Source organism: Ambystoma mexicanum, chromosome 5p (genome assembly GCF_040938575.1).
Source record: "Ambystoma mexicanum isolate Mex_15411 chromosome 5p, UKY_AmexF1_1, whole genome shotgun sequence".
Classification (NCBI taxonomy): Eukaryota; Metazoa; Chordata; class Amphibia; order Caudata; family Ambystomatidae; genus Ambystoma; species Ambystoma mexicanum.
In genome coordinates this window covers 13,341,586-13,413,674 of record NC_090930.1, presented here as the reverse complement: position 1 = coordinate 13,413,674, position 72,089 = coordinate 13,341,586, and positions in this window count along the sequence as shown.

Here is a 72,089-nt window from a genome sequence, read left to right as displayed (position 1 = left end):
CTACCCGCACAGTAGTCTGAAACCATTGGGAATGGCAATGCTGATTGCCAAATGCAACCTAGAATTGTGGGGAATTCATTTCTTAAATCCCAAAAATGGGTGCAGTACCAGTACTCACCACTATCCAAAAGCCGGCGTTTTAAAACCACTCTGTTTCCCTGAAGGCAAGTCAAAATGCCTATTTTCAAACATTGCAATATGTGCAAAATATTTACTGAACACCAGCAGACATTTGGTAGAATGGAGTGTTGTGTGCCTACAAAATCTGGGAAATGAAGAGCCCAAAACAATGCTTATAACAAAACTGCTATGGAGTCAGCAGTTTAAGTTGCACTGGATTTAAAGACACTAAAATCGAAAATGTTTAGATTAAATGAGTGAGCTATGTTTGGTGTCACATGCCTTTGTAACTGTTTAAATGTCATAGTTTTGCACTTAGAATCAGCATTCTAGCTGCATGTGTAAAATTGCAAGTTAATTTAAAAAGCAACAAATAACATGACAGTAGCTGAAAGTCTGGCTTAAGGAACTTGATTCTGCCTGGCAACTACCCCCATCAGGAGTGAAATTTGAGTCACCACTGTGTTCCCAGGCCAACCTTCCTTTTGCTGCCCAAGCTAAGGATATGCCATCTATCTGATAATTGAATTACTGGTGCTCTGCAGGAGAGTGAACAAAGCCCTCTTCACTCAGGCAAAGGTTTTTATTACCGCAGTCGTAAAATGTAGCTTCCTCTTGGCAGGAGCTGGGAGGGGCACTGCCTGTGAGAGCAAGCTGGCTTGGCAGAACTGGAAAGAACCAGAAATTCAACCTTGTGCTGAGGGTAAACCACACCCCTTTGGAGCCAGAACATAACTTTAAAAAGATGAATAACTCATAGAGCGGACATGGGAACATTTTATAAATGATACCATAATTCTTGTGATTTTTCTGCCCACAGTTTAAGAGGTTTTTCGACCCGGTGGCGTGTTCAGGGGGGTTTTAGCGGAAAAATGGATATTACTCTAAATGTATGCATGTTAAAAATCTGAAACTTCATCAGTTAATGTCCGTACTCCCTGCACACATGTATGTAAAGTTGGGTCAATGTCAGAAATTGCAAAATCAGTTAAAAAGTGAAATATGTGCCATTTCTGAATGCAAGCTCCCAGGAAGAGCAGAGTTTGAACAGGGGATACCTCCTGTAATGCATGATGGGTGCATATGATTTTAAAACAATATGTACCTCTGCAAATATGTATTTGTTTCAAATCTAGATTTGTGTGTAAGTTGACAGGAGGAGTGGACTTTCTGCAGGCTGTAAAATGACATCCCTCTGACTCACAGTTCATTCCCCAATCAAATAAGAAATGGAAGTTTGACCAATTAGAAGCTGAGAGAGAGGTAGGGTCAGTGATGCTAGAACACACCCACATTCTAAACACATAAAAGTAGACAGACAGGACAGATAGGGACCTTCAATTCCATTTGCTGCAACGCACTCTGCCGGAAAAATCCATACTTACCTCCATCAACCTCCAGAAAGCCAAACTAGAGACTTCAATCTATCCAGAACTAAGAGACCAGACCAGAGAGAAAGCAGTGCTGTACTAAGAGACCAGACCAGAGAGAAAGCAGTGCTGTACTAAGAGACCAGACCAGAGAGAAAGCAGTGCTGTACTAAGAGACCAGACCAGAGAGACCCAGACCAGCAGAGAGAGTGACCAGAGCCCAGTCTAAAACCCTGACCAGATCCGTGATGAGGCCCATTTAATTCAAGAATATAGTGTGAGTACCCAGCAGAACTGTGTAGAACCAATCTCTTAGTTTAAATTCATCTAATTCAATCTATTTAACCTAAGTAGAACTGCCTCCTAGCTGTCACCTGTCATTTCTAGTTGCAAGCTGCACTTGTCATTTTGAGCTTTTGAAATTTGCAAACCCAAAAACGACCTTTATTAAATCGCTCATATCTCCGCGACCGTTTGGGCTAGAGACTTGCAGTAACTTTCCTCTGATAGCTTAGAATCGTAGCTTTGAATCGCACCAAGAACCGCATTCCTACCCCTTATAGTTTTACCGCAATCGCGGAACACGCATCCGCGAATTTTACCGCGATTTGCAATTTCTTCACATGTAAAAACTGCTGCTGTTTGCTTTCCATTTGCCAGAAATTCGTTTAACCTGCTAACTATCCCTGCATCATTGCTAGTGTGAGCCTGGACTAATATTAACTAGATACCACTCACCCTGAACCTCTGAAAGGGAATTAAAAAGCGTTTCCAGCATATTTCTCATTCATTGCCAGCACATATCAAAGCAATTTGGGCCTGTGATTTCAAAACTCCTATTTGTTTTCTGTCGTCTAAGCTTGCTGGATTGAACTGATTACATTGATTGCATTTCTGAGAGCTGTGTGCTTTCCTCCCATTTCCTTGCATTGCATAAAGAGGGGGGGAGTGAATAGCCAGAGAAAAGTGATTACATTGTTTGGTTGAAATCCTATTGAGTATTTTCTGTACTGCATTCATTGAATATTGCATCCACCTGAGCTTACATAAAGCATCCTCTACCACATTATACTTTTGTTCCTAATTACCAGTGTGCTACCTTATCCATTTCATCTCAACTCCTTAGTAATTATAAAGAAGTGTGCTAGTGCCAGATTCTCTGTTGTCACTCTTTATCATATCAGATTAAGTGTGCTATTCAATTATTAATTTATTATAAAGTGTCATATATATATCTATTGTTTAAATCATCAAATAAACCTTTTAAACTTGCAAAACAGAACTACTTCTTGGCTCAGTGGGGTCAGGGGGATTCCAAGAGAGGGGTGTTATATAGGGGTAGTCATCCAGAACGCATGAACTGGACCTAAAGATATATCAATAAGGGTTTTCATTCAGTATTATAGACTAGGCGTTGACTTAGCTGTAGTGTTGAATTGAATCCTCTTACAAAACACAACAATGCAAATATTTTTTTTCGGAATACAGGACGAAAAAAAACGCACCTAAGTTTGATACCCTTAATGTCCCCTATAGCCAGCGTATTTCCTCCTGTCATTTTTTCTAATTCACATATCCATTTCCCAGTGCCCGTAGTCAAACTCAGGAGCTTTCATCGTAAATTATCCTTGTCCATCTGTGGCCATGGAATATACTGTGCTTTCATTCCCCCTTTTTGCAGTAACGGAAACTGTGTAAACTCCAACCCACAGTTGGCTCCCATCGTCAGCCTATCCATGGCTGGAATGATCATCCCTGACCATCTCATTGCTTAGAAAGATCTTTACCTACTCACATATGGTGGCGAATCTCCTTTTTTGCTACACAACCATCCTCAGGGACGCTCTGGATATGCTATAGGATCTGGCGTTCTATCCTTAGGGTGTTCCAAATCCGACCATCTTACTTCCTTTTCTAATTGCAGGCCTTCTTCAGGGATGCATCATTCTCAGCTTTCACAGTTACAACCTTCTTTTAATTCTTGATAAGCCTTATCGATCCTGTCGCCAATAGTTCCTATATCAAAGTTTTCTTCTTCTAATGCTACTCTAGATGCCCCTGACGTTGCTCCCTTTAATGGAAGAAACTCTTCTATTCTGTCCCATCGTATCGGTGAAGTCGGCCTTACTGGCTCTCTTCGAATAAGGCTGGACTCAGACTCCCGCTGCCTCCTTTTTTGTTTTAACTCTTCCTCTAATTCTCTTTGTTTTCTTGCCTCCCTTTTGATTGTCCCCTCTTCTTGTCTTCGCTCTTCTCTCCTCTTCCCTCACTCCTGCTCTGCTTTCTTCCTCATCAACTCTGTATCCTTTTGGCTCTTAATCTTTGCCCTTTTTCTTCCTTGTCTCTTTCTCTTTCTAATTGATTTCTTTCTTCTATCACTCTCTGCCTATTGTCATATTTTCTTTGCTCCTCTACCTGCTCCTATTTTTCTCTTGCTCCTCCTGATACATCTGTTCTTGTTGTTCCTTGTTCTTTCTTTCATGCTGGTCTTCCTTTATCCTCTGCTCTCATACCCTGTCCCTTCTTTCATGTTCGTCCTTATCTTCTCTTTGCCTGACTTCCTCAATACTTTTTCCATCCAACTTGAGTAATATCTGTCCTCCCATCCATTCGTTCTGCATGAGCGTTACCTTGTCGGCTTTCCCCCTTTCCCCTTTCCATCTCTTGATCTCTCTTTATAGTTCTGTCAATATATTTGACCATTCACTCTTTTTCTCCCTGTCTTGTATAATCCTAAAAATCTTCTCATTTTTCTTGTTTTCCTCTGGACTATCGTCACTGCTATAAACTGGTGGTTCGTGTATTGGATTACTTTACCCATCATCGCTTTCATTTCCTTTAAAGGGTACAACCCCACTTCTTCCGTACTATTACCTTTTACTTCAGGTGAGGCAAGGGGAGCTGAGGGCTCAACACCTTTGTCCTTACACTGATTAAGCATCCACTCCTTAGGTGGTGGATCTTCCCTTTCTTCTTGGTACATCTTATAGTTTAAAAACAATAAGAACCTGTGTATCTAATGTTTCTGAAGATGACATGTTTTAGATATTGGCATACATTGTCCACCTGCTGCCAATCATAATCCCAGTTCCTATAGATGATATACTTACATGTTCCCCATAAGCTTATCCCAATCCACAGTAGGTTTTTCATTATTTGCCTTGTAGTATGACATCACTTCTGACATATTTTGGATATATAACCTTTGTTTGGTGAAAAGATCGCTGAGAGAAATTGAGCATATGTCCATTGATGTTCGTTGTAACTCCCTGTTTTAGATAATTACTAATAAAACAGTACTTTGTCATCTTCCTGAGTTGGTTCCATTATTTGGACTTGGAGTTATTCTGTGTGATCCCATCCATTACATGCACGTTCCTAAAGGGCCGTATGCTCAATACTATCAGTGAATGGTGCGCTAAATAGAATTAGTCAATATAGGCTAAATCATAAAACTACCAATCTTTTTATCAGGGGATGGTAGGACTCTATACCAGTAGAAGAAAGATATGAGCTTTGTGACACTCTGTGTTTTACAAACACACTTGAATATTAACATCTAGTTTTAAATGGGAGAAGTCTTGGGAGTATAAACCGGTTAGAAGGGACGTGAATGGGGAATTTGATGAAGTAGTGAGGGATAGGAAAAGGGAAATGAGGGCCAAGGTTCGTAAAGCTAAAGAATTGAGGGATTGCTCCCATAAAGAAAAAGTCGAAAGAACAACAAAGACCAGGCAGCACTATAACAACTGGGGAAGGGCTCAAAAGATACCGAGTTATATTAGCGGCAACCAAATATTGATGAATAAAATGCTAAATAGAAATGTTGGTGCCATCTGCCGGTCCCTAAATAATAATGACAGAGGGCAAACTGTCAGCCAAGCCAACTCAGTAACTGAAGTACGTTGGGCTGAGCATTTCACTACATTTCTGCATTCTGAGTCTGATCATGATGCGCGTGTAGTGATAGGTGATCTGGCTCCTTGGACGTTTGATAGAGATGACATTGAAACCACTATAATCAAGTTAAATAGCTCACAAGCGTGCAGGCCTGATGACATATGCACTGTTGAAGGATGATTCAGAACTTTGGGCTATTATTCTCGTTACCCTATTTACCCGGGTAGCCGTAAAAATGTTAATACCTTTGTCATGGTTGGAAGCCATTATCATCCCGATCTAAAAGAAGTGTGAGAGAGCCTCCCCCTTAAGTTACAGACCCATTACATTAATTGATACCTCATCTAAGCTTCCAGCTAGGTTGGTATTGAAGAATCTAATGAAATTGATAGAAACAACTGATAGGCTTGGCATTTTCCAGACTGGTTTTCACGGGGGAATTGGAACCACGGCCAGAGAGCTTCTATTGACGGCATGTGTGACACATGCCGCTGGCAGTGGCAACCTCCCTCTCTACATAGCCAGTATTGAGCTAAGCTCATTCTTCGATAAGGTGGATCGTCAGCATTTATGGAGTAAGCTTCACAACTGGGCATGAACTCCAGCCTTCTAAATATGCTAATATTGCTCCATTAGGATACAGAAATGTAAGTTTGATTAAATCGGGTAGGGGGACTTTCAAGGGCCTATATGTTTGATCTATACATTGCAAATCGTTGGTCAATAGAAACGTCAGTTGGCATATTCACCACCAGACTGGGTATGCTTAGAGTGGGGTGTATTACCTATGCTGACGATATTATACTTTTCGATCAAACACCATTTAGTCTACAATGTAGATTGAACAAGGTCATAGATTATATGATAGATCATAAGCTTGACATCAACCTGAGTAATCCAGAATCCTACCCTCCCAAAAGGCCAAAAGGAGCGTTAGGCCTAGGTGGGTAATAAATGGTCAGGTAGTAGAAGATGTCTCGCATTTTATATATCTTGGTTTTATAATAGCAAAATTGTCAATGACAAAACTGACAAAAGAAAGAGCTGAAAATAAGGTCATATGTTTTATTCCCATTATGAAAATGGTTAAGTTTGAATAATGTGCATATTCTTTGTGGCCACTTATCGAATTTTATCGGCTAAACTTTACTCAATCAGTGCTTAATGGCCTTGACTTGATTGCCTGGCATTTCGGTGCTGGACTGCCCTTGTGGGTGGGACAAAGACTGATATGCAAATGACTTATTCCTCCTTTGTGAAAAGTGCAGTGAGCTAAAAGCAATGGCTGCAGACTCTCAAAATGGGAAAAAAAAACACAGAACGGGTTATCATGCCATGTTCTTTCTAGAGAGGGGTGCCTGCTACCTTTTTTGTAAGAGATGGAAATAGCTGGGTATTGAAGGAGGCAGGATATGGAGAACTGTCCTAGATCTTCCCAGGTCTGTTCCTGTAAGCGTCTTTAGACTGAAGTTATGTCTTCACTCTTGGTGATGCTCATTTAAATCTCGAAGATTAGGCATTTATCTTAAAATTAGAGATGGGACAGAAGGTACCTTGTAATGAAACTTGAAAGAACTATTGGCGGCTAAGTCAGTGAAGACACTCCTCGACCTAAAGGACCCATGTAAGGGGTATTTGTGGGAGGAAAATATTGTTCATGATCACTCGATGGTGAAACTGAAAAAGAAGATGAGGATTTGGGATAAGATTGTGGACAAAGAGGATCTGTTGAGATTGAAATTGCTTATGAATTTGTTATCCCGATATATAAGCAGAGCGTATTTTTGTCAGTTCTGCTCAGAAAGAATGTGTGCTTGGTACAAGTCTCCTTACATTTTAGTGGGAGGGGCCCAGGTTGGGACTACCTAGGAGTGACCATATATGTACATTATGTAAGGCTTGTCCCTTGGAAACACTTCATCACTTCATAATGAAATGTCCACTGCTCTCCCAAAGGAGAATCTTCTGCTTAGGAAAATGGACACACTCCATCTCAGCTGTAATACCCCAAATTCTATGGTCTAGTATATTGGAAGGTAAACAGATGTCGATCATTGTAGCGGTTGATGCAATTATACATGAGATTTTTTTAGAACATGAAGAGCTGTGTTTAAGCTGCTTATCCACAATATTTATTGTTAGTTTCCTTTTGGAATTTTAAATTGGGACAAGTTTTATGGATTTTATTTTTAGAAAGATAAATTGTTATAGATTTCGCATCAATTATGGTTCTAAATAGTTACTCCATTTTTTACAGTTTTTAATGATGAAGAAATTGTTGCATTTATTTTTTGTTTATACTTTTAGTGTTAAATTCTGTAAGGTTTGATAGTAACCAAATACGCAATCCAATAAAAAATAAAAAGTTAAGAATGACAGTAATGTATTAGATGAGAACCATTTTGAGGCTCTGGGTACAATGCAGTCCTGCCTTTCTGTAACTGTAGTATATTTGTTAGTAGCTGCACTCGTTCCATCTTTAAGGTTTGGCTGCGGCATCACTCTTCCAATTCAGAGTTCAAGATTTTCATATAATCTTCATCATTCCTCCTATTCGGTAGAGCCTTACACAGAGATGAGACTACCCCCACAGGACACTCTGCTGGCCGTGGTATAAATCCCAACCAAAGGTCCATCACACAGTCCCAGGATCCATTTAGATCGCATGTCCCCCCTTGCCAATGCACTAGCCACTGTTTCTTATAGCACGGCCAAGCCCTGACATCAGCCGATGTCACAACGTTAGTCACATTTGTCATGGCTAAAATAGTCTGCACAATAGAGTCATGTTCTCCTATGACTCCTATAACTACAGCACAGATAGACGGATCAGCAAAGCAACAGGAACTACATTGCGGGGACTAGCTCCCGTTTGCAGTGACTCACATGTACCCATGTTGGATACCCCTGAACCATTATATCTGAGTTGGAGGTGAGGAGCACCAGGTGCAGTACCTTCCACCTGGAGGCCAGAGCTGTCCTTCTTTGGTGGACTTGTATCAGGGCGCTATCACCGAGCTGCAAGCAGCGACCTGCATCGTCTGGTTCCTGTGGTAGAGCAGCTTAAACCTGATTGTGAATGAGACCCACAGACATGAATGCCTTGACATATTCCCACAATCAATCATCAGACAGTTGCACATTATCTGGTACAGTTTTCACTGGGGGCCGTGCAGGAAATCTCATAGGTCTTCCACAGAGAATTTTAGAAGGACCTAAACCAGTTGTTTTATTAGGTGCACTTCTCATACTAAATGAAACCAGTGGGATGGAGTCTGGCCACTCCAACCCCATTTCCTGATACAGCCTGTCAAATGTATTCTTCAAAACCCCACTCTCTACTGCCCCATGCTGACTTGGCGTGGTGAGGGCAATGCAAATTATGTTGAATCTTAAAGTGGATAGAAGTGTTTTAATAATGTTGTTCACAAAATAAGTTCTCTGGCCACTGTTAATGCATACCAGTATTGAAATTCTGCCTACAAACGCCTGAATCAATATATTTGCAACAGTCACTGCATCTGCCTTCCTACAGGAGCAGGCTTTCACCCACCCAGAAGGCACACCGACTACCAAAAGCAATTACTGCCAATGATTGTTCTTTGGCAGTTGAAAAAAATCAATCTGTAACCCTACACATGGGCAATAGGGGGGAGGTTGGCCACTGGTCTGATCAGCACACTTTCCCCACGGTATTTTGCAAACAGATTACACATCTTTGGCAGTATTCTTGGGATATACTGGTGAACTCTGGTGCAAACCCGGAACGTTCCACTAGCATTGTCATTCCATCTCCTCCGACATCTGCCTGCCCATGATACATCCATGGCACCTCGCCCTGCACTATCACTGTAACTATTGTACTAAATCGATCTGCATGCAACTATACTGTATGTAAAATGTAATTCTGTAAAATAAGCCCCCAGCTTCCCCTCTTTTGCACTGTGCCTATTCTACGTCTCTGTATGTAACTAAACTGTATGTAACTGTATAACATGTAAGACAAGCGCCCAAATGCCTCAGAGATTGGCACACTCTACAAATAAATAAACGAAACTGAAGTAAACTAAACAACCTGACAAGGTGTGATACTAGTATTTTTGAAGCCACTTATCTACTCTGCTCATCGAGCCACAGAGAGTCCTCATGCACTCCGGAAACACTTTCTGATCCAATTACCCATCTCATTAGATGCACAATATCTTCTAATGTTTTATACAGAGTCACCTCCTGCACTGTTTGAACTGATAAAACATACACATCACTGTCCTCTAGTGTGGTAGCCAATATGGTAAACCATTCCCACAACTAATGGGATCATCCAGCACCTGGAAACACTTGTGTACAGGAGCGTTATAAATGACGTATCATATTATATCATATATCATATCATTTAATGATAGCATCCCATTCAGACAACATTATGACATCTAGAATGCAAAGTACATACTGACTATTTTTTATTGGTATACCACTTGAGATCATGAAGCCTCTCTGCTTCCAGAGTGGAACAAAGTAACCATTAACGGACTGCTGGGCTGCCAATCGGCCGGCCCATGTGAGGGCTACTTATTCTGCCACCTGTGCTGATGTCTCCTGGGGCAGTTTGCCACTCTCCACGATCTCTCCCGGGGCACACACTGCATACCCTGCAACTACCTGTCCACTTTGACTTCTGAAACACAAGCCGTCCATGAAATGCTTGATATCTGGGTCAGGCAGTGGTACATCAGAGAGGTCTGTACGTGGCATCACCAGACAGTCATTTACAGACACACAGTCAGGCGGGGAGGAGTCGTGTGGCTCTCCCCCCTGTGGGCAACAGGGAGACTGGATTAAGAACCAAAAATTTATTCAAAGTAATATTAAATGAGTTCAGTAAAAGCATGTCATATTTTCAAGCTCTTGAAACAGACATGTGCTGAGTCTTTGTCTTCAATAATAATGACACCACAGCATGTGGAACAGCCACCTCCAAAGGTGACTGCAATATCATATTCTTGCTTTGTTCCACCGCCAAATCAGCAGCAGCCACCATTCGTAGACAGGGAACGGCACTTCCAGGGCAACCGGGTTAACTCTTTATTCTAATAGGTTATAGGTCTATGATGGATACCCTGCTTCTGAGTGAGGACAGCCATAGCAAACCCAATCCTTTTGTGACAATACACTGTAAATTCTTTCCTATAATTGAGTAGCCCTAGTGCATGAGCTTTAGCCATTAGTTGTTTAATCTTAGTAAAAGCCTCCTCTGCTTCTGGCGTCCACTGTAATGGCTCTACATTGTTCAATCGGGGATACTCCTGGAGTGGTTTGCCTATTTCTGCAAATCCAATGATCCATTGCTGGCAGTAACTGACTGCCCCTAAGAAGGCTTGCATTTGAGTTATAGTCTGGGGCTTTGGGATGTTATAAACATTCTCTTTCTGGGAGGTGGACATAAGCCGGTTTCCCTTCATAATGCCCTGTCCCAGATAATGTACCCTGAGGGCACGTAACTGTAAATTCTACTTTGAAGCCTTATGCCTTGCCACTGCCAATGCATTCAACAGTCCCTGTTGGTTTGTTTGTTTGTTTATTGATTTGTAATGCGCACCAGATCCAAAGGTATCAGGGTGCAGGGCATACACAAAATCCTCAAGGTTGGGTTGCACAAAGGATATATATACAGAAATATACATACAGCAAAAATAGACAAGAATTTACAAAATACAAGCATACAGTCAAAAAGTACAGTACAAAAATTACAGTTAGTAGTAGTCAGTACATAGATATTGTGGAGCAACGATGAGGCAAAGTTTCAGGAGCGTGATTAGAAGCTATTTGCAGTGCATGTGTAGTAGGCGCCCATGATAATTCTTCCCAGAGCACTATATTACTTTCAAGCTCTCCCCCTGGCAGTCCCCCAAAAATTCTTCAAAACCCTGAATAAACTAGTACGTAACTACATCTGGCAAAGGCAAAGATAGAGGGGGCCCTGGATGGTCATGGTCACTCCCATGGGGGCCATGGGAATGGGAGTTCCGAACTTTCAAATGTACTAACAAGCTTGGTATCTTCCTTACAAGCCTTGTATGAGGGTGAGGCAATTAACCAATAAGCAACATATTATATCAACACTGACTCCCATGGCAGTTTTATATCATCAAATATTTCTTTAGCTGTTGTGGCCTCTGTATGCCCACGTGTATTGAACCCTCTGATGTGAAAAGGCACACAAGTATTGACTATCCTTATGTAACAGAGTGAAAACCTGAACACAAATCGACCACTGGGGAAATGTATAGCCTCTGGTGGTATGTAGGAAAATATGTATTAAAATTCTCTCCCCTATTCAGCTTGGTTCAGACCCGGCCTTGGAACTGCTGAGCAGAACCGGAATCTCTATCTGGTGGTGACTCATTCACGGTACATTATGGAGGAGCCCATTTTTCTTGCCTTCATGGATCTGAGCACCACATTTGACAAAGTTAATCGTGATACGCTTTGGTGTGTGCTCAGATCCAAGTATTGTCCAGGTGCCCTGGTAGATCTTTTGGAGAGATTGTGGAGGTCATTTCGAGTTGGGCGGTACGGGCTTAACGGCACTGTTAAGGATGGCAGTGCCGTTAAGCCCCTACCGCCCTATTCCGAGGTCCCTTAGCGGCTCCCAGCAGGAACAGTTGGTCTGATCAGTCGTTCTTAGTGGGACCCGTTAAGGGACCTTGGAGCTAATAACGGGCTCACAATTTGTGGGCCCATTGTTAGCGCCTTCCCCATTCCCATTGAGCTCTATGGGGGCTCAAATGGGAATGGGGAATGGTTTACTGAATGGAGACTTACCGGGTCCTCCAAGGTCAGAATGACCCGGTAAGTCCCCATTCAGTGACACCGGACCCGGACCCGGGTTTGGAGGCAACCATGGCGCTAATTGCGCCATGGCTACCTCCAAACTTGTAATGCCCCCCTGTATCTGTTAACAGTGACTTACGTGAGGAGTGAGGTATGCAAACGCTGAACAGTCTTTTTTCAGGTGGAGCATGTGGTGTACTATACATTTAGAGGAGATCCCAAAACCATTCTAAATACAGAATGGAGTCCTACCTCAAATTTGGGACTAGAAGAGCTATGTATACAAGGGGAGGTAGAACTGTGGTAATTGTCAACAGGTACTCACTATTAAAAAGATTGTATTATTTTGTCACAAAATATTTTATTTTTAATAATAACTGAATAAAAGTTTCATATAAAAGACTTTTTTATTAGATACATTCATCATAATACTCTAAAGATACACAAAAATATATAGTAACAACAAATGTTTTCTAAAATGATTTTTTCAAAACACATTCATTAATATATAAAACAGCCTATAGGAAAAAAGGCCTATTAGGTCCGGGTATTGGATCAATCACAATCTATAAATATTTTTTATCACCAGTCTAAGATAGTTCCTGGACTGTAAACTCGACATGTTTCAGTCCTCTAGATGTTGACAGGACTTTCTTCAGGAGTAGTTGTTAGCAATATTAGAGTGATGAGAGTTTTCCTCGTTTGAAGTTAGTTAGATGTAAAAAGGAGCAACTGTTGGCAAAAATCAGAATGAAAAAGAATCAGTATATCACTATTCTTCTTTTGACACTATTAATGTGTCTGGAAAGATTCAAGGTTGCATTAGTTACCTGAATTTCCAAATGTAGTTGGTCCTTCTGAGGAGGAAGAATAAAGCCTTCTTAGGTAGGCAGATTTATCTTCTAGGGCGAGCAAATGTTCCCCAAATTCTTATAACCAAATTAAAAAATTTGAGGGTGACCATTAGAAAAGGCTTCTCAGCCCAAAACTCTAAAAACTCTTATATTGCTAACAACTACTCCTGAAGAAAGTCTCATCAACACCTAGACGACTGAAACATGTCGAGTTTACAGTCCAGGAACTATCCTAGACTGGTGATTAAAAATATTTAGAGATTGTGATTGATCCAATACCCGGACCTAATAGGCCTTTTTTCCTATAGGCTGTTTTACATACTAATGAATGTGTTTTGAAAAAATCATTTTAGAAAACATTTGTTGTTACTATAGATTGTTGTGTATCTTTAGAGTATTATGATGAATGTATCTAATAGAAAAATATTGTATATGAAACTTTTATTCAGTTATTATTAAAAACAAAATATTTTGTGACGAAATAATAAAATCTTTTTAATAGTGAGTACCTGTTGACAATTACCACAGTTCTACATCCCCTTGTATACATAGCTCTGATAGTCCCAAATTTGAGGTAGGACTCCATTCTGTATTTAGAATGGTTTTGGGATCTCCTCTAAATGTATAGTATCGTATAGTGGCGAGTGGGTCACGGAGATTATATAAATAAATGTAGAGACTGAATAGATTCCCCCCCTTTTTCAAGAACCAGATTAGATGTCGAGAATTTTGTAGTGAGGCAAAGTCCTGACCTGATACTTTACTGTAAGAAACTTACAAAGTTCATATTCTACAGACCAGTCTGAATTGATTCTCATCAAAATGACTGAAGAAAGAACACTCACCTATTGTGACGATTATGCTATGGCACTTATGAATGCCATTTCAATTATAAATAATAGTGAATTGGGAGAAAACACAGATAAAACAGATGATTGGGATGCAATAACCCAATTACGCAAAATGTTAATAAGAACAGAGCTACATGGTGCCATCATGTTGGAATACCTAAAAAATAAAGCACTTCCCCAAGGATTAACAGTCCAAAATGAACCTCGACTGTTTTCAGATAATGCCAAATTTAAACTTCAATGGAGCTACATCGCCAACTTATGTGGGCGAGATTGGCTCATTTTGATAATCGATACCATGAAAGAAACCACAAACAAAATAGAGATTGATCTGAAAAAGTAGAAGAGGACATCAAAAAGCTTATCGCAATAGATGCCCTAAAGAAAAGACTAGAAGAAATTGACAAAGAAATGAGAGATTTTTAACAATCCAATACATTAGAAAGAATACAAAGACTAAAGAAAGACTTAAGCAGATATTCTCACGAGAAAGCTTATCCCTACACAAAAGAAGGCTACAATATACAGGCAGGACAAACACAAGGACACATACGTCAAAATAGAAGAGTAAGGTTTAGAGCCACTTCTTTTAGCTCAAGTAATACAAGCAGTGATCCAGACAACTCAAGTGTAGGGACCCCTATGAACAATCGAGGCAGAGGCAATCCAAATTATAGACAAAAAAGAGGAAATCCAAACCAAAGTTGACAAACTTTTTTATACAAAGGCCCCAACAGGGGCAATTGGAACGAAGATCAAAGATACCTACGGAGCGGCAATCACTTCTAGTAAATCTCTCAACCTATGAACCTACTCTTGCTGAAAAACAAGTGTTGGAGAAAGGTTTGGGATACGTAATCTCTAATAAACATGATCCGTTTGTGTTCCGTACAGATTTTTTTAATTCATGAGGAAAATTAGACTAAAATAATTTTTTGCCAACCCAACAGAGAAATTTCAAAACTCTAATATGGTTAATCACTCAGGTCTAAAGAATTCCTCTACCTTCTGTCCTCCTGCGTATGCATATTCGCCAGAATCAATACTGTTTGAAAAAAGAGTTCTCACAGAAGTAAGTAAACTGGAAAAACAAGCTATACCAATGTATCAGAATTTAAGCTCTGTAGAAAGAGAAGCTATGGAATCTCTAGCAGCGAATCAAGAAATCATTATAAAAATTGCCGAAAAAGGCAGAGCTATATGATGCAGAATAAAAAAGACTATATAGAACAATGCCTGAGACAACTGAATAACATGGAATTCTATAAGAAATTAACAACTGATCCAACAAATGAATTGAAAAAACTTATAGAAGTAAAAACAACAAAAGCTCAAGAAAGAGGGTGTATTAGCAAACAAGAATGCCAATTTCTAAACAATCAGGAACCAACAATACCTAAATTTTATTGCTTACCAAAAATCCACAAAACCCTTAGTAAACCTCCAGGAAGACCTATCGTCTCGGGCATCAACTCTATTTTAGAGCCACTCTCTAAATTCGCTGATCACTACCTAAAAGGATATGTGATGAAGATGAAATCTTACCTTAAAGACACTAAGGAAGTAATAAAAAAATATGAACACCGTCCTTATACCCCAGAGAATTCATATCTCATAGGTTTAGACATTATCTCCCTGTATACTAACATCCCGCAACAGGCAACTCTAGAAAAAATTGAAGACATTCTACTTAATCACAGTGATAATGATCCAGTTCCAAGTTCATTTATCTTATGGTGTATAGACTTAGCACTTACCAGAAACTACTTTGAATTTTGTGGCACTTTTTACCAGCAAATAGAGGGAACTGCCATGGGGGCCACCATGGCCCCGAGTTTGGCTAATCTGTTTGTAGAATATTTTGAAAAGAAGTATATTTACAAACCAAACCCATTTTCATCTAACATCCAATCTTGGGCGAGGTACTTTGACGATGTATTTATGATATGGTTGGGTACTAGTGAAGAAGCAGAAGAATTCCTCAGATGGCTTAATAAATGTAACCAACACCTTAAATTTACCATGAACATAAAAAAATCATCCATTGATTTTCTAGATCTAACTATCTTCCATGAGGAAGGCTGTCTACTAGTTAAACCATTCTATACTACAACTGTTACACTATGAAAGTCATCATGTGAAACATCTGAGAGATAACTTGCCCTACGACCAGTTTTTGCGTCTCAAGAGAAATAGTAGTCAAAAGGAAGCTTTTGAAACAGAAGCTAAGAATCTTACATCTAAATTAAAACAAAGAGGATATCCCAAAAAATTGATTAAAAAATCTGAAAAAAGAGCTTCAAACAACAACCGAGAAGCCCGTTTAGAAGATAAAACAAAATCTCTGCAACAAGATTGATTAGTCTGTGTTAACACCTTTTCTAATCTCAGTTTAAAAATTAGCCAAATTGTAAAGCGACACTGGAAAATCTTTAAAGATTCCAATTTTGAAATACCGACACCGATGTTTGCCTATAAAAAATCCCTAACAATAGGAAATCGAGTAAGCAGCAGCAAGTTAAAAGAAAAAACACCTGCTATGAGGACTATAACACAGAGCTGGGGTCTTACACCCATAATTGGACATTACCCATGTGGGAACTGTGCAATGTGTAAACTTACCAAAAAAACTAAAGAAGTGAATATTGGGATAGCAAGACCAGGGCAACAAAAACAAATGACAAACTGCAACTCTGAATATGTAATTTACATGATTACTTGTCCCTGCAACAAACATTATATAGGTAAAACTAATCAAAAAGTAAAAATAAAAATGCAAGAACACAAAAGTTGCCTCAAAAATAAAGTACTCAATGCACCGTTAGTAAAACACTTTTCGGAAATGAAACACTCTTTTGAAGATTTTAACTGGACAGTATCATATCATATCATATCATATCATCAAAAGTAAAAATCTTTTTGAGAAAGAACAGAGACTTATTTTTCTCACACAAAGCGACAAAATAGGCATCAATGAATCTATTGAATGGCTTAAAGAATAAAACCCTATTTAAATCATGCCTGCATTTTAGAGTCAAGCCCTACGCAATAGCACAAGACAAAATTTGTCCTTCCAAATAGCCGAAATAATCGCGCTCATTGCAGTTTTTGCGATTTCCTATTATTTGCCCCTAATTACAAGCATAATGTTGGTTTGAAATAACCAAGAGAATAAACATCTTTTTAATTAAGTAAAACTGGGGTTGTGTGTTTAGAACATACAGTGAAAAGCGGTCCAAAATAAAGGTAAACACTAAAAAAGGACTAATAGGCAACATAGAATACAATGAGTAATTACGGTGTTTATCTACCTAAGATGGGGCCCATAACACAGCGTTTTTCGGCGTTTTTCGATATGCTGCAGAGCCACTAAATAAGGTAGGTCAGATGCAGATAGAACTTAGATGCACTCAACAGCACCCGCGGAGTAATCATGCCCGCAAGGATAAACGTGGAGAATAATTAGTTGAACTCTGCTGCCGTCATTAAGGCTGTAGCTGCTACTGAAACGAACTAACATTTTTCTATTCCTTCAAACCAGCATTGCGAGCTGATAAGGAGCTCTTGCTGGTGCTGGTGCCTTTGTGCTTCCTGGAGGAGGCGGGGCTTGGACTCCACACGTGTCGTGTCACGGTTCTTACATCGATGTGAAAAGCCCGAGCCATCCACCCTCGCGGCGTTAAGCCCTTAGGAGACAAGCCTCCTGGCTGTTGTGCGGCTGTTTGGCGCTGGTGGTGCGTTAACTTCATTCGGGGAGACTGCAGAGGAATTACCTCTTTGATCCCTATTTGAGTGCCTACGGAGTCGTGCGCAGAATGAGTTTGCGCCTGGCTGTCACCTGCCCACCTACCCACAATGACTGCTCAAACAGAAAATGGAGGGCCGCACACACGTAGGAAAACCAGCCAACAACGTTGGATGCAAAACCCTTGGACAGCCTTAAAAGCTGACTCACTTCCTGAGACTGTAAAGGTAAGCGCTGCCAAACGTGTTCGACATCCTATCGAATTAGCTTTTCCTACTGACTCTTCATCTGACTTACCATCAGTCTCAGCATTATTGCCCATTCTACCATTGAAAATGTGTGCTCTCAACTCATCCCCCTTACCATCACCATTGCGCACCCCAACATCCTTGCTTGCAACCTCCAAGCTGATAGACGACAGCGGTGAGATGAACAATCCTCCCCTACCTGAGAGCAGTGACATCGCTCCTGGTCAGGCAGCACTGCCTCCAGAAATAACCATTTGTCAGCTTGCGGGAGCTGGTCAGCTAAATACTTCTGCCCGTGCAGAGGCTGCAGCTCCCGCTGAGCGCGAACAAATTATCGCGCCTGCAAACGACCTGACATACTTCAAAACCCCACCTTCATGTCACTTACTAACGTTGACTGATTTACCTTGTGTACCTGTAAGTCCATCAGGTTTGTCTCTATCAGCCAACTGTAAACAAACTGATCTTAACTTGCCAATCTCTGCAACAGCTGATGAATTTTTTTCTCCCTTTGACTGCATCGATGCAGAGTTAATGGAAGCCTCTCAAGATGGTGACGAAAACACGAGTATCAACAAGAGTGTATATACCTCTGACCAATACACACGTGAAACTCAGCGCCCAAATATTAAAGCTGTAATTGGCGGTGACCCTGAAACTGACACCATGAATTCTCATGATGTCAGCCGTAGAGAGCATGAAATGAATAACTCTCAATCCCTCGAAGGCGAGGCAACTGTAAAGCCACCAAAGAATCATCGAAATGTCCCCACTTCACCACAGCCCCTCTGCACAGAGCCTCAAAATCGGCCGTGCTTGTCAAAGCTTCCTCAGCTAGGTCTTCCGACTAAATCTGTTATGAATACTCAAAATATTTTCCGAAATTATGCTGATTTGGACAACCTGCCTTTCCTCGCAAGTGACAACTCACGTAATTTACGAAATTCAAAACTTTCCTCTCTTCGCCCTAATGCAAATTCAGTCGATGGTAAAAACTCTGGAGGTCTGGCAGGCCTTAGCGTGAAGGAAACTCACTAAAATTACGCGTACATACAATGCACAAAGACATTCTCAGCACCCCCAGGAGTGCAAGCTCACGCACCAAAGTCACACAGCCACCATGTGACAGTCCAGTCCTGTCAGCTGTCAACACATTTGATCTCAGCGATGTCCACTCTGATTTTGCAAACAACTCCCAGTCAAGCACTGCCGAAAAATCCGGCTCTAAATCTAAACCGAGTCTCTTGTCCGCTGCAGCGATGCAGATTTACAATAACGTCTCGGCTGCCTCTTCCACTGCATTGCTACCTTTTCTAAAAATGTATGAATAACTTCATGAAGCCTTCAAAGACCAGACTTCTGTAATCATTACCATAAAATAAAAGATGGACAAATTTGAAGCCGTGACCAATTTTTTACAATCTCAGTTATCTCGGGAGGCTGAACAGACTGTGTGATGGCAAGAGCGGCTAAGCGATCTTGCCGCACGGCACCACTGCCAAAATGACATTCTATCAGATGACCTGCTTGAAGCCGTTAAGTGGATGCGCCATTCAACACAAATGATGAATCCAAATCTGGCACCAGTCAAGGATCCTCCAAGGTCAGCCATCGACACCAACGTAATGCCTTTATTACAACCATCGGTACTTGTCCCTGACTCTATGCCCTCCCTTGATTGTGCAAACAATCCACACTCACCTGTTATTGCCCTTGAGAATGAGTGTACTGAAAAGGGCACTGGTCGTCCAATCGACGAAGTCACAATAATTAATTTGGACACAGAGCCTCAAGTTGTTATTCCAAACACCACATCAAAGGAACATCCAACATGTCCACCTCCACTTGCTATTCCATTGAATCCAACAAGTTCCTTCGGCACCTTTGGTGGTCCTGCCAAATCAATAGTGGTCACCCTTAAGCCGGTTCAAAAATTTCCAGCAAAAAAACTTTTAAACAACGGCACTTCGGCAGAAAAAAACAAAAAATCGTGAACAGAAAACGAAGCAAAGAAAATACATCAGAAATGTTATACCTCCCACTAAACCAGGTTTAATCTCTCGGTGTGAATTGCCATCCTCTACCCCCCAAAATGGTATTTCGTTGGAAGAACTCTCAGTACCCAAACCCCCTAACTTTGCGGCACCTGCAAAAAAAAGACCACGCTTGGAATCAGACCATGAAAGTCTTGTGAGTAACCCATCAGGATCTGAGATCAATCTTTGTGATCTCTCAACATATTCAGATGGTTCTCTTATCGACCAGCAAACCGGTCAATTCCATACAAATCCCAAAGTTGCTGGTGCGGCACCTGTGTCTAGTTCTAAGCCAGAACCCCGGCGGAATAAGAACTTAGACCACAGAACGAAAGACCCTGAACGAGGACAGCCAACATCTGGGTTCTTGAACCCCAAGCAACCGAGACTCCAGTCACAAAAACAACCTCGGTTTATTTCACGAGTCCATGCAGCTGCAAAATCTGGACATGGAAACCCGAATTGCAAACTTCGCTTACAAAATGTTCACCATGAAGACTGCAAACTTAATTTGAATCGACACAACGTGATGAAACCTTTTACCTGCATTCCATCTCTCCGCACCATTCGATCCGACGACATTCGAATCGTGGAGTATGCCACAGAGAAATGTAGTGACCAAGTTCTTTTACACATAACTTCAGCCTCAGTCAGAAATACCCTGCTGAACGCCACAGAAGACCTGCTCGTCTTTGGGTTTGACATCTCAATCGAACCGTTATGCCTCAGGCCTAACCCGTCACCATCAAGCCCAAGAAGTAGCCTCCAACGAAGCAATGAACAACGACGTGCGGATCTTCGTCAAGAAATATAAATTCCAAACAACTTAAAACCGCTTTCCACTGAGGTGCAAAAAATTGTCAATCGACATGCCGCTGCATTTCAGCACTAGCCATCAGTCATCCGTGCTGAATGCAAACGGGAATTCTTATCCTGGAATACCCGTGCATTCACCCACCTATTCACCTCTTGTGATTTTGAACTGGACAATGTATTTGCTATCTGTCTCCAAGAGACATGGCTAACCGATCCCCCAATTAGAGACGGCTTTGTCTCCTTATTAAATCCGGCCATCAAAAGCCCTATAGGACGCCCATCGTCCAGGCTCCTGATGCTGATCAAAATCAATCCTTGGTGGAGTCTCGTGGATTCATTCAACCCGAATCCATTTGTACAAGGAGCCTTACTAAAAACTGCTGAAAACAAGAACCTCTGCAAAAAAACATTTGTTAGTCCTGAATGGATACTGGAATCCAACTAAAATAAGCACAAAGACCTTCATAGACACGGTCACGACAATTATCGACAAGACACTTTTGATTCACAAAAATCTGACAATAATATGTGCTGGTGATTTGAATTGTTCCTGGTTCAGCTATGATCCCAGCGCTGGTAATTACAAACTATTGTCAGCTGATGATCTGTCTACAAGAAGCCGTCATTGGAGTCTCTCTCTTGGAAATCGTAATTGTATGATGGTAAATGGAAATGTTCCAGGTGATCAACCACCGTGACCAACCTGGTCAAATCAAAAGGTACATTCAATAATTGATTATTTCTGGGTCTCATGTAACTTACTAGCGGAGGAGACAACTTTGACAGTAACTGAGATGCCATCCAGCGATCATAATCTTCTGCGTTTATCCAACTTCTTGGAATGACAAATGGACTGCATCTAATTTAAACCCTCAATCTCTGTCAATGCTGGAGGAAACCGCCTGCGGATTGACGGATCAAAGATCGAGAAAGTAGGCCAAAAATTCCTGCACGACACAGCTTTGTCCGTGAACTATTCTCCTTTATTACATGACTTTATTACCCATAAATCCCATCTTTCAAAATTGGGTATAAAGTACAAACACATATCCTGAGTGACACTGTTGCAAGAAAAAAAGGCCATGAGACGCGACATTCGCGTGATAAAAAAATCTAGTTTCCCGACCAGCAACAACATCTTGATTCAAACAAAAATCCGCCAGCAGCGCCGAACATATTGAAATTGGCTAAAATCTCAAAAAATAATCATCAAACAAGAACAAGCGGAGGCACTAATGAAGGAACTGATCACAAAGAATTCTCGTGAAATCTGGGTAATCCTGAATACAGGCAATGTCCGGCACTCTTCCATGATGTCAAATGTAATCAACGCCAGAAAATGGGAACAACACTTCTCAAACTTCTTTAGTGATCAATCCCTGGAAACATCGACAGTCTCTGACCTTGGTCTGACTCCATGGGATTTAAATATCAACAAAGAGGACATTGAGTAAGCAATACGAGCCTTAAAAAGATCACATGCTGCAGGTCCGGATCTAATTTCCAACATGATTCTCAAGGAAAATGTTGATCAGTGGGCAACGTTTATTGAAATGCTGGTCCTGCGACTGTCTGCATCGAAGTCGATCCCAGATTCTTGGCGTGAAGCGATTATTGTGCCAATATACAAAAAGGGCAATCGGGCTGACCCTGCCAACTATTGCCCGATTGCCCTGTTGGACACAATAGGAAACATCTTTGCCTCATTTCTGTGCCAAAAACTAGCAACATGGTCTGTGTCTAACCACATCTTTGACATCAGACAAACTGGCTTCACTAAAGGTGTGGGTGTTCGAAGTAAATCTCCTATTATTAAACATACTAAATCTAGAAACTCTCAAGTCCAAGACCCATCTCTACTTGGCCTTCATTGACCTGAAAGGTGCCTTTGACAGAATTAACCGAGATAAATTGTGGCAAAAATGGAATAACTGGAATTGCCCCCACAAGTTAATCGACCCTATAAAAGCTTTGCATTCCCAAACTGCTATTCGCATCAGGCTGAATGATCATGGCACTTTATCAAAACAAATACCCACAACCAAAGGAGTAAAACAAGAGTGTCCGTTGGCAGCCGATCTGTTTAAAATGTTCATTTGTGATCTACCAGATTTCAGGAAAAATCTAAGATGCTTTCCTCCCAAAGTCAACCAGAACGAAATCGGTTGCATAATCTATGCCGATGACGTGGTGCTCCTGGACCGTACCCAAATTGATCTCCAGCGGCAGTTAGCAAATTTACAAGAATATTTAAGTATCAATGACCTGACACTGAACATCGACAAGACAAAGGTTGCCATAATTGGTGAACGGGATCCCAAAAAATGAAAAGCTTTCTCATGGAAAGTCGATGGGAAAGCTCTCGGGATCGTCAACTCTATTCGCTACTTAGGAATCACCTTTAACAAGTCCCTACATGAACACCACTGGAAACTCGACATAGAAAACAGAATGACACAACTTACCATCCAAGCGAGGTTGCTGAACAGAAATTACAGCAAATTCACCCTCACTCCAGTTCTAACCTTCTATGCTTTAAAGGTTGTTCCAGCAATTACCTTTGGATCAGAAGCCGCATGGAATATCGAGATCTTATTTTGGCAGAAGATGGAAGGCCTTTTTTGGTGGCGAGTTCTGAGGTTACCTTCATACATTTCGATGATCCAAATTAGATACAAACTGTCCTTGAATTCGCTCCACACTTGTGTTCTGGGGAAATCACTAATGGCTTTGCGCAAGATGTGTCTGACTCCAGTGACACCAGCTTTTCAAATCTTTTGCACACAACCAGGCCAGAGTTCATCGAAGTTACTAGAAGAGTGGAAAGAGATGATGATCTCAACTCTAACAGCTGCCGATCTAAATTTGAATGACTTGATCTTGCGCCCCTAAGTAACAAAAAAGAAGTTCGAACTCTGGTGCTGGATTCAGAACACTGACCACTGTCACCAAATGCCGACTACTTTAGACTCCGGACCTAGCGCCCATAAATTGAATGTGCCAAGCATGTATTTGACAAACTGTCCCTCTCGTTATCACAGGACTCAATTCTTGAGACTTTACTTAAACGCGCTCAAAACAAAAGAGATGCTGCGGCAACGACACATCAATGAAGGAAAAGCTAATATGTGTCGCTTCTGTAATAGCGATACATAAACAACCGAACACCTGCTAACAAAGTGCAAACAGCTTGTAGCACACCGGACACAGCATCTAAGTGAATTTATGCCTGCAGCAGAAGGAAATCGAGATTGGTGGACCTACGCCAGTGCTGGTCACTGCATTAAATTGAGTTGTGCTGTAGTTAACTTTTTAGATTCACTACGACTCGACAAACTGTGATTGTCTAGTGATATATATACATACTTGGGCGTATAACACCCTTTTTTTATGAACATGTTTTTTTTGTCAACATTGATGATCAACAATTGTAACAAAAGCTTGAGGTCTCGATGTTCACATTGAGTCTATCAGGCTGAAGTTTCAAAAAAAAAAAAATAGTTTAAGGTAAGTGATCATACCGCGCACCCAGTGCATGGCTTAAAGAACCACAACCGGGGGAATAGTTTAAATGCTATGATGACGACAACTATTAACAAATAACTATGCAGCCTTAAAACAACGTTGTATAAGAATAGAGATAATATTCAGCCACCCACTTATCTACGGGACATGCTGATGAGTTTTAAAGATTTATGAATATCAACGCAACGTTATCTTGCCCATAGATATAGTGAACTTAAATATTATAAATAAATTCACTGGGCCCTTTGTCCCTATCTACAGAAAATTCCAGGAAATAACGAGGCTGCGTGGCCAGATTTTAACTGGAAAGTGGTCAAGAGAACAGCATTGACAGAACATTTAACACACGTTAATTCTACCTCAAATAACAGAGGTAAGTTAAGCCCCTTTTTACGGTTATATACTACTGACCTTGCTGGCTTTTCTAAAGTCCTAATAATAACCAATTCTCCCAATTCTTCATTTTTGGACTGAGAAGCCTTTTCTAATGGTCACCCTCACATTTTTTAATTTGCTTATAGGAGTTTGGGGAAGATTTGCTCGCCCTAGAAGATAACACTGCCTACCTAAGAAGGCTTTATTCTTCTTCCTCAGAGGGACCAACTATACTTGGAAATTCAGGTAACTAATGCAACCTTGAATCTTTCCAGACACATTAATAGTGTCAAAAGAAGAATAGTGATATACTGATTCTTTTTCGTTCTGGTTTTTGTCAACAGTTGCTCCTTTTTATAGCTAACTAACTTCAAAAGAGGAAGACTCTCATCACTCTAATATTGCTAACAACTACTCCTGAAGAAAGTCCCGTCAACACCCAGAGGATTGAAACATGTCGAGTTTACAGTCCAGGAACGATCCTAGACTGGTGATTAAAAATATTTAGAGATTGTGATTGATCCAATACCCGGACCTAATAGGCCTTTTTTCCTATAGGCTGTTTTATATATTAATGAATGTGTTTTGAAAAAATCATTTTAGAAAACATTTGTTGTTACTATATATTTTTGTGTATCTTTAGAGTATTATGATGAATGTATCTAATAAAAAAGTCTTTTATATGAAACTTTTATTCAGTTATTATTAAAAATAAAATATTTTGTGACAAAATAATACAATCTTTTTAATAGTGAGTACCTGTTGACAATAACCACAGTTCTACCTCCCCTTGTGTACGGCGCATGTGGTGTGCCAGGGTTGTGTGCTGTGCCCCCTGCTCTCCTGCCTGTATATAATTGGTCTATAAGACCATTTACTCAAATCCACACCGGATTTCCCTAGGTTGGGCAACAGGCGTTTGCCACTGCTGACCTATGCAGCTGATGCGCTCTTGTGCAGATGATGCGTTCTTGCTGGCCCATATCCCAAGAGCCTTGCGGTGTCTTATTGATGATTGGTGAGTATTATGGACTCCCTAGACCTAAAGGTTAATGCCTAACAATTGGCTGTCATGGTTTGTAGTAGGGGGAAGCATCTACCCTAATGCCAGGCCATGTTTAGCAAGGATGTTTTAATCCCCAGAGTGGATCTTCTTGATTACCTGGGGGTTCAATTTTTATCGAATTTTAGCACTGAAGCCCATGTAAATAAGCAGATTTCAAGATTCAAACAGGCTATTGGGGTGGGGGGCTAGAGCTATGGGCATGTTTAAAGCAAAATCGGTTGAGCTGGTGCTCAAAGTATATAATGGCAAAGCTACCGCTGTTGGTCGGTATGGCATGGAGTTGTGGGGGTATGGCATGGAGTTGTTGGGGTATGGCATGGAGTTGTGGGGGTATGGCATGGAGTTGGGGGTATGACAAGTCTGAGTACATCCAGGGGGTACAGAACACCTTCTTAAAAAGATTAATTGGGCTTCCTCGAGTGGCTCCACATTTTGCGGTGCACCAGGAATTGGGTTGCAGGTTTCTCAGTGATCTTATTGCAGCCCAGCATGCTAGCTGCCTTTGCTCCCCCTCCTATGCTAGCGACCTCTGCTGCCCCCTCCCATGCTATCTGCCTCTGCTCGCCCTCCCATGCTAGCTACCTCTGCTGCCCCCTCCCATGCTAGCTGCCTCTGCTGCCCCGTCCCATGCTAGATACCTCTGCTGCCCCTTCCAATGCTAGCTACCTCTGCTCCCCGCTCCCATGCTAGCTGCCTCTGCTGCCCCCTCCCATGCTCGCTACTTCTGCTGCCCCCTCCCATGCTAGCTGCCTCTGCTGCCCCGTCCCATGCTAGCTACCTCTGCTGCCCCAGACCATGCTAGCTGCCTCTGCTAACCCCTCCCATGCTAGCTGCCTCTGCTGCCCCCTCCCATGCTAGCTACCTCTGCTCCCCCTCCCATGCTAGCTGCCTCTGCTTACCCTTCCATGCTAGCTGCCTCTGCTTCTCCTCACATGCTAGCTACCTCTGCTGCCCGCTCCCATGCTAGCTGCCTCTGCTCCCCTCCCATGCCAGCTGCCTCTGCTGCCCTCTCCCATGCTAGCTGCCTCTGCCGCCCGTCCCATGCTAGATACCTCTGCTGCCCCCTCCAATGCTAGCTACCTCTGCTCCCCACTCCCATGCTAGCTGCCTCTGCTCCCCCTCCCATGCTAGCTGCCTCTGCTTACCCTTCCATGCTAGCTGCCTGTGCTTCTCCTCACATGCTACCTACCTCTGCTGCCCCGTCCCATGCTAGATACCTCTGCTGCCCCCTCCAATGCTAGCTACCTCTGCTCCCCGCTCCCATGCTAGCTGCCTCTGCTCCCCCTCTCATGCTAGCTGCCTCTGCTGCCCCCTCCCATGCTAGCTACCTCTGCTGCCCCCTCCCATGCTGGCTACCTCTGCTACCCCCTCCCATGCTAGCTGCCTCTGCTGCCCCCTCCCATGCTAGCTACCTCTGATCCCCCTCCCATGCTAGCTGCCTCTGCTCCCCCTCCCATGCCAGCTGCCTCTGCTGCCCCCTCCCATGCTAGCTGCCTCTGCCGCCCGTCCCATGCTAGATACCTCTGCTGCCCCCTCCAATGCTAGCTACCTCTGCTCCCCACTCCCATGCTAGCTGCCTCTGCTCCCCCTCCCATGCTAGCTGCCTCTGCTGCCCCCTCCGATGCTAGCTGCCTCTGCTTACCCTGCCATGCTAGCTGCCTCTGCTTCTCCTCACATGCTAGCTACCTCTGCTGCCCGCTCCCATGCTAGCTGCCTCTGCTCCCCTCCCATGCTAGCTGCCTCTGCTCCCCCTCTGATGCTAGCTTCCTCTGCTCCTCTCCCATGCCAGCTGCCTCTGCTGCCCCCTCCCATGCTAGCTACCTATGCTACCCCCTCCCATGCTAGCTTCCTCTGCTCCCCGTCCCATTCTAGCTGCATCTGCTCCCCCTCCGATGCTAGCTTCCTCTGCTCCTCTCCCATGCTAGCTGCCTCTGCTGCCCCCTCCCATGCTAGCTGCCTCTGCTCCCCTCCCATGCTAGCTGCCTCTGCTACCCCCTCCCATGCTAGCTGCCTCTGCTGCCCCCTCCCATGCTAGCTGCCTCTGCTGCCCCCTCCCATGCTAGCTGCCTCTGCTCCCCTCCCATGCTAGCTACCTCTGCTGCCCCCTCCCATGCTAGCTGCCTCTGCTGCCCCCTCCCATGCTAGCTGCCTCTGCTCCCCTCCCATGCTAGCTACCTCTGCTGCCCCCTCTCCCCCCCATCGTTTTGCAGATGGATTCAGGCTTCATGGATCCTAAACAGACGTTGCGAATTATCCTTTTCTCTTTTCTCCCGGGTTAGAATGCCGGACTTCTTATATTCACTTAATAAGTCACACGGATTGTGTCCATGCAACCAGCAGTTGGTTACATGGCAACAGGTGTGTTATAGGCGGGGGTGCACGTGAGCCCAGGTCCACCACCTGACTGCAAGGTAATACAGGAAGCTACCTCGTTATGGATGAAGGGTGCCCCTCCTTCAGGGACGTCATTTAACCAAAAGGCCAGGGGTAGCGGAAGTGATAGCACACGACCCTTGACCTCTGGTGACATCACAGGAACTGATGTCATTTGACCCCACCCAAAGTGATATTGCGGGGAACGATGGAACACAACCTTTCGCCCCTTGACAAAACGAAGTGGCATCACATAGCATTGTTCCTAAGTACACTACGAAAAATGTGGTTACAATATAACTATAATGTGGTGTACATTTCATACAAGAATGGATCGCCATGTGTATCGTTAAGGTCAGTGTGTATAGGCCCATATTACCAAATTACTGTGAATGCAAAAAGACGTCCATGGCCAAATGGTAATGATATGTTATTATATAGCACTTACGCTAAAGTGCTCTATATAGAACAAATATACATACAGTATCACCCAACCTGTGTTGGTACTCATTTATCGACCTCAGAAGGATGAAAGGCGGAGTTGAGGCGTTTAAGAACAGACTAAATCAGTGGCTCACCCCCTGACGTGTGCCTGAAATAAACCTTTAATGAGTCTAGCAATTGTTGTATAGAATTCCAGAAAGACACATTATTTGGTATTCCTATTCTTTCTTATTTAGGGTCAGTGCTGAAAGTGTTAGACTTGTGGAACCCCTGTTCCTTTGTTTTGAAAGGGCCTGAACAGGAAAACCAGACCATCCAGAAGCAAAGAGCCACATGGCGCTGGCCACAGCCCAGAAGCTTACATTAAAACATATATTTTTTAAAAAGACACTTTTTTAGGGGTAACAGGGGAGACTTCAGGAGTAGCAAGGGAGACATCATGGGTTGCAGTTGTGACCCCTGGCAACCTCCAAATGACGTCCCTGCCCTCTTTTGATCGGGAACGTTCCAGAATGTGAAGATCTTCCATCGAGGTGCAATGGCTTATGTTTAAGTTGTGTCCGCCACCCCAGGTGGCCACTTATTCCTTACAGTGTCCTCTCTACGCTCATCCATAGACCTTGGCCACCTTCTGCCCCCCACTCCAATGAAGACCTCATGATTAAGCTGAACGCATCTGGATACAGGCTGAGCAAAGCAATCATTTCTAAAGGAAAGTCCATGGCCCCTCTCCTCTTGCACCTTCTGCCACTCTCTACAATGCCTATTCAAAATCCAAAGCCATTGGCTTAGCCAATGCTTGTGCACACATATATATCAGGTTTGAGATATTGTGGGCGTCAAGGAAGCATGACACACCAGACCTGGGGCAGCCAGGTATCCCTCGAGTCTCTCCTGTGCGTATATAACTTTATAATGTTGACCCCTGCTTTATTTTCCCTTGATATAATAGGCATGACCTTGGTTTCCATTCAAGTACAAAAAATGCAGTCCCTCAAAAACAAATTAATGTAATTAAACTTTGTCTTTGTAAAGTTTCAAAAAATTATGGCACCTACAGGGGCGTTGTAAGACAGCCGCGCAAGATGGTGGATTCCTAGTTATGCTCTGCGCTCGGTGGCGTGGCCTTGTAATTGAGGAGCTCCTGGGACCCGCAGCCATCTGGCAGGGACTCCTCTCAAGCACTCAACGTCCCGTGAGGAGACCGTCAGGAGTTGGGTCTGCAGAGTTTTAGCCTGGTACCCCTGTATGACGCAGGCCTGTGCGGCGGGCTCGCTGATCCATTTGGGTGTGGGTCTGGTGCAGAGAGACAGGCTCCGATTGGTAGCCGCAGCTGGGGAATGGACTGCTCTGGGACAGGTATGTGGTGACGGTCGGTAGTGGTTCAGCCGCAGGCCTCCCAACGCCCTTGCTTGCGGCACATGGTGTCCAGACCCACCCCCCACTTTGAAAGCCAGAGTGACGCGGGTTTTGAGTCCAGCCAGGCCATGGCTAACTGCCTTAGTTTTGGGATGCTGTGCATCGCAGGTAGGTACGTTGTTTGCCGCCGGCCCAGTGTGTGAACTGCCTGGCATCTGGACCGGGGAGAAGGTCTGTTCTGTGTTGCTCCATGTGCCTTACATTGTTGTACTACTTACCAGACTCCGCGGACCGCATTTTTGGAGTCCTTCTGAAAGAGGTGCCCTGATCATTGGGACTCTGTCTGCCAGGGCCATCACATCCACCCTAGCTTGCTCCTAATGGGTGCTATTACAGTGGACGTGGATGGTCACACAGAGCCCCTGAGGCAACAGTTAAAAGCGCTGTGCCTCTCTACTGTGGCTTCCAAACCTGATCGATAAGCCAACCTCACACGACAATGACGAAGGGGAATGGGAAGAAGCAAGGCAGTATGGAGAGGTTTGCCAAATGAATGCCAAGGACTGACCCGTTGCTCCCAGTGGCAGGGGCTGAGGAGGAGGATTGGATGATGACCGAGCTTACCTCAATGCAAATGGGCTTTGACTCAGTCAATGGTAAACTGGGCGATATTACAACAAATATTGCCTCCATGTGCACGCAGCTGGAGAAAAGGACGTAACGTACTACAGAAGCTGTGGGCACGATTAGCTCAGCTGAAGATAATATCACTTCCATGCAGAGCTGCATAAATACCCTGTTAAAGAAATGGAAGAAGTGAAGGCAAAGTGTGATGATCTTGTATCGCGTTCCCACAGAAATAATGTCTGTATCGTCAGAGCTCCTGAGGAGGCACTCAAGGGTAATGTAGAGCTGGTGGTGGAAAGCTTTGGGAGAAACATACTGGGTAATCCCACACTCTTCTGAACCTCACTGTGGAGAGGGCACATTGTGTATTGGGCCCCAGGCCTAAACCTGGTGTCTACCAGTGCCCCATCATGGCACGCATTCTGAAGTATCGAGACAACGAGCGAGAAGAAAGAACTAAGATTCGAATCCAACATCATACACCTCTACCCGGATTACTCAATCACAGATCAACAAGAGAGGCACTCGTTTCTCGAAGTTAAGAAAATGCTCAGGGAAAGAGACATTCAATATGCAACGTTATTTCCTGCCAGACTCCGGATGCACTTTGAGAATAAAACATTATGTTTTATAGTACTCGTTGCTGTGGTCCCATTCATAGAGGCCAGGTTCGTGCTCCCAGATCCTCGGGACGTGACTTTTGTATAGACACACTTTGTGCTGTGGAGGCCCGTTAGATCCTTTCAGAGGTTCAGCTGTGATGAACGGGCCCAACTGTGGGGATTTGTTCCTCGATTCTTTACATTTGCATATATAGGCAACTGGTACCAAGCGGGCACACATTTAGCCCTCATGCAAATGCATTGGTTTGATGTTGGGTTTTCTCTCTTGGGCGGTACTCAGTACACTGCTAAAGTTTGAGCTGCAGTGAGCATGTGATCAGTGAGCATGGGCTTGTGTTAAAAAATAGCTCTTGGTGAATGGGGTATGCGGAAATGGAGCTCTGCTTGGGTTGGCTCAACGCAATTTTTTTTTTTTTTTTTTTATTTATTTGGATTTGTAGAGCGCACATCTGCCCGGGGGCATCGTGGCGCTAAGAATTCTTACTTGTTACAGGCATACATGGTGAGTATACAGATATACAGATTAGCATAGACGCGTTTTTTCATACATTTGCTGTTATTTCCATAATTACAGTGATGAGAATACAGGTGAGGCGGGGTTAGTGGAACAGCGTGGTTTTGAGTAGTCTACGGAAGGCATGGTATGATTTTTCGCTTCTTAAGGCGGTGGAGAGTGCGTTCCAATTTTTGGGTGCTAGGTGTTGGAAGCTGGACCCTCCGGCTTTGCTTCTTTTGAAAGTGGGTACATATGTTTGGTTGGTCAGGTGTGACCTGGTAGGTCTAGAGGAGGTATGGAGGGTGATCCTTTCAGAAAGATAGGGTGGGGCATTAGCAGAGAGGCATCTGTGTGTGATGGCCATGGATTTAAATAGTATCCGTTCTTTTATAGGTAGCCAATGTGCTTCTTTTCTGGCTTGGGAGATGTGCTCCCTTTTTGGAATGCTTAGGGCTGCTCTTAGAGCATTGTTTTGTGTGACTTGCATTTTTTTAATGTTTTGTGCAGATGTGCCCAGGAAGAGGGCGTTGCAGTAGTCCAATTTGGTACCTACTGTGGCTCTGGCTACATTCAGGCAGTTTTTAGGGGATAGGAAGGGTTTAACGGCGTTGATTATCTTAGTGGTTAATGCAGCAGAGGAGGCTACGGCATTGACTTGCCGTGTCATGGAGAGAGTGGAGTCGAGGTATACTCCTAGCGTTTTTACCGCAGTGGAGACTGTGATGGTGCAGTTATCGACGTTAAAGGATTTGTATAGAGGCGGGAGTTTATTTAGTGTTTCTTTGGTGCCAACTAGTAGGATCTCTGTTTTGTCCCCGTTAAGGCAGAGTCCGTTGGCTGCCATCCAGGTTTGAATGGCTGTGTATATTTTGGTTAGTGCTGCGGCGTCTTGTTCTGTGGGGTGTGTGGGATGTGTCCTATATCTGCATCTCTTAAAGAGGAAGGGGGAACTACTTTCATGAGTTGGAACATACAGGGACTGGGTAACCCAATTAAGGTCTCAAGATACTGTCATATGTGCACCAGTATACAGTTGTTTTGCCACCAGTTTTTTCTTACAAATTGTTTACAAAACAAATTACATTGAAACGCTCTTCCAAAAATATGAGGGTGGGTAAGGGAATAAAAGGGTAGGGAGGTGGTTGGGATAGGGATAAAATAATATGGAGGCGGCCTTAGGAGGACACCCCCCACAAATAAAATACAAAATTAGAAGCGTTTTTGTCAACGTAGATACCTCTGGGTTCAGTGCAGTATATAAGCAAATAAAGAAAACTAAATGTAGTTTTTTCGTTAAAAATGACATCGAAGAAAACCTGGTGGCAAAAGAACATAGAACTATGAGCACCAACACGGGGTCCAGGTATGGTCTTGCAGGAGACGCATGTCCTTGCTGCTCAGGCTAGCACCTCTGCTAGGGCCTGGGGGGACCAGAGGTATCATGACTCTAGGGGGTAGGTCGCACCATCTCCAGCTACTGAATGTAACGTCTCACTCACTGCGCTGCTATGTTATCGTACAGGGTATCCTTACTCAGGCCGAGGTCCTGTTGGTTAATGTAGCTTTTGGCTATTGCTTAGCATATCCCGGTAAAGAAGCTAGTGAGGGGACAACATTGACATTTCTTGAAGGTCTGACGATACAGCGACATCACAGAGACGCTCCATCTGCGCTCCACGTACATATAAACGCACCACTTCAGTGGACATCTGCCGCAGGCACGGCTATCCATCCATGTACATTAGAATGCAGCAACGACCTACAACAACATTTCGGTTTAGCTCTCACATAATTAGTCTCTTGTACTCTTACACACCCGTGACACCCCTCTGAACCCACCCACATGCCTGACCTCTTGGGTTGCTTCCCAGAGCCTGGCGAGCTCATACAATCCCTAATCCTGGCCAAATTCACACATGCATTCTAAACCTCAGACAATTTCCCATACTCCGGCCTGCTGTCCCCGCGGGCGTTCCCACTACAAGCACGTTGCGGCTATACTAGTGGTAAAAGACGCTGTATAAATGACAATTACAATTACAATATCCCACGGTGGCAGTGATCTGTGGGGTACTAATACCATTTTGGATGTAAGCTGGGATCGCATGGGCAGGTCGAGCAGATCGATATCTAATGTGCTGTGTGCCATTATACAGCACATGGAGGAGGGTGACTACATGTGGATGTTTGGAGAGCTGTGCATGGGCTGCCTAGGGAATACACATTGTACTCTTCAGTGCATGATATGCATTCCAGGATAGACCTGTGGCTGTTGCCGTTCGGCCGGTCAAGAAACATCCCTTCCCAGAACTCTCTCAGAGCATTCACCCATCGAGCGGGTCTTGGATATCACGCAGTCAGAGATTCATGGTATCCCCTGCGTTATTGGAAATGCATTCTCGATCAATCTATACAAGCACATTACACACATTGTTTAACACAATGTAGGCTTGGTCGCCTCTATAGCTACTCTTTGTTAGGCCTTCAAAGTGTACATACACGGCATAGCCATGGCGATGGAGTGTGGCATCTTGAAACCAATACGGAATGATATCCGCTGCGTGGCGAATTGACTTAAGGAGCTGGAAAATAAATACGCTAGGGGACTATCACCCCAGATATGAAGTCAGAACTCGACCCCTTCCGGGGGGCGGCGCAAAGGGACTGAAGTTTCTCAGCAGGTTGAAAATGGCTCGACGCTAGGGAGAGACCGACAGGCCGGGCACACTGCTGGCTGGTTCGGTCAAGGTGGAAACGGGCACTAATGTAATCCCATGTATACTGACGGAAAAGACAACAGTACTGCACACAACCCCCAGTAGAAATTACTCTAATCTGTACAGCCCGCTGCAGAACATTGCTGATGCTGAAATATCACAATATATGGATGGTACACCGGTCTCTCTAGAGAGGCCAGCGCCCTATTGGAGATTCCCATGGCATTAGAAGAAATGAAAGCAGCCACCTGGGACTTGCCCAATGGTAAGGTGTCGGGATGAGATGGTTACTGAATACCGGGAGCTTGTGGCCCCGCACTTGCTGCAGTTGTGGGAGTACAGGGAGCTCGTGGCCCTGCACTTGCTGTAGTTGTGGGAGTGCCGGGAGCTCTTGGCCCTGCGCTTGCTGCAGTTGTGGGAGTACCGGGAGCTCGTGGCCCCGCACTTGCTGCAGTTGTGGGAGTACCGGGAGCTCGTGGCCCTGCACTTGCTGTAGTTGTGGGAGTGCCGGGAGCTCTTGGCCCTGCGCTTGCTGCAGTTGTGGGAGTACCGGGAGCTCGTGGCCCCGCACTTGCTGCAGTTGTGGGAGTACCGGGAGCTCGTGGCCCTGCACTTGCTGTAGTTGTGGGAGTGCCGGGAGCTCTTGGCCCTGCGCTTGCTGCAGTTGTGGGAGTACCGGGAGCTCGTAGCCCTGCACTTGCTGCAGTTGTGGGAGTACCGGAAGCTCGTGGCCCTGCACTTGCTGTAGTTGTGGGAGTACTGGGAGCTCGTGGCCCCGCACTTGCTGCAGTTGTGGGAGTACCAGGAGCTTGTGGCCCTGCACATGCTGCAGCTGTGGGAGTACCGGGAGCTTGTGGCCCACACTTGCTGCAGCTGTTGGAGTACCAAGAGCTCGTGGCCCTGCACTTGCTGCAAGTTGTCGGAGTGCCGGGAGCTTGTGGCCCTGCACGTGCTGAAGTTGTGGGAGTACCGGGAGCTTGTGGCCCTGCACATGCTGCAACTGTGGGAGTACCGGGAGCTTGTGGCCCGCACTTGCTGCAGCTGTTGGAGTACCCAGAGCTCGTGGCCCTGCACTTGCAGCAAGTTGTGGGAGTGCCGTGAGCTCTTGGCCCCACCCTTGCTGCAGTTGTGGCAGTACCAGGAGCTTGTGGCCCAGCACATGCTGCAGTTGTGGCTTACCGGGAGCTCTTGGCCCCGCACTTGCTGCAGCTGTGGGAGTACCGGGAGCTTGTGGCCCACACTTGCTGCAGTTGTGGCTTACCGGGAGCTCTTGGCCCCACCCTTGCTGCAGTTGTGGGAGTACCGGGAGCTCGTGGCCCCGCACTTGCTGCAGTTGTGGGAGTACCGGGAGCTCTTGGCCCCGCACTTGCTGCAGCTGTGGGAGTACCGGGAGCTCGTTACCCCACACTTGCTGCAGCTGTGGGAGGAATCACTCTCTGTAGGGACATTACTGGACACATTAAGGGAAGCCATTGTAATCCTGCTCTTGAAACCCAACAAACCAACAGACAGCTGCAGTTCATACCTACTGTAGTGTGTACAGTAAAATGTATGCCAAGGTAACTGCGTCTAGGTTGTTACACCTCATGTCACACTTAATACACTGAGACCAGTCAGGGTTTATCCCGGGCCAGTCGTCATCTCTCAATTTACAGAGACTGCACCATATCGAGTCCTGCTTAGACCTAGCTGCCGCTGCGGTGGTCATCCCGCTGGATATGCAGAAGGCCTTTGATCCGCTCTCCTCTGCGTCCCTATTCAGAGCACTTGAGGCATGAGGCCTTGGCCCGACTTTTGAAATCATGAATTAGACTGCTGCACACACAGCCATGTGCTAGAGTCCGACCGAATGGGATGCTAACTCCCATCCTCCAGGGCAGGAGGCAAGGCTGCCCCCCTTCCACAGTATTGTTTGCCCTGGTTGTAGAACCCTTGGAATATGCCATCAAAGGCAAATTCAAGAGCACAGGCATTAGACTGGACGGGATCCCTGAGACAAAATCGCTACATGCGGAGGACGTTCTCTTACTTGTTCTAGATCTGGAGCCAAACATACGAGCAATGATTCAAGAGCAGGTTCTCAAGGGTTATGTATAAATAGGACAGAGTGTGAAGTATTCCCGTTAACATTAAAGGCTCCAAGGCCCGCTGGGATGGTGACCTCAAATGGGCGCATGATGCCATCAAGTATTTGGGCATTACCTTCCTGTACCTAGCCAACAGCCCCCTCGCCCATCACTAGGGCAGGTGCATGGGGAGATTGCGGGCGCTGCTGTTAGGATGGGGAGAATTACTGATGCCATTTGTGGGCAGAGTGTCGCTGCTAATGATAATGGTTTTGGGGAAAAGCCTGGTAAAGCCTTCTACACAGAACCGCTAAAGCTCTGCTCTGAATTTGTGATGACCCCGGGTCCAATCCGAATGAAATGGGCCTGTATAGCACCAACACATGAGGCTGGAGGGCTTGTGGCTATATTATTCAGTCACGCAAGCACAGTTTGCTTCGCGCAAGCACAGTTTGCTTCGTGCTGGTATGGTGCTGAGCTGGTGCCACCCTATGTTAGGATAGAGAGGGGCTTGGCGTGCGGCTATGTACAAGGTGATCTTCAAGATCCAGTGGGGGCCAGACGCCTTGCTTGTGGGATTGCTTAGGCAGCACTGTCCCATACACTAAGAAGAGGGATATCAACCCTGTATGGGCAAATGCAACAAACCATGTGGCCACAGGCATCTGCTGAGTTCACTGATGAGCAATGGGCTAAAGAGGGAAGCTTCCTCCAACTCTAGCTTTGGCTTATTCACTTTACAGTCCTCAGTTGCTTACACTGCCCACCAGCCAGGGCTACGCTGTTTAACTCAGGGGAGGAGGGTGTGTGCAACAGATGTCCGGCACCCAGTGCAGGTCTGCTACATGTGTGGTGGTCAGGGTCAGGGCTGGGGTGGGATACTACTGGGAGGGAGCTTGTGATATCCTCAGGGGCAGAGCACTCCACGTTCATACATGCTGAGTGTTATGGGAAAAATATCTGTCATAGATCGCAGACATATTCATTTGGGCCTGCTACTGGCCAAACACTGTGTATTGCTGAGATGGAAGAGTTGCGTGGCCCCCTCATTGGACATGCGGGGGTCCAGTATGGTAAGGCGGATTTCTATATTACTCTTATCCCGCTGGTTTGATGTCCCAAGGACATTTGGGGGCTTTCCGCAACTACCTGCACACTCAGGCAGGAGACGAACAGGTACAGAATGTGGACTTTCCAGAGGGGCCATAATCATCGTTCCTGCAACTCAGCTGCAATGTATCTTCCCACATTATCAGCTGTTATTTGCTGGTTTCCATTGTTGTCATTTCCTGTTTTGTGGACTCATCTTGTATTGTATTGTACTTGTCATTTGCACGCACCTTTTACCATTATTATAGTCTCAATGCGCTTGTGGTGGAAACGCCCTCGGCGAGCGAAGTCCAGAATAAGCCTTGGCAGAGCTGGCCAGGCTCCGGTAGAGAGAATCCCTTGAGGTCAGGCATGTGGATGGGTGCTGAGGAGAGGAGTCAGGGGATGGCGTGAGTGCGAGAGACTCACTATGTGTTCAGCAGGCCCGAATGTCATGATAGGTCTGTGCTGAATTCTGATGTCAGAGGCGTTGAGGCATAGTCTGCTGTGAGTAGGTGGAACATTTTGTGACCAGCTTGGCTGAATTTGGTCATAGTCCTTGCTGTATTCTGATGTGTGCGGGTGGTCATGCCTGCGGCTAGTCTTGGCTGGAGTGGTGCATTATAAGTTACTAGCCGCTGCGGTGGTGAATTCATTCATTCATCTGTCATTTCTATAGCGCCTTTCATCATAATAACGGTCTCAACGTGTTGTTGGCTGAACGCCCTCCAATGGATTGTAGTCCAAGTTTGGGGAAATTGGAGGGTGCTATTGTGTGTGTGTGCATTTCAGCCACTAAAGTTATGTTTGGGTGGCTAGACCCTGCTGGTCACCCATGTAATGTACTCCGTAATACCAAGTGCCTAAGAAAATGTTTTAAAAACATTTTTAAGAAAAGAGTTTTCTTTGTGACGTGGTTTCTCTTTGGTTTTTCTTATAGTCTGCAACCTGCCCTCTCCAGGTGTTTTGAACTCCATCACCCATGACCCCTCACCAGTGGCTATGCTAGCTAGGGCTAATGGGAACTGTAGTCCAAAACATCTGGAGAGCCAAAGATTGCATTCCCAGGGTCTATAGAATGGGAGTAAGTCATGCTCACTATGAGAATTGCATGTACCTCTCCCAAGCATTCTCTAAGGCGTGTAAAAATGCATTGATCCGCCTAGATTGTAGAGCCTGTTCCGCTCACAGGAAAACTGACCACCCCGCCCCTGCACCACCGGCCAAATACAAAAAAGGGAGACGTTAGAGACAATCACACTTAAATCACGAATCAAGTTGGTAAATTACCTTGATTTGGACTTGAGAAGACACCTCTTCCCCTTGCTTTGAGGGGCGTGTGTGAGGGACGTCACCAAGTCCCACCAGTGAGTCCATGCCCCCCCCCCCCTTTGACAGCAAACCCATTAAACTGCTGGTGCCTTTACACAGAGACAGCCTGGTGGATGTGTTCTTACCTCTGGCAGGAGGCTGGCACAGGTCTGTCCTGGAAGCTGGTCTCTGCAAATGTTACCCCGGCATAAACGGCCATAACGCCCCCCAGAAGAACCTGTCCGGGTGTGGAGAGGGCTTCAAGCTCCCGCGAAGGCAGAGTGCAGGTGGACTTCACCGAATGCTTCAAAGCGCTGAAGACAAGTGCCATGGAGACATATCTAAGAATCTCCATCTAGAGGGAAGTGGCTTCAGAAGGGTCAGTTTCACAAAATCCCCTTTAAAGACGAGGTCAGGGGTGCAGTGAACATGGAGTGGAGTACGCACTGCTGAGCAGCAGGGTAACACTGAAGTACTTACAACTAAACTATGCTGTTATTTGCAATTCACCAACATAGAAAGATAATACCTTTGCATCCCCTTACAGACTACCAGTTGGTCAGCGCCTGGATGCTGTCTAGGCGCTGTTGGGGGAGTGTAAATCCACAGACATAGACACACATGATCAAGAGACACTCTTTACTGCTCTCCTTCCAGGTTCATCCACTGGGACCTAGGCTCATGAGCAGAGATCCAGTAATGCTGGCTGGCCACCAGGTCTGGCTCTAGCTGGGTATCACCCTTCCCCGGCTTCGTCAATACCCCCAGCGGCTTCCCGGATAAGCACATTCATGCACTGATCTTTTAGTGCTCGATGGGGGCCATCCTCCAGCACCAAAAACATACTGACACTACCAGCAGGCCTTAAGAAGGGAGAATTAATGACTGGTTCCAGGCAGATCCTTTACCTCCAGGAGCCTGGGCGTCCCTGGGAGCTGCACACTGCAATTAAGGTAGGCGTGACCAAAGCTGGCACACAGGGATGCCCAGCTGTGCCATCCTGAAGGAGGAGGCGTGAATTGGGGAGAGCTGGGCGCCTGCCCCCTGGGACTGAACCAAATAAGCCTTGAAACAGCCAATACACATTCTACCATTGAATATCTTTCCGTTCCCAGGAATGTTGCTCACCAAGGTATCGCCAGGAAAACTCCTGTTTGAAAATATTTAGTTTGAAGATATCACTCTTTCTCTGCTTTTATCTGTCTGTCACCAGCCATTTCAGGTGGGAGTGGGCTGCAGTCGGGGCTTGGATTACAGGACAACGACATCATCCATTATTTAGGGGATTGATTGCCCTGTGACTGGATGGGCGGCATGATATTACAGAGTTGAATTGGTTGGCATCTTACTAACCAACCTTGGACACATGACAGGTCATCAGGATATGAGCCAGGCGGAGTGCAAGGGGAGAGAAGCCAATGGACAGTCCATTGTTGAATTAAGGACGTTACCAAGCCTCCTCTCTCGGCCATTAAACCAGGCAATTCTTTGCACTTGGCCTTGCATGGCGGCTAATGCATGTGTGTACTTTTAGGAAGTCATGGAGGTGTCCTTCCACATGCTGGCAGCAAATTATTATGAATAGCCAGTGTTCCCCAATTATGCGTCACGTGTTAGACGACCATGAAGGAAATTGAATTAGCTCCTGTTTATTGGGATTTCAGCTGGTTTTATCATGTGTGTTGTGTTTTCTATTTTCACCAGGGGCCCTCTCGAGATATTCTCCATGCAGTTTGTTGCCTTGCTATTCTAATGCACCTGGTGAACAAAGGGTGGTTGTATTCAGATAAACCTTTAATGAAATTGGGAGTATCCTGCTTGCGTGTGGGAACTGCTATCTCATGACCTCACCCTGTCGCTCTCATTCTCCCTATCACATTGTAACCTTGGCTCCAATTACTAGCTACTGTCTCAGCCCTGAACAGCTCTATATTTCTGTGTAGTCAACTTTTTTTTAACCTCTTGGAGTCTTGATGCCTTGGCTTATTTAAAAGCATGCTGCAACCTCATTTTGAAGAAAATGGCTGCTCTGCTTCACTCTGGTTTCTATGTTAGTTAGCTATGCTCGTGTGTCGTTTATGTTGCATTCAATGTACACATTGTTTATGTTACTGTTCTTCATGTCTTGTGGTAGCTATGTTAATATTTTTCATGCATAAATGCATATTTGTCCAAGTGTACGTGTTCAACAAAAAGAGGAAAATAATTCACTCACCAAAATGATTCAAAAGGCAACAGCCCCTAGTGGAGTCAACAACAAAAAACAGTAAAAGAGGAGTGGTTGCTGCCAAATCAATGTGCAAAACAATCCATGTTGAACATGTAAGGCAACATTAGAAGGTCACACTCTGTTTCCACAACACAACAGAATTGATGAATAAAGGTAGCAAAGAGATCTGAATCATTGATTGATGTTTATGAAACATTATGGGAAAAAAACGAATTGTGCATGATCTTCATGAGAAGTGCGTATCTACTTCGTGTCTAGAGCGTGCGCATGGAATTGTTGCAATGTCAACTGTTGTTGCCCTCTTTCCTGCTGCACCTGCCTGGGATTGGGACGTTATGGTGGTCTAAGTGAGCAGCGCTTCTACCCTGTGCCATATTGGATCTGGGGCGGAGTAGAAGCTGTGGCTGACAAATACATCTGCCTCCTGAAAATGGCTCTTTCGGCAACACCTGACCAAGGACTAATTCCAATGGATGCACAGAACAACTGTTAGGGAGAATTTTCATAATTGTGCAGATTCCCTTTACCTTCGAGACCCCAAGCAACTTTGCTGGATTTTGAGGACTTGATTTCTTTTTTTTTAACCTGGAAAGAGTGTAGTCTTTTTTCCCACTCTTTCATGTATTTTGATGTGTGTTTTACATTTGTGTTCTTTGATTATGGGGTTGTAGATAACTCCATAGGCATCATCCTTTCATGTGTGTTACACAGCACCTTCAGTGCAGTGACACAGGGATGTCTTAGACTTCCCAAAGATTTAAACACCTTCTCCGGGATGAACTACTGTTTCCCAGAGAATGTAAAGTGAAATTGACTTTACTGGTCTTTCCAAATTCCTAGACCCAGCACACGCTATCTTACAATGGAGTTCTAGAGGGGTTACCTAGTATCCCCTGTGTCTAGATACTCATGTAGCAGTCAAATGCTACCTTTTCCTATTGAAAAGGCTGGTGGCAGTGGTTTTACAATGAACTACCTAGATTTTTCCCGACCGCGAACACCGGTAGCTAAAAATCATGGGAGCCATGTTTTTCAAGATGGCACCTTAAGCCCCTTTGTTTAAACAGGTCCCAGTCTTCTTTTTTCGCCTTTTTTTTTTGGAAAGGTCCTTCTAGTGTTTGTCTCTGCACGCCAAACCAGGTTTGGTCCCTTTGTTTGTGTGCCTTTGGCGGGCTTCAAGAGTGAAGACCGCCTCTGGCGTCTGAGTGTCTGGGGTGGGCAGGAAGTGAGGGAGGTGCCCGAAACTCCCTGTGCTTAGTGTCCCAGGAGACCCAAATGCACTCTGGCGTGATTGGCTGGCTGACTGTCCAGCAAGGTCAGCCACCCTGCTGGGTGAGTGACAGCCAGGCTGGAATGAAAGGGAGAGAACTGTTTAAAAGGCGAGTCTCGTGGACTGGAAACCAGAGTCGACCACTGGAATGAAAGAACCGAAGACGAGATGGAAGAGGACGGCTGCTGCAACTCCTGGACAGTTGGTTTGCCCGGTGAAGCCCTGCTGCAGGTCCAAATTGCCAAACTCCATTCGACAGAGAAGCTCCTTCAAGGACGGCTTCTTCCTTTGAGTTGGTGGGACCAATCAACTCATAAGACACCTGGATACCATTCTCAAGGCTGCTTAGGATTAACCAGGGAGGGGGACACCAGCTTGTGTTCTTGAATCTACAAGTGACTCCCACTTGTTTGCTTTCTTCGATGATCCCCTACAGTGCAGGAGTCTCCCAGCGTCCACCCTCTTGTCCCCACGAATGACGTTTCAGAACAGTGAGATCTGCGGGAACTACCAGGAACCACCAACTTCAGCAGCGTTTGTTTCTTCAAATTAAGGTACTGTGCCAACCCGATTCAGAGAACGCCACTCTCACGGTGAAAGTTTGTGAAACTTTCCAAACTTGCAGGCCTAATAAGCTTGTGACCTCACACATGATTCTTTTTTGCCTAAACTACTTCTGAGAACCTTTGCAAAGACTTTACCGTTTCATACCAGAACTGCTCTTTCCTATCCAGAACACTAGCCCATTGACTTTGGCCTAGGCCTATTGACTTGAATTGAACACTCTGTTGAACTGAAACTATTTGCCCTGCCTAACAAGTATATGTGATCTATTCTGCTTACCTTGTCCCGTTTGCCCACTTCTAAGTAACTGATCTGCCATTTGGCTTTTTCTTCAGAGGAGCTCAAACTGTCTCAAAATCTTACAGTTTTGTATTGAAGTATATCCGTACATGATATTAAGTTGCCTCTTTCTAGTGAAATGTTTGATAAATGATTGTGTAATAAATTAATAAGTGTTTTACCAAGAAACCTTGAGTGTAAGTGTCTACTTGAACCACTGTGATTGAAAGACCTCTGTGTAACCTCTTGTACTGCTCACGTTCACTCTTGAGATAAGCCTGGCTGCTCAGCTCGCGACCACAAAGCTGTGTAATACAGACTTATACCAAAGGTTGGTTTTTGCTTACACCTGTAGTCCTAATTGTGTGTAGTGGTCCCAGAGGGTACTGCATGCAATTCTGTATTACACAGACCTCACAGTACTGCCCTACTGTTAAAAGATGCCATTCCAAAGGCCTGCTACCCACACTCTGTACAGCGCTCTGCTGCTCTCTCGAGGTCAGCTCTTTAAACAATAAACTTAAATAAAATAAAATGTACAAAGAAAACATTCTGATGTTCTCAAAGATCGTCTGCAATTTTCTCATATGGTTATTTCAAAAGAATGCAATAGGCATGCACGAGACTGTCCAGTTTGGAATGATAACCGTGTATCAGAAAATGATTGATGTGGCTAGTCCAGGTTTGATAATGTGTAGCATTCCTATTATTAATACAATATATATTGGAAGTGGTCTTTAGAAATGAACATTGGGACATTTTAAATACAGCTCTTTTAAATAATTTCTTTTTTTAAAAGCTTTTTTTTCTGAGAATACACTTGTCTCTACAAATGTCCTTCGTTCTTAGACGACCATTTTCTCATGTGAGCCCCAAGGCCATGCACAAAGTTGTCTGCGGCACACTGATTATTATCACTGATTATTATCATCCATTGGCTAAAAAGGAAGACCATTGCCTTGTGGGCTTGGGTGCACGTGCCAGTGGAAGCATAGAGCCCCGAGGTGTGAATGTAACATATAAGAGCTATAGGCCTGCACGACGCTCCCAAGTACTACTGCCCCACAGGGCCCGGATCACACTGCGCTCCCTGCTGGTTAATTCGAATAATCAGGCGTTGCTGGTTGTTAGGGTCTACTTTCGTGCTAGGCCCCAGTGACGCAGGCACTCATTTGCCCTAACTGCCTGCACTACAAGTTCCCAATCAGACACCACATGCCATTGGTACCAGGGCACAGGCTGGGCATCCCATTGAGAAAGGAGGCTGCTCTTGCCATGAAAATGCATACAGTCCAAGAGGGGCACATTGCAAACTTTGCACGAGCGGCGGACAGGAAACTGCAGGACGGTCCTTGTGAATACAAGGAAAGATGGCCACAGGGGGGGGTAGAAGGCCCTAGAAAGCAGAGATGCCCAAAGGAATGACGCAAGACATAAACACATGGCAGAGTGAACGAGGGAGAGTGAGAGAACGAGGGAGAGTGAGAGATAGCCAGTGACGGAGGAAGAGGGGAAGAGAGAGAGAGAAACAGAAAGAGAGAGAGAGAGAGGGTGAGGGGGGAGCTGTAGAGAGAGGGGGAGAAGGAAGACGGAAAAAGAGAGGGGAGAGAGAGAAGGGGAGAGAGAGAAGATAGAGAGAGAGAGAGAGCTGGAGAGAGAGGGAGAGAGGGAGAGAGAGAGAGAGAGCTGGAGAGGGAGAGAGAGGGAGAGAGAGGGAGAGAGGGAAAGAGAGGGAGGGAGAGGGAAGACAGAGAAAGAGAGAGAGAGGGGGGAGAGAGAGAAGATGGAGAGAGAGAGAGAGAGAGCTGGAGAGAGAGGGAGGGAGAGGGAAGACAGAGAGAGAGAGAGCGGGGGAGAGAGAGAAGATGGAGAGAGAGAGAGAGAGAGAGAGAGCTGGAGAGGGAGAGAGAGGGAGAGAGGGAAAGAGAGGGGGCGAGAGGGAAGACAGAGAAAGAGAGAGAGAGAGGGAGAGAGAGAGGAAGAGGGGAATAGAGAGAGAGAAACAGAAAGAGAGATAGAGGGTGAGGGGGGAGCTGTAGAGAGAGTGGGAGAAGGAAGACGGAGAAAGAGAGAGAGGGGGAGAGAGAGAAGATGGAGAGAGAGAGAGAGAGAGAGCTGGAGAGAGAGGGAGAGAGAGGGAGAGAGGGAGAGAGAGAGAGAGAGAGCTGGAGAGGGAGAGAGCGGGAGAGAGGGAAAGAGAGGGAGGGAGAAGGAAGACGGAGAAAGAGAGGGGAGAGAGAGAAGGGGAGAGAGAGAAGATGGAGAGAGAGAGAGAGAGAGAGAGAGAGAGCTGGAGAGAGAGGGAGAGAGAGGGAGAGAGGGAGAGAGAGAGAGAGAGAGAGCTGGAGAGGGAGAGAGCGGGAGAGAGGGAAAGAGAGGGAGGGAGAGGGAAGACGGAGAAAGAGAGAGAGAGGGGGGAGAGAGAGAAGATGGAGAGAGAGAGAGAGAGAGAGAGCTGGAGAGAGAGGGAGGGAGAGGGAAGACAGAGAAAGAGAGAGAGAGAGCGGGGGAGAGAGAAGATGGAGAGAGAGAGAGAGAGAGCTGGAGAGGGAGAGAGAGGGAGAGAGGGAAAGAGAGGGAGGGAGAGGGAAGACAGAGAAAGAGAGAGAGAGAGAGGGAGAGAGAGAGGAAGAGGGGAATAGAGAGAGAGAAATAGAAAGAGAGATAGAGGGTGAGGGGGGAGCTGTAGAGAGAGTGGGAGACGGAAGAGGGAGAAAGAGAGAGAGGGGGAGAGAGAGCTGGAGAGAGAGGGAGAGAGAGGGAGAGAGGGAAGACAGAGAAAGAGAGAGAGGGAGAGAGGGAGAGAGAGAGAGAGAGAGAGAGGTAAAGAGGGAGAAGATGGAGAGAGAGAGAGAGAGCTGGAGAGAGAGGGAGGGAGAGGGAAGACAGAGAAAGAGGGAGAGAGAGGGAGAGAGAGAGGAAGAGGGGAATAGAGAGAGAGAAACAGAAAGAGAGATAGAGGGTGAGGGGGGAGCTGTAGAGAGAGTGGGAGAAGGAAGACGGAGAAAGAGAGAGAGGGGGAGAGAGAGCTGGAGAGAGAGAGAGAGAGAGGGAGAGAGGGAGAGAGCTGCCACACATGATGCAGAGTGTGGGAAGTTGGACACAGAACACAGTATGTTGGAGCTGAAGCAAAGGCAACACAGAAGGGGCGACAGGGGGACATTGCCTGAGTGTTCACAGGGACGTCATTTGGGGGTCGCCTGAGGTCTCCCTTGCTACCCCTGTGGTCTTCCTTGTACCCATAAAAAAGATATATATATATATATATATATATATATATATATATATATATATATATATATATATATATATATATATATATATATATATATATTTTGAAGTTCCTGGGCTGCGGCCAGTGCCATGTGGCTCTTTGTTTCTGCAGTGGCTGCTTTCTTGTTGGGGTTTGAGCAGTGACTCTAAATAAGAAAGAATCGGAATAACAGATGTCTTTCTGGATGTTTATACAATGCTAGACTCGATTAAAGGGGTGAAAGGTTGTGTTCTATCACTTCCCATGCTGTCACTTCGATGTGAGGCCAAATGACATCACTTCCTGTGATGGCATCAGAGGTCAAGGGCCATGTGATGTCACTTCCGCTACCCCTGGCATTTTGGTGAAATTACGCCCCTGAGTGTTCACCAAAAGGGTCAAACATATACTGGGAAACTTACATCAGTTCATGGCCACAGTCCTTTGATGGTGATGTGTGGAGACTCAGCTCAATGGGGAAATCAGGTGTTAATTGCTGATGGCAATCTGTGATCTATTTTAAGGAGTGCAACCTGGCTGGGATTGGTGTTTGAACCAACCTGCTATCCTTGTTCAAAATCTAGTGCATGGTCCTGCTGCCATGTCCTGATCCCAGGGAAGAATGCGCGTGCCGCCTACATGGCCAGGGCTCTGCGTGCGCCGCTTACATGGCCAGGGCTCTGTGCACGCTGCTTACATGGCCAAATATATGCACGCGCCATCTACATGGCCAGGTCTTTGTGCGTGCCGCCTCCATGGCCAGGGCTCTGCATGCACCGCCTACATGGCCAGGGCTCTGCGTGTGCCGCCTACGTGGCCAGGGCTCTGTGTGCACTGCCTACATGGCCAGGGTTCAACGTGCACTGCCTACATGGCCAGGGCTCTGTGTGCGCTGCCTACATGGCCAGGGCTCTGTGCGTGCTGCCTACATGGCCAGGGCTCTGTGCGTGCAGCCTACATGGCCAGGGCTCTGCATGTGCTGCCTACATAGCCAGGGCTCTGCGCGTGCTGCCTAGGGGGCCAGGGCTCTGCGTGTGCCACCTACATGGCCAGGGCTCTGCGTGTGCCGCCTACGTGGCCAGGGCTCTGTGTGCACTGCCTACATGGCCAGGGTTCAACGTGCACTGCCTACATGGCCAGGGCTCTGTGTGCGCTGCCTACATGGCCAGGGCTCTGTGCGTGCTGCCTACATGGCCAGGGCTCTGTGCGTGCAGCCTACATGGCCAGGGCTCTGCATGTGCTGCCTACATAGCCAGGGCTCTGCGCGTGCTGCCTAGGGGGCCAGGGCTCTGCGTGTGCCACCTACATGGCCAGGGCTCTGCGTGTGCTGCTTACATGGCCAGGGCTCTCCGCGCGCTGCCTACATGGCCCGGGCTCTGCATGCGCCACCTACATGGCCAGGGCTCTGCGTGCGCCGCTTACATGGCCAGGACTCTGCATGCACCGCCTACATGGCCAGGGCTTGGCGCGTGTCGCTTACATGGCCAGGGCTCTGGGCGCACTGCCTACATGGACAGGGTCTGCAAGCACCGCCTACATGGCCCTGGCTCTGCAAGTGCTGCCTAATTGGTCAGGGCTCTGCGCGCGCTGCCTACATGGCCAGGGCTCTGCATGCACCGCCTACATGGCCAGGGCTCGGCGCGTGTCGCCTACATGGCCAGGGCTCTGGGCGCACTGCCTACATGGACAGGGTCTGCAAGCACCGCCTACATGGCCCTGGCTCTGCAAGTGCTGCCTAATTGGTCAGGGCTCTGCGCCCGCTGCCTGCATGGCCAGGGCTCTGCCAGAGCAGCGTTTCCAAAGTCTTCTCTGGTGTCGACCACATTACACATTTTTTAATGCATGCTGGGCTCAAGGCTTATCCAACATTTGGAGGATCTACGTGATCATTCAGATCGCGCAAGTGTAGGGGTGGGGGGAAGGGAAAAGTGCAAGGGGAAGGGGAGGGGGGAAGTGCAGTACAAGGTAAGTAGCGTAAAAAATAATAAATAAGGCCAGCTGGTGGCAAGTGCAAGGTAGATGCAGAACAAGTGCTGGGAAGGGGGGGCTGTAAGGATACAGTGACAGTCCCGCAGTGCAGGGGGGTGCCAGGGAGGCAGTGCAAGTGGAGAGTGGCTGGGCCCTGGACCGAGGTCACTGAGAGTGGCCCAGTTGCAGATTCAGAGCAGATTCAGTGAAGAATTAAAGCTGTTCAGCAGGGGAGAGGGAGAGAGAAAGCAGAAGCAAAGAGGAAGGTTTTGAGGTGCTTCCGGAACCGGAGGTGGTTCTCCTCAAGTTTCAGGGAGGCAGGAAGGCAGTTCCAGAGGGAGGCCCCTGCTGCAGAGAGAGATCTACCCCCAGCTCGTTGCTTCGAGAAGCGCTGACCCTGAGGGTGTCCTGAAATTGATGTCCTGGAACCCCAGAGGTTACAGCCATCTAACTAGACCGGGAGAAGTCAACCTTGGGTCCTATGACATTATAACCCTGCAAGAAACTTGGCTCCTCGAGACACCAGGGATTGACGGTTTCTCAGTAATAGTCTCACCAGCCAATAAAGGGCGCTTAGGTTGCCAGTCGTCTGGTCTTTTGGTGGCAGTCCGTCTGGGTTCTGGCCTGACCATTGAGAAATGTCTAGCCGCAACTCAGAGCCACTTAGCTGTATTTGTTAAGTGGGACAGACTGTCTCCTTCTTTTCCACAGTCGACAATGACTTCCTGGCTAGCGATTATAACTACGTACTGGAACCCGCAAACCATCTCTGACAAAAAATTCCTAAACATCATTGAATCAGAGATTGATGGAGTAACTGCGGCACAAGACAACACTTCAATAATAATAAGTGGTGACCTCAACGCCAAGTGCCCGGGTTGCGCTTCAAATACCAACTTTTTGCACCCTAAACTTTTGACAGAATCTCGAGGGCAAAAATGGCAATCGCTTATGAAATCCAGAAACCTCCATAACATCGAGGAGGCCCTTCCTCTAGCCAACTATATCCCGACTTGGGAAAGAGGAGCCCAAAAGGGTACTATTGACTACATTTTCACTTCTGAAGAAACGCTCTCCAGGATTACATCCTTCGAGGTCATTCGGTCCGACGCCAGCGACCACAATATCCTCCAAATTGGTTGGCCTTCAGAGAGCTGTCCGAGGTCCACTTGTCTGAAGAACCGGAGCCAACGGCCCAAGGGAATCGCCTAAGACTAACAGGTGAAAGGATTTAAGAACTCACCAAAAATTACGCCCGACAACAGTATAGGGAAGGACGAGAACTTTTGCCCTCTACGGACTACCAACCTCTCCTAATTCCTTACTACTCAAACTCAAAGAAGAAAACTAGTGAGAAGCCACACCCACTACACGAGTACAACAAGGAGTTGGTTCAGAAAAGGCGTTACCTGAAAAAATTGAAGAGAAAAGCTGCCAACCCATCCATAAACTGTGCAAAAACAGTTTATTTGGAAGAAGCAAAGAGATACAAGTTGTGGCTGAAATTCCACAGATACTCCCTATACCAGCAAGACTCTGAGGAAATGCTGCAAAAGCTGGCTGGCAAAAACTCTGGAGTCTTCTGGCAATTGATAAGACATTCCGGGAATTTATCGACACAGGCAACATCGAACAGTGTTTCGGAAGACAGCTGGCACTCGCACTTCTCGCAGATCTTTCAGTTTCCTCCGTCAAAGCATTGCAAATAAGAAGTCGTACTGGAGGACGCCACATGGGAAAACTTCTCAGACAAAACCGACATCGAGACAGCTATAAAAAGACTAAAACCCTCAAGAGCCTCAGTCCCTGATGGAATTACAAACTTCGACCTAAAAAACCACTCGGCAGAATGGGCCCCCTTTATTAGCCAAGTCTTCAAAAATTGCAGCCTTTCAAGAACAATCCCTCGTTCGTGGACCTCTTCAGTCATCGCACCAATCTACAAAAAAGGAGACAGGGCGGCACCTGGTAATTACCGGCCTATCGCGCTCCTAGATACGATTGGTAAGATATACGGCTCTTTCCTTCAACTGAGTTTTCAAACATGGGCAAAAACTGCCCAGTGCAACGACCCCTTTCAAGCTGGCTTCATGAAGAATTGTGGAACAACGGTGAACATCATGATCCTCAGTATCATAAAAAATAAACTCTTGGAAGGATCGGGAAAGGTTTTCCTAGCATTCATAGACTTCACCCAGGCATTCGACCAAATTGACAGAGAGAAGCAGTGGTCCAAATTGGCTAACTGGGACTGCCCAAACTCCATACTGTAAACCAATCAAAGCTCTTCATACCAGGACCACGATGAGAGTCAAACTGAACCAAAAAGGCCTACTCTCAGAAGAAATCCCAACACTCCGAGGAGTAAAGCAGGGCTCTGCCCTTGCTCCGGCCCTGTTTATTGCTTTTCTAAGTGACTACAAAGAAAGCAGCAACCAAATCAGATCCTTTCCACACAAAATTGGCCAAACGGCCGTGAGCCGCCTCTTATATGCAGACATTATTCTCCTTGACCAGCCGAAATCGGCCTCCAAAGACAACTGGATAACTTGGCCACGTATATCTCAGAAAACAACCTGGAGATAAACAAGGAGAAGTCGAAAATCATGATACTAGAAAAACCATCAAAAGCGAAAGCAAAAAAAATGAACTGGTCTATCGAAAACTCTCCGGTCGAGATAATAACCGCCTTTAAATACCTGGGTGTGATGGTCGACAGCTCCAAAACTGAAGTAACAATGCAAGTCCACTTGTGGACAAAAACACGGAAGCTAACTACACAGGCTCGAGTAATAGACAGAAAATACGGCCGGTTCTCCCTGCTCCCAGTGCTAAGATTCTACAAAGGCAAAGTCGTACCGAGCTTGGTTTATGGAGGGGATGGAATGCCTGCTATTCCAGTAACAATCTGGCAAAAACTGGAGGGTTACTTCTGGCGGAAAGTCCTTCAATATCCAAACTCGACATCAATTGATGCCATCTGAAGAGAATTGGGCCTGCTCTCCCTCAAAGCAGAAAAAGAAGCAAGTGAAATGGCTCTCTTTAGAAAAGTGATCATGTCTGACTCCTCTCCATTGTACAACCTGATAATAATGGAACTAAACCACAACAGTTGCAAGGCCCTGACAGCCTGGGCGGCAAAGCAGAGAGCGAGTATGGACACCATTGCATGTACGGAAGAGGACTTGATCCAGAACCCAACAAAAGTAAAAAGGAAAATGGACCAGGAGGATTGGATAACAACACAAACCCTTGCTGAAAAAAAAAACTACTGGTTTATAGTCAAAAAACCGAATAAAAAAATCTCGAAAAAAAAAATCTCAAATTGAAAATCTCAAAAAAAAAATCTCAATTTTTTTTTAATACGTTTTTATTTCGAAATGGGGGGGTTCCCCCCAACCCCCCTTTTTTCATTTTTTCTTTTATTTTACCCTTTTTTTTATACTTACCTGAACCCACAAATACATAGAAATAAATAAATAAATAATTTGAGATTTTTTTTTTTGAGATTTTAAATTCGAGATTTTTGTAATTCGATATTTTTTTTCGGTTTTTTGACCGACCACCGAAACTACTATCTCATTTACCTTTCAGAGCCAAAAAACTCCACTCTACGACCGAAATTGTACGAAAGTTTCCGGACAGAGCTCTTCATCTAACTTTTCTAAGGGCAAGGCTGAATCTGTTACAAACTAACGAAATAAGGGCCATCCTGGGGCAATCGACAACAAATCACTGCCGACTCTGCAAAATCGTATCAGAAAAATAGACAGTGAAACATCATCTGCTAAGATGCCCGAACACAATCAAATGGAGATGAACGTTCCTTGGCCCCCTTCTCAAACCATTCAGCCTATACGAGGAGGAAGTGTGGTGGAGCCGCCTGATGAGTGGTTCAAAGACTTCTTGGGCCTTAGCTATGGCAAAAATCTTAAAGGCCTCTTTAGACGAATGTGCTAAACAAACAACAGTTTAACTAACCCATAGTCAGAATGGTCCTCTAGACAAATGAAACTGAAAGTTGTCGGACGACAAATCAAGAAGAAACTAATGAATCGAACAAACAAAGAAAATGAAACACTTGTGTATAGGCGCGTTACAAATGCCATATCATATCAAGAAAGGAAGGATGAATAAACCTGGAAAACTTAAAAAGAGACTCGTAAAACAAAACTTGCAAAATCATTGAGTTGATAAACGCAAAAGAAAAAAAAATCAAATTGAATGTACTGGCTAGTGGCTGCCAGAAATGTAGACTTTACATCAGCACCAGGTGCAGTCCTACTCGTACCATCATAAATAAGCGACCAGAGTTTTACCCAACCACCTCCATCGATTGGCGTGTGATGTTCCAACCAATTGTTTTCCACTTACACTTCCTCCTACAACATAGTATGTTTATTGGCACTGCCATTTTTGATCCATCACTGCTGCATCAAGTAGTTTAATTTGTTATATGTTGATTAATGCATCAAAAATGTTGCTCTTTGATTGTTGCGTCACATACTCTGATTTCTACATTCCTTCATCGCACTCCCTGGCCCCTGCATCCCAGCTCAGCCTCCTCCCTCCTACTGTCCACCCTCACCATGGCCTATTGTTTGTTCCAGCAGGTCACATGACCCAAAACACTGTATTTGAAGGTTTCTTTCAGGGCAGCTGGCGAAGGGCAGAGGATAAGGGTAATTTTCCTCCCTGTTTTCTTGTTTGCATGGTTCCCAAGCCCTACCGGACGCCTTGATCTCAATCAACAGGTGCTTAGACAGGGGAAGCATTTAGCTACTTGATATTCAAATATGTTCATGATATGGAGGGCACATGTGTGTATAATACTGGCAGAGCACTGTCAGAAATAGGGGAATTCATTCAGTTTTGGAAAAATGAGCGACATTATTGATGGGAATGGTGGCCCTATGCAGAATGATTACACTCCCAGGCTGCTCTGCTACTTCACCATTTCACTTATGGAATTAAGAAAATATTTTTTAAGATGTTGGACGAGAAGATTGGGGAGTTGTGGGATACAAGAAGGAGGAGGGTCTCACTGGCAACCTCGAGATGACCACGACTGGAGGGAGGTCTCAATTTGCTGGACTATGAGCTCTTTTTCATGAAAGTACAGCTACAGGCGACACTGGTGTGGACACTGTGGGGTGCATTCAACGGCCCTAAATCAAAGGTTCCTTTTACATGAAAAGCAGGATTTTTCAATACTGACACAAAAACGGCTTTGCATGTGTGTGTGCAAGTAAAAGCAGTTTAAATGTGAAAAATGTACCACTGCACACAGAAAAATGTCAGGCGAAAGACAGGATGTGCGGGTTGACAAAAAAGTCATGTATATCATGTTTTGCAAGTAAAATACCAGCAGACATTTGAAAAGAAACCCCCACTTTGTTTACATGAAAGCTTTTTGTGGGCCAGAGAAAACCCTTTTGCTGGCTGTCACAAAGAACTTCAACACTGGAAGGCTGGCATCCTAGTGTTTACAACTGCAATAAAATGTAGCTTCCTGAATGGTCTTGTCCCTGAAGGCTGGGCTCTCGGCAAAGACAACTGATCTTGGCTGATGCATGACCACAATGTAGTAGGTGTGAAGAGGGGAGCTGTGAAGACAATTCAATTAAGGGAGATTAAAACTCCAATTTCAAACTGGTATCCCACTTCAAAGAGACTGATAAAGAAAACATCTCTGGTTACAGGCAAGCCCCTTGAGACTGTATGGCCTGAAGTCAGGAGTATTGCCATTTGTCCAACATGAATAATTACTATTCATTTAAAAGGACTACTATCATTTAGGCCTTTTTCCCAGAAACCATAAGGCACATTTTCTTCATTTATGTACCATTTTCTAGTTAATTTCCTGGTGATTTTGAGATATAAAATTCATCCACCTGTGACTCATGGAACTGTAATGGCAAACTAAGATGTGTTTCTGGCTGAACTGACAATGTTCCAAATGTGAGAGTTGATGGTGGAGGGTAAAATTAAGAATATGAGTAACAAATTACATGCTCATAACTGTTATACTTTTTAATTCCCCATGATTAGCTGAATCAGAAAATATGTATATTATGGCAGTCATTAGTAAAATTATGAAGTTTTGACACATAACTAGATATTTACAAGAAATGTGACATGAGAACACATACGGCTCGTAAATTAAGCTGATATATATCTGCTCCAGACCCCTAAACCAATCCTGACTGGGAGGCTGGGTTTAGGAGGAGAGAAAAGGGTAACTCCCATGCCCCCCACCCACTCCTATGTCCTGTGTTGCTTTGTTATGTCTCCCCAGCCCCTCCTTTTGTCGCCCTCCTCTGCTGCCTTTGCTGCTCTGTGTTCCCCCATCCCCTCCACTGCCCCGTGCTGCTCTGTGTTCCCCCCACCCTCTCCACTGCTGTTTGTACTCTGTGTTCCCCCCACTCGCTCCTATGCCCCAAGCAGCTCTCTGTGGTCACCAACCCCCCTCCGTTGCCCTGTTTTTCTTTGTGTTCCCCCACTCCTTGCCCCCATGAGTGTCTCTTTACCCCCTCAAACCTCCTGCTCAACTTTATTGCCCTTTGCCCGCTCCTTACCACTTCCCCTCTCTTGTCCTACCCACCTCTCCTTCCCTTCCTTTCCCTCCTCCTGTTCAAACTCCGGCACTACCCCAATTCTGTCAGGCAAAGTAATTTGTAGTCGCCTGTCCTTTGAGCCACCTGCCCTCCCCTCCTTCCTTTTCCTCCCTCTGTGTTGTGGAAATTTTGCGACTACCTCAATTGTCGTTAGGCATAGTAATAGTAGCTTCCTGCCTTTTTTTTTAAACAACTTTATTTATTTCGGTTACTTCGTTATCTATGCATTACATGAGTTATTGTTATTCCCTTTACAGTTCATATACACATAGCTTGCCTTTACTCCCCCTTCCCATTGGCCCCTCCTCTGCCACCTCTTTAGTCTGTGGAGCTCTGATGGGTTGGAAACCCGTCAGGGCTTTGGGGGCCCAGAAAGTTCGCTACCAGGTGGGATTGAAATGTTAATACCAGGGATAGGGAATGATAGTCTATTACTGGGGCCAGCAGTCTGTGAAGCAGTGGAGAGCCCCCTCCTTTACCACTGTGACTTTCTCCACCACCAGGATCTCCCAGACTTTTATCCATCAGAGGGCCAGAAGAGGACCCTCCTGAGCTTTCCACCTCTGCGCCACTGTAATCTTAGCTGCTAACAATAGATGTGTGAGCAGTTTGGCAGATTGGCCCATTTTAGGATAACAGTCCGGGCACGCCACCCCGAGGAGGTCTACCTCCGGGTCCATCAGCAGTTTGTGTTGGGTGATGTCTTTTGCGATCTGCAGGACCTCCCTCCAGAAGGTCTGTACTGTCGGGCATCTTCACCACATGTGAAAAAAGGATCCCCGCTTCCCGGAGCGTCTCCAACAGCTCGGGTCAATATCAGCATTACAATGGTGCAGGCGGGCTGGGGAGTAATACCAGTGGTGAAGGAGCTTCAGGACGCATTCCTTGTTTGTAACGCATCTGGATGTCGAGTTGATCCTGGACCAAATCTCCACCCATGTCTGGGCTTCCATAGGATGTCCCAGGTCCGCCTCCTATCCGGACATGTATGGTGGTCTAACTTTTAGCATGTCCTCCTGGAGGATGTGGTACAGTTTGGTGATCTGACCTCGGCCTCTACTTTCCTCTGTCACCTGTTCAAGAGGGTGGAGATCCCGGGTGGCTCCCCGGCGGACCATGGGCTGCGAGATCAAGTGGCAGAGTTGGATGCATGTGAAATGCTCTCTTTCTGTCAGCTGAGAGCGGGTTTTGCATTCCTCAAAGCTGAGCGGATTGTTGGCCTTGTATAGTTGGGAGAGGGTTTGGAGGACTCCTTTGGTCTATTGGCTGAAGCGAGCTGCTTCCATTCCTGGCCTAAAGTCTGGGTTTGAGATGACCGGGAAGAGCAGGCTTGGGGGCCTTGGCACCTTCCTCCTCCGTCGGGCCCATGCCCATACCTCGAGGATCGCTTTGGTAGATGATAGCATCTGTGGTCCGTGGCTACGATGAAGCCCCGGGATATGCAGCAGGGGGTGTAGTTGTGGCTGGCATCTGGATTGCTCGATGCGGGACCATTTTGGGGGGGCCTCTGGATTTGCCCAGGCCACAACGCTCGCTAGTTGGGCCGCCAGGAAATAATTCAGCAGGTTGGGGAGCCCGAAGCTACCCCATTTTGCGGCCCCAGTCATGACCCTCATAGGTATCCTGGCTCTGTGCCACTCCCCCTTCTTTTTTCTTTATCTTAGCACATACTCTTATCATTTGTCCCTCGACCTCTGATAAAAACTTGTCTGTCTCCCTTCCCCTTCCCTCCTTGTTTTCCCCTCCCACTCCCTTCCCAGCACTATCTACAATAAGGGTTGACCGTTACAGATAGTCACGTGTTCTGTTCCCCTCCTTCCCTTCTCTCCCCTCCCCCGTCATTCTTGTACTGCAACAATTGCCGTCAGGAATAGTAATGTTTCTGCTAGTCTTGTCTCCTTTTTTCCCTCCCCTCCTCTGCCTTATTGTTCCATGCACTTGTACCATTTGATATGATATGATAGTTATTTTCACATTCTGATTAGTTTCATGTATCTGTAAGAATGTAACTGTAATCTCCCATATTCCTACCCTCCTTTCAGAACTTTGAAACACATTGGTCCTCATTACGAGTTGGGCACAAAGGGATTACCGGCACTGGTAAGAACACCGGTGCCGGTAATCCCTTTGTGCCCTATTCCGAGTTCCCTTAGCGGGTCCCTTCCTTAACGCCTGGTTTTACCAGGCGTTATGGACGGGACCCATTAAGGGAATTCAGAGCCAATAACGGTACCAAAATTTGCGGTACCGTTGTTAGCGCATTCCCCCTTCCCGTTGAGCCCTATTGTTGCTCAAATGGTAATGGGGAATGGCTTTTTCAATGGGGACATACCGGTCCCGCAAAGGTCGGAATAGACCGGTAAGTCCCCATTGAACCAGGTCGGAATCGGTACCGGTATGGGAGGTAGTCATGGCACAAATAGCGCCATGATTACCTTCATACTCGGAATGAGGCCCATTGCGTATAGGCGCTATACAAATAAACAATCAATCAACTATCCAATCCTATTGGTGTGACCTCTTGCAGGGTACCCCCCCAAGATTGTAAAATTGGTGGTGCCATCACTACTGTATAAGGGGACTGCACTAGGATTACGGGACAGAACTGCTGACCTTCACAATCAAAAGAGTGCTGCTGCAACTTACCATCTGACAGCTGCAAGGAAACACCAGACGAGATTGCTGAGAGTAAATCTGGGTGGAGCCGATTATTGGTAGGAAGGTCTAAATGCTGATAGGTCCTATGGTGGAGAACGGGAGGCCATTCTTGAGAGTGGAGTGACCAGACCCCTGCCCTATCTTTCAAGAGTGTCCTGAGATACAGCGGTTTTTCCAGAACTTTAAACAGAGGCTTTCTATGTAAGTAGAACTGAGCACTGGGAAACCAAAAGATGGAGAGTCTGCTTGCCTTAAATTCTTTCGCTTTATAGAGGGGTGGGGAACTGTGTAGATCCTTGGCCTTTTGAACTAAAAAGATTCATTTAATTAATTCCCCATTTGGTGGAACACTAAGGGGTGATTTTTGGTAAAATGCAAAATTAACAAAGTTCACTTCGCAGTGTGTGCTGAAAAACTATAGCCTTTAATTTAATTGGTAATCCTTTTCGTCCTGTTGAGCCTGACTTCTATAAGGAAGAGGGGTGTCTTTGTTCTTAAATCAGTCTAATCTTTTTGTTCAACTTTCCCCTGTCAGAGGCCCACATTCCCTAAATCATTCCCATTTTTCTGTCCGACTTCCCCAACACAAACCAAAATGGGGGGGGGGGGTCCTGAAAAACAAACCGCTAAATCACCCTGTGTTTATTTTAAACCCAAAGTGTGGTTGAAATCATAATTGCCATATGTATTTGCACCAATCTTGAAATCCTACGGCTAGACTTGTAAGCCTGCAGGAAAATTAAAATTGCACTACACTACATCTGTACAGGTGTTCACTGACCAGCACTAATTCATCAATGAAGTGAAATTTGTAGAAAGCAAAGAATTGTCATTTGTGTTCTTTTCAACTCACTTTTGTGGTTTATTTATGTTGAGAAAAGTTTATTGTGTTGTGAGACGGATGAAATGGTGTTTGACATTTTTCATGCACATTTCTATTACTTTTAATTGAAATAAATGCAATTATATTTCCTGTACAACGGCCTGTTTTATGGCTCATTGTTAGCTCAGGGGGATTGGGGGGATCCAAGGGGCATGATATGTGTCTGAAGTAGGGCTGAATAAAAGAATCTGTTAAACAGTTTGTTGCGTGACACCTTAAGTGGTGAGGGAATGAACTCCCCTTGTTGAGGGTACCCTCTTAATAAACTGTTACAACAGACACAAGGGGGGAACTGCTGACGGGGTGGTTGGGAGCCCTTCCAGCTCATTGGCAGGGGGTAGATCTCTTGTGGGGTACGAGGGAGAAAAGGGGCCTACCAATGTATTTCAGGTGGTGAGAACACTCTGGAAGAAGCTCTTGAGGAAACTGCAGGTGGCCTGCCTGCACTCGGGTGTGGACTCGGGGTTTCACTTGGCATTGAACTGATGGGGGCAGGTCTGCAGGACAGTGGGTGACCTGTTTGAGGATGGAAGGCTGGTGCCATTTGAGGAGTAGAATGCTCTATATGTGCTGGTAAAGGGGCATTTTCTAACATGCGAAACAGTGACCAGCCGACTGGCTGCCATAGGGAAGGAAATCCCAGAGGAACCACAGACGAGACCACTGATGCAGGTGCTCCTTGCACAGGACGGTGGTAGGGGGCAGGGTCTCTCGAAAGTACCAGGCATTGAGGAGCGCTTTCTCCCCACAGGATCTGGTGCTTCAGAGTAAATGGGAGAGAGATACGGGATGTCCTATATCGGAAGGAGAATGGACAAAAATCTGGGAGTAAGTGCGTAAGGTTTTGCTGAACGCTAGGTTGCAACTTATCCAATTTAACATCCTACATAGGGTATATGTGACACCGGTCAAACTACACACAATGAATAGCGGCCTAAGTCAAGGCTGGCCCCGATGTGCGATGGGCCAGCAGGGATATGGCGCATGCTTTGGGGATGCTCGGTTGTTGCATGCTACTGGCATGCAGTGATCACGAAGATTAACAAATTTCTACGCTCCAGTCTTGAGTGCAGTCCGAAGATGTGCTTATGTGGATTACTCCCGGGGGGGAGGGGTGGAACAACATAACATTTTAAACCGATTGGCCCAATGTAGGCTGGTACTAGCAAAAAGGTGGGTGGCCATTGCTTGGAAGAAGCCCCAGGGTCCGTCTGTGGTACAATGGAAGGAGGATATCCGCAGGTGGGGGATGGCAGAGTTGGATATTTTACAAAGAACCAGGGACCCTGATATGGAAGAAGGGGTGACAGTGGAATGAGGCCAGCTGCTTGATGACCTACAGTTCTCTGTAGATTTGAAACCCCCTGAGAGGGAGGTATGGGTTGGCAACATGTCTATGAAGAAGCTGGAGATGGGGTAGAGAGGGGGACTCCCTGAGCGTGGTCGGGCTCGTTGTTGCATAGTACAATGTACCCTGGTTTTAATTATGTATTGATACTGGCAGTAATATATACTGTACAGGTGTAGAGCAATAGTTATTTTACCATCATTAATTAATGAGCACTATTTGACCCTCCAACCAAGCTAAGTGTCCCTCCAGGTCTTAACGGGCCATAGATGTTGGTGGTGTGCCTCTTATCTAGGGTGAGGGGACAGAAGGAACATGGGAAGAGAAATAATGGACAGGACAATATTATGGCAGTATTCAGCTACTCCCCACTCATCAACGCCTTGAAAAGTGAAGTGGAAAAACTCTGGCATATTCTGAACGTGGGCACAGTGAACATTAGCCCCCTCAGGTTTGACATTAAACAGAGGGATTCCTTAGTATAAACACACAAGGAGATTGAAGAAAATCCCGCTAATAGGCTTTGGGACACTTCCAAACCAATGGGACTTACTCCCTATGGTCAATGTGCATTATGTCCATTGACCCAGAGAAGCACATCCGTAGATATTGGCTGGCACTTTCTGTGGCAGCAAAACAATTTCACCAATTGTAATAGCTGTAACGTGATCTACATCTTCATGTGCCCTTGCATGCTGACGCATGTGGGTATGACCACACACCCTATCAAAACCCGAAATGGTGAACATAGGTCTTGTGTTAGGACCAAAAAAAACACTGCTCCAATGGTGGAACATTTCCTGCAAAAAGGACATGGTCATTACTTGGACAGTCTTAGAAAAGATCATTGTCGCAAGTCAGGGAGGCGATGTACACTCCATTCTCTTTAAAAGAGAACAACTCCTGATCAACTGTTCATTCTTTGCCTTGTCCCCATGCCCCACTCCCCCTTTTCCCTGTGGGCCCTTTGAAACACAATTTCTTGATGTATAAGTGCCTTACAAAAGCACAATAAATAAATAAATAAATCTATCGCCTACAGACAGACAGAGTGAGTCTCAGGGAACGAACTAGCTGGCAAACTCTGAACTATATGAAAAGAGTAGTTAGAATCGTGTTGACTGTGCTTTAGGGAGGTGCTATCCTATTCACTTTTTGGACACCCAATAAATATCGGATGCATGGATTCTTTTTAGACCAATGCCCCTTCTTTAGACTAACACACATCACCCGGACCACTCTGACTGAGGCTGTAATGTCTACCGGGTGCCATACCCACACGATAAGCACACATTCTGATATCTGACACAGACCTTTGCCTGCAGTGCCCTAGAAACATTATAAGGTCCTGTTTTGGAGGTCCTGTTTCCACCCTCCTGACCATCTGTTGTTCTCCTGCACAAGTGAAGTTTGTGCCTGGCTGCTGACCATTACATTAGGTAGGAACACTTTCTGTGCATTACTGCACCACCAGGTGAATTATTGAACCTGAAAAATCGAAATTGGGAAAAAAAGAAGAAAAAGAAAAAACTAAAAAGACGAGATTTGCATAAAATTGTTGTAAAGGACTGTTTTATTTGGCATTTTTTGATCTTTTTAATACCTGGAGGTGCCTTTGCTATTTTGAAAGCACACGTTTTTTTCCTACTATTGCTGCTTATTTGACTGTTTTGGGCCCTTCCAAGATGGCCACTGTGGTTTTCTTTGTTGTGTGGGCAGGCTGTGCTGAACCACCTCTCCCTGTGCTGCACTCTCATTGGTTGCTGAGTGTTTTCTTCCATCCAATCAGAGACCGGCATGCTTCAGCCAGCCCTTTCAGCAAATGCCCACTTCTAAGGCCCCTGTCTGCTCCCTGTCTGCTTCGGGAACGCTAATTGGGGTCCTCCCTGCACCTTAACCACAATGATGCTGCCACCTCACTCCTCTAAGAAATCCGGACTGCCTTGACTTTGCCACCTCCAGAACTATGGGTAAGTTCCCTCCTTATGGACTCACTTCTACTGGCTTTGAATATCACTGTTCTTTCTGCTTGTTACTCCCATGTTGTCATCCTGCTGCGCAGTGCTTCCTAAAACCCTTTGCTAACATCCAATTCCAAGATTGAAAAAGTCAAATCTTACTGTTTTTGCTTTGTGCTAAAAAGTCAAATATTGCTGTTTTTGCTTTGTGCTAAAAAGACAAATCTTGCTGTTTTTGTTTTGCTATTAAAAGTCAACCCTTGCTGTTTTTGTTTTGTGCTAAAAAGACAAATCTTGCTGTTTTTTCTTTGTGCTAAAAAGTCAAATCGTGCTGTTTTTGCTTTGTTCTAAATCGTCAAATCTTGCTGTTTCTGCTTTGCTCTTAAAAGTCAAATCTTGCTGTTTTTGCTTTGTGCTAAAAAAACAAATCTTGCTGTTTTTGCTTTGCTCCAAAAAGTCAAATCTTGCTGTTCTGCTTTGCTCTTAAAAGTCAAATCTTGCTGTTTTTGCTTTGTGCTAAAAAGACAAATCTTGCTGTTTTTGCTTTGCTCCAAAAAGTCAAATCTTGCTGTTTTTGATTGCTCTTAAAAGTCAAATCTTGCTGTTTTTGGTTTGTCCTAAAAAGTCAAATCTTGCTATTTTCGCTTTGTTCTAAAAAGTCAAATCTTTCTGCCCATTGCGAAATTCTTTGTATTTTGCTTGTATACTGTTTCTTCTCTGTAACTTGCCAGCCCAGTGACCTCACCACTCTCTTTTATCCCACACCTACCTGCCTTAGCCCCACCAGTATCTCCATCCTCTCCTCACTTCCAGCCCAATGGTGCTTTCTGTTTCTCATATCTTCTCCAACTGCTTCTCCATTGACTATCCTTCCCTTCTCACTAAGTCTGGTAGGAAGAATTTCAAAAAGGATATCTTGGCCTCTAATCCTGGTCTTCCTATCGCCGACATCTACTCCAATGCTTCCGCCGGACAGACCCTCACCAACATCCTCTTTGTCGTTCCTTCGCCAGATCTATGGACTCCTCATATGGTTTCTGTGCTCTGCCCTATCTCCTCCTCTCCCATTAATGGTGGCACTCGCTGGGAAGTTCTCATGGCTTCCTTCTACTCCTCTAAAGTCATCATTAATGTTTACTTAAATGGCACTGTCATGGTCCAAGCCCCTCAGGCCAATCTCATCCTCTTTGATAGGCACTTCCCTCGCCTCATCAATTTCCTCTCATCTCCTGCTATCCCCTCATCTCCCCCCTTGGCTACCTTTCCCTCTCTCTCCTCCTCCTCCTCTGCCACTCCTAGGGCACTTTCTCCTCCGCAGGGCATACCACTGATCTGTTGTCATGACCCGTGACCCAGAACCCCACTGGCATGGTCACATGCCAGGTAGGGTTAGGACTCGGGGTTCATTTGGGGCCCCAGGGGCCTTACATTATCACCTGGGACTCTCCTGGAGTCAGTCCTGGCCCCTTTGGTGCCAGGCCCATATTTGGAATGGGACTTTAGGGGACTACATTTTGTGTGGAAGCCTGCAGCCAACATGGAGACACCCACACAGTCTAGTCCCTAAGAACCAGACTGTGCGGTGCAGTGTTTTAGGGTGTGGTAACCCAGACTACTTTACCTGGACTACTTTACAGGGGTAGGTTATATAAACCAAACCCAAGCTACAGAACGTGCTTTGCGTTATTCTGCAGTCAGCAGCGTGATACTCATCGTGTTCAGAGACCAGCACCCGGCGTTCCTGGAATCGCGGACCTGCAGAGGAGACAAAAGAACATCATTAGCAGTCCCTGCTTACCTGCAGTTTGCCATCCTTCGATCCCGGCTGCTCGCGGTCTTCCATCCCGTTGGCAGCAATTTCTGGACATCATGCACGCACCGGAACAAAGCAACTGGAGGGAGAGAGAAAGAAGGACAACGTTAAACAGGTTGCTCACGACAATCACAGCAGTAACCACAACCTCCTCACCTGGCTGGGCATTTCTTGGCCAGTTCCGCTCCGGAAATCTCCGCACGCCCAGAAAGACCATTGTGACCTGAAAAGGAGTGAAGAATACAGGTTAGCCCAAAAAGACATTAGCGCGCTGCATTTCGTGCTGAATTTACCATTCTTCATACCCTCCCGTGTCCATAATCCCGCCAGGAGCCTGATCCAAGCAGTGCACCTAGCAAACCTCTGCACACCTAGGGGGGAAAAACAAACAGGGAAAGACATTAATAGCACGAAAGAAAAGCAAAGGCCTTCAGAGACTGCTATAATCGGACTTACCTCCTTAAAGACACTTGAATGGGTTGGCACCAGTGAAGTTAACTCGGTCTCTTCAACCCGCAGAAAACTACGCGCCCCTGCGCAGAAAGCAGGAAGGAGAGTACGCCAGACATCATAACAAGGTGAGGAGGGGGCCATCAGGTCGAGTCCAAGGGGCTGGTGGGAGGAAACAAAATCTGTTCCTAATTCCAGTCCTCCTGTGTTTTCAGGCCCACCTGCCATAGAAGACATCATCCCGAATTGGGGACGTCCGGAATGAACCAGGGCATACGGGCATCCCCGTGGATACCAGGTGAGCGTAACATCTGTACCCCTCCCCGGAAGGTCTTTAAGGCTGGCAACTTTCTTCATATTGCCACTCTCAACTCTCACTCTGCTGTTAAACACTCCTCTGACAACTGCCACCTCCTTGAAGAACTAGACCTTGATGTCCTTGGTCTTACTGAGACATGGTTCACAGCCAGCTCTGTCACAAGCTTTGACACTCTCCTCCCTGATGGCTACAAGATCATCTCAGCACCCAGATCCTCCCGGTCTGGTGGTGGGGGGGGGTAGCCCTGATCTTTCCTGAGTGGGTTCCTGCCTCTATCATTCCTACTCAGACCTACTCCTCTTTTGAATGCATTGTCTGTAGGCTTTCTCTCTCAACTACCCATTCTCTTACTGTGGTTACCATCTACCGGCCTCCTGGTAAAATCACCTAATTTCTCTCTGAGTGGGCAGACCTCTCCTCCATCATCCTGGCCTCTATCATTCAGCTCCTCCTCCTTGGTGACCTAAATATACATTTAGATTTTCCTCGCTCCTCCTCTGTACTCTTCCGTGACCTCTGTGACTCCCTCTCCCTGTCCATCCTCACCTCTGGTCCGACTCACTCTGCAGGTAACACACTCAATGTATTGATCTCCTCTGACCTCCCCCTCTCCATCCCTCTGACCACTCCTCTCTCCTGGAGCGAACACTCCCTCCTCTCATCTCATCCTCTCTTCCCCCCAAGCGAAGCCTACCCCAACACCGCCACCTACCTTCTCTGACATCTGGCCATGAAGCGTGTGTCAGTTGAGGCTTTTACCGCCACTTTCTCTCCCGCCCTCCACCTTTGGATGTCTCACATCCTGACACAGCCTGGTCTCTGCTCTACTCTTCAATTTCTGATACGCTTGATGCTCTTGCCCCTGTCATGAGGATCCGTTTGAAATCCAAAGCCAAGTGCAATTTCTGGTATGACTCTGACCTAGCTACACTTAAACATAAGTGTAGGGTAGCTTAGAGGAAATGGAGGACTTCCTGTTCATCGTCTGACAAACTTGCCTGTTGCCTGCTACAAAGGCAATACCGACTCTCTGTCCTGACCAAGAAGAGAGTCCACATTCAAGCTCGTGTCTCTGCGGCATCTAACAACTCGGCTGAACTCTTTAAAATCTGCACGGAGCTGGCTAACCTGCTGCAGTCTCTACCCCTTCTGTTGCCTCCCAGGCTCTTTGCAATGCCCTTGCCTCTCACTTCATTTCAAAAACCCAGGACATCCTGGCCACCCTCTCCACCCATACCCCTCCTCTTCCCTCTCCATTTGTGCTTGCTGACCCTCCTTTAGCCACCCTCCCACCATCTCGTCCTTTCCTCTTTTCACCCCTGACGAGGTCGCTAGACAAGTCCGATCTATGAAAGCCTCTTCAGAACAGGTTTATCCCTGTTCCTCTAAACCATCAAGGACCACATTGACACCCTCACTCCGGTCCTTGCTGATTTTTGCAACCACTTCTTTGCCTCTGGATCCTTCCCCTCCACTCTGAAACACTCCTTTGTTCATCCTCTTCTCAAGAAACCCACAGCTGATCCTTCTTGTCCAGCTAACTATCACCCAATTTCCATTACTCCCTTTCTTGGCAAACTCCTGGAAAAGTTGGCCATCTCTCAGCTTAACCTTCATTCCAATTCTGTTGGCTGTCTCCATGACCACCTGTCTGGCTTCAGAGCTGCCAGAAGCACGGAAACTGCTCTCCAACCTTGACTCTAACATTCCCTCTGTCCTCATCCACCTCGATCTCTCTTCTGCCTTCGACATGGTCAACCAGACCATCCTGCTCAACTGTCTCCGTGAAAACCTGTGAGACACTGATCAGGCTCTGTCCTGGCTGTCCTCTTTCCTCTCAGATCGACCCTCCCAGGTCCAACTTGGGTCCTTCCTTTCATCTATCCTCCTCTCTACCTGTGGTGTTCCCCAGGGGTCTAACCTCTCGCCCTGGCTTTTCAACCAATACCTGGCAACTCTCTCCCACTGCATTGCCACTTTCTGCTCAAATTTCCAGTGCTACGCTGACGACACTCAACTCATTTTCAGGCTGCCCTCTGCCACCTCCTCAACCTCTCTCATCTCTGATTGCCTAACTGCCATTCAAGATTGGTGTGCCACCAATGATCTTTGTCTGAATGCCAGCAAGTTGGAGTTCCTCCTCATCGGCACACCTTCATCATCCTATCCCCTCACTCTCTGGCCGGCCTCCCTTGGCCCTCCTGCTACCCCCACCTGCGAGGCTAAGAACCTCGGGGTCATCTTTGACTCCACCCTTTCCTTCTCCGCCCACATCTCTGAGGTCTCTATAAAGTCAAATTTCCGACTGCACCTCCTCTGAGGTACTCTGCCTTTCCTCTCCTTCCCCCAGAAGCTCATGGTATCCCAAGCTCTGGTTCTCTCTAGGTTGGACTATTGTAACAGCCTCTTTCTAAATCTACCTGCCTCTACTCTCTGCCCTCTGCAACTAATCCAGAACAGGACTGCGAGACTTGTCCTTGGCCTCAAGCCCGGAGATCGTATCTCTCCAGCTCTGAAATCTCTCCACTGGCTCCCAGTGGATGCAAGGATTAAATTCCAAACTCTCTGCATTGTCCACAAGGCTTTCTAGGGCCTGGGTCCAAAATACCTTCAGCTATCCCTCCGCAAATACCTCCCCTCTCGAGCTCTTCGCTCTTCTACCTCCAACTCCCTCAGAGTCAGTCGTTATTCAAAGAAACAAGCTGGGGGTAGATCTCTGTCTTTGGCTGGGGCCTCCCTCTGGAACTTGAGGAGAACCATCTCCGGTTCCGGAAGCACCTCAAGACCTTCCTCGTTTCTTCTGCCTTCGCTCCCCCTCTCCCCTGCTGATCTGTTCCCTCTTGGCACCGTGCACCTGGCCACCCTCTGTCCTTCGGGCCCAGGTACCTGCTCACCCTGCGACCCTCCCACACTGCCTCCGGGACACCTCTTGCACTGGGATCTGTATCTGTAGCCATACAGCCCCCCCTTTTTCTTCCTGCACTTATCAGACCTACCCTGTCTGCTGCCTTAAACCTAGCACTTGCAAATTGCTGGCTGCATTACCACTGTTAGTTGCCTTTATTATTTATTGTTTTTTATTTGTTTCTCCTCTGCATCGAACTTTGCACTACTCTCCGTTCCATGCACTTTTCCCATCCTCCCTCCCCCATGCACTTCTGCGTTCTCAATGTCACTAGGGTAAGGTAGCTGTTTTTTTCTCCCCTGTTCCCCTGCCTTGCCTTGTAGCGCTCTGAAACACTTGTGTACGAGCGCGATAGAAATAAAATATCAATCAATCAATAACTTATTTTATGAACCCAGTTACCACACATGTGTTCCCAACCGGTCACTACAATTGCAGTTGAAATTCTAAAACGCACGCATATCCATGGTTGGATTGGCCCCTCGGCCTTTCGGCCCGGGGACGGGCTGAAATCGTATCTGAGGTGTGGGGGCCAGTTTCTGGCCATGCCTGGGCCGTTTTTGGACAAAAAAATATATATATGTTTTTGAAGAAAAAAGATTCCTTTAACGGCATAATTCATCAACGAAAGCTAACACGTTACCTTGCTTTGATGATGTATTTGCGTGCATGATGTGTGCATCATAACTTATGATGCATGCATCATTCACATGCTGCTGCAGCATGCAAAGTTGAGGGGCCGGGGCTGCCGCTGGGCCGGCGGCGGTCCCCATGCTGGCACGATGCCCTCTGGAGTTGCTTTGCTGTTGTATTAGTGATTCAAACTTTGGAGGGCACGATGGCCAAAATAGAACTTCATAATTTTTCAAAATTAGTCTTTGCGACTATTCGGCCTGTTACAATACAGGTACAATCCATGGTCGTGCAGATACTCAAGATGCGTCTTTAAGGGACCGGCGAGTACCTCACCATGGTGCCGCCATAGAAGAAAATAAGGGAGACCACACTCTGACATGGCCTCCCTATCGCTAGAGCGCCAGCTGACAGTGTATCATTCATGCACGTCCCGGCATGCCCGGACGGGCCGCAGCTTCACAGAACGAGGGTCGAGGACGCCTCACACACTGTTGTGTAGCCACGTGGCATATCTCCAGCCCCTCGTTATTACAGACCTATGCGTGACATCAGACACCAGCAGGCAGATTACCGTACCGCCTCTGGTCTCATGGTGTCTGCCACCTTGGACTAAATACTAAACTGCGACTTGGATCGCTACTATAAGAAATATACTAGTGTTTATGACCTTCCAACTATACCTGACACAATTCCTTTATGATTGTGTGCAGGTTTTAGAACCAATACTATATTGAGAGGCTGTCCAGCTGCTGGACCATAACTGTAAAGCTCTGCACTTTGGGGTAAGCATGTATGGCGGAACTGCCACAACAGTACCACATTACATCACATACGCTTAACTCCTCTTTTAACTGTACCTACCAGTGTCCCCTCCCCTTCTGTCTCCCTACAGGTAGCAGAACCTTCCCATGCCTACCAATTAAGATTGCATAGGATAATGTTTCCAGCAGCAGCAGAATTAATGCGCTATTATATTAATAGAAGGACCTTAGGTCCTGAAGAAAGTGGCAATAACCTTTCTAGCCACTGAAACTGGTCGACCAGCCTTAGAAAGGGATGTCCCAATCATTATGGGCCACCCGATATATATATATATATATATATATATATATATATATATATATATATATATATATATATATATATATATATATATATATATATCACACATATATATATACCAGACAAAGCCCGAGTAGGGTGAAACGCGTCGTTCTTCTTTGCACTGAAACGGTTGCTGCCTCCTTTGTCCATTTTTAATTAATAAAGGACACATTGACTGTCTGTGGATTTGTTTGTGATATCCAGTTTTTCATCATGAGCATCGCCGGAGTGCTGCTGTGCCCCTGATTGGCTTCCAATCTTTCTTATTTGTATATATATATATATATATATAAATAATATGTTCACCCCTAAGGTCCACATAAATTCTTTTCAAATTGTGTGATTGAATTCAAACATACAGGAAGATTAAAAGTATTTGTGATTCCTGGTTTGAACACATTTTTATGAATACATCCCTATGGGATTCATGGGTTTTACTGCAGCTGAGTGATAGGGTCAGCCTCTCTGTTCCCACACCATTGATAAGCAGCACACCACCGACACCGCTGAGTGATGGGGCCAGCCTCTCATCTCCCCCCAAACCACTGATAAGCAGCACACTACCGACATCTAGGGCCAGTTAACTCCTGTAGGTTGGAGGGTCAAATAGTACTCATAAGTAAAATAACTATTGCTCTGCACCGTACACATTTATGTGTGACGATACATTGAAAATCTGTACCGGTTGTCCTCACCCATCCCAAGTCCCCTCTGTGTACACAGTCATATATATTGTACTGAATTTCTTTGTTTGTACTGAAATTCGAATAAACACAAGTTTTAAAAAGTTTTAAAAAACAGCTACTTACAGGTAGGAGACACCAATTGTACCCCTCGTAGATGATGTACAGTAAGTCAATTACATCCACCAGTAATGCAGCAACACTCAGCCTCACTGACACTCAGCCAGCTATATACCTGCTCCATCTGCTTCCCCTCTATCCTGCTGGCCCCACATCTTGTTTGACACACAGTTACCCTCTACACCCTGATAATCATGCAGACTACACTTCCGACTTCACTCTGGCGCCATTAAACTCTGGCACGGTGAGATCTTAAGGCGGGGAGCTCTACAGCTGGCACACTTGCATTTAGCCTCCTGGAGTTCTCCCAATACAAATGTGCTACTTCAAGTCTCACCACTGTGATATTTTGCTACACTTGAATTTTGTCTCCGGAGTATTCCCAATGTAGATTTGCTATGTGGAATCTCGCCCCTGTGATATTTGGATCTACGTTGAATGATCGAAGCCGAATAGAACGATTTGCAATACTGCAGAGTCGAAAGCTTCGAAGATTGAAAATGTCGACTCTCGATTTTCGGGTGCGGAGGAAAGTTGCACTGAGATCAAGTGAAGCCTTCAATAAATAAATAATGTAATTTTAATTTATTACTAATGTGTTATAGCTTAATATAAGCTTTTCACATGACATAAGAAATTACATTTACAAAGCAGTTAATCATTAAAAACAGATAATAAGATATTAAATGAATAAAGAAAATAGTAAAGTAAAAGGAAAGTAAAAATAAGAAGAAAAAGGAAAGAAATTCAAAACTCAAAATTGAAAGTGTATATGTCAAGAAAATATGTGAATAAGTCCTTAAGACCACCAATACATAAGTGTTAGTTATTTTACGTAATCAAAACTTCAAGTCCAGAAAGCGATTACTGATGGTAGATTAATAAACTATTTTTTTCCTAAAAATAACATTCCCATAGAAAACATCCCTAAATTGGCAGTTTGCTATATGTTTATGCCCAATGATTTCTCAACATTCCTCCAGACATTATACATTGCAATGTATAGTTTAATTCCTTTTCCCTTTGCATTAACGGCTCTTTGCCAGAATTCGTTACTGCCAACATGTTCCAAGTTATGGACAAAATCTGCGTAAAATATTGTATAGACCTTTATCATAGCAACACATCTAGTAAAGACATGTTTGCCCGTTTCAGATTCCATTCTGTCCTTGCACAACCTGCAGTAGCGTTCAGGTAGGGGGAGGTTGATCTTGATCCCACTTATGGCCATTACAGGTAGCTGATCAATCCTTAGCAGAAGAATGAATCGTCGTAGACGTGGCGAGGGGCATAGATTCAGATATGGTAAAGGTTTCTTGAAAGTGTAGTTCATGAATTGCACAAATTTATAGCGCTTTAGATCTTCCAAATGCACAAAATTGCTGATCCAATCGTGTAGTTCAGTTTTCTTGGCTAGCGCTCTCAGCAAAGGAATGGAGACCACTTGTTGTTTTTGGGTCCAGCCAATCGCTTCAAGATAGTTGATGATGTTCTTTTTCATAAGAGAATATGAAGACGCTTTGTTGATTTCACAGTGAATCGCTGCTAACAATAGATTGGCTGTATCAGCTGTTGCTTTTAGATATAATTCAGCTCTTTTCCTGAGTACTAGAGACTTCCAGGAGATAAGGCCCAGCTATAATCTAAGGATGGCCATTGGAATACAGCCCGGGAGACCAAGTATTTTTTTCCAGAATTTTCCTTCTTGGATTTGAAGCCAGTCAAGGTCTATCAATTACAATGCCTCAAGGCCATAGATTATCATTGGCGTTAAGACCTGAAGGTAAAGTTGGCGTGCTGCCCAGATAGTATAACCACAGTGGGATGTAGAAAAACGATGGATAAGTGCTGTGACTTGGGCCGCTCTTGTGATTCTGGTTTGTTTGCAAATAGTGTAGTGCCCCTTGGGCTCAACCTCGACACCCAAGTATCTGTAATATGGGATATAGTTAATTGCCGTCCCATATATGTTTAAACCGACTCGTGCTGTCTTCTTGGAACTGAACATTACCATCTGAGTTTTGTTCAGATTAATAATCAACCCGTTTGATTGAGTATAGGACCATAATGCCTCTGCTGATCTTCGGATGCCGCTAATAGTGTGGTCCAGGATGACTAAGTCATCAGCATATGCTAGTACCACACAGTGAGCAGATCCAATCTTGGGGGGGCAGTTATTTTCCAAAGGT